This window comes from Nicotiana tabacum, chromosome 10 (assembly GCF_000715075.1).
Source record: "Nicotiana tabacum cultivar K326 chromosome 10, ASM71507v2, whole genome shotgun sequence".
In the NCBI taxonomy this organism is placed as follows: Eukaryota; Viridiplantae; Streptophyta; class Magnoliopsida; order Solanales; family Solanaceae; genus Nicotiana; species Nicotiana tabacum.
Genome location: NC_134089.1, coordinates 62,974,813 through 63,046,901, shown reverse-complemented (window position 1 = coordinate 63,046,901; position 72,089 = coordinate 62,974,813).

Genomic DNA, 72,089 nt, shown 5'->3' with positions numbered 1-72,089 from the left:
GACACCGTGCACCTGGAAGTGTGCTCGCACAATTGGCCGCCCATTTTTCACCCTGTTCTGCCTCCAGTGCGTGACTAGTGTGTGGCCGCGCAAGTGGGTGGTGTTCTGTTGGGAATTTAGGAAAGTCTAAAACATGAAAGTTGTAGCCCTTTTAAATATCTTTCCAATGATAAAATATGGAGATCAAACGGAATTCCGAGTAAAACTTTATGTGCATTTTAGTGGATAATGCGCAGTATACCTGCTCGATTCTTCGTTTCATTCTTAAAGTGCACTATCATCTATTAATCCTCGAACATGATCCCATCTTAATTCCTTGGACTTTTACTCAGACTTCATAGCTCCAGAATAACTCAAATTCATTCCATAATATCTACATAGCTTAGAATCACTCCTACAAGGCATAAACCACACAATTAGTGCAAAACACTAGCGATTAAAGCTCCGATTAAATTAAAGTACAGTCAATTAGAGTGAAATAAGCGACTAAAACACAATATTATAGCCTATCATCAAGCGGTAGTTAGACTGGCCATGTTGTATGGGTCCTAGTGTTGTCCAGTCAAGAATTCACATATCTAGAAGATGAAAGTAGCCAAAATGAGGATGTTAAGATAAATGTGTGGGTATACTAGGCTCGATAAGATTAGGAATGAAGATATTCGGAAGAGGGTGGGTGCTGGTACCATGGACGACAACATGCTGGAAGCGAGGCTTATATGGTTCGGGCGCGTACGGAGGAGAAGACTAGATACCTCGGTTAGGAGATATGAGCGGTTGGCTTTGGTAGGTACGAGAAGAGGTAGAGGACGGCCTAAGAAGAATTGGGGTGAGGTGATTAGACAGGACATGGCGCAACTTTAAATTTTTGTGGACATGATTGATTTGTAGGCTAGGGGATAGTCGAGCATTTTTGCTCTTTGTACCGGCTAGTCTGATAGAGTTTTGTCTAGGACTGCTAGTGGTTTGTGTTGTGATCACACTTTTTTTTGTTTTGCATAGTGTTGTGTTATTGCCCTTCCACTTATTTGTTGTCTCTTACGATGCTGATATTATTTTTCTGATTTCATCTGTTGTTACAAATCTATTCTTTTTTTCTTTTTTGATAATATTGTCTCTTCTATCCAGCCGAGGGTGTCCAAAAACAACCTCTCTACCCTCTGGGGTAGGGTAAGGTTTATGTACACTCTACCCTCTCCCGACCCCACTAGTGGGATTCTATTGGGTTGTTGCTGTTAAATTTGACTGTAGTTTGACTTTTGGCTGTCAAATTCGGAATGTGAATTTGGGACTTAGAATAGGTCCATTATGTTATTTAGAACTTTTCTACAAAATTTGGTATCACTTAGAGTTGAATTTATAGGATTCAGACATTTAGTTGCAATTCTAGAAGTTTTTGAAATTTACTTTAAATTCATGCATTTTGGTGTATGATTTGGAGTTCTAGACATTATTTCTGTATTTTAATCGTGCAAGAGAGTTCGTATGATATTTTTAGACTTGTGTAGATGTTTGTTTTGGAGCCCCGAGGGCTCGGATGAGTTTCAAACATGTTTTGGAATATTTTGGACTGAAAACTGAAATCTAGTGTGCTAGTGCCTCTGGTTTCGCATTTGGGAACACTAGGGTTGCAATTGCGACCTTAGTAGAGGGATCACGGGTATCACAACTACGATGCCTGGGTCGCATTTGCGATGTTAGCTTGGGCTGGGCTAGGTTTGCATTTGCGACAACTTTGTCTCTTTGCGAACCCATCTTCGCATTTGCAAGAAATTCCCTAAGCATGTCACTGCCACAATTGCGAGCTTTACTTCTCAATTGTAAGGGTTTGCAATTTCAAACCCATGTCACAATTGCGACATCTGCAACTGAACAAAAGGTTAGAAAAGTCCGAATTTCATCTCATTTCTCTCATTTTAGAACTCTAGACTCGGTAGAAGGCGATTTGAAGAGGGGATTTTCATCTACAATCATTGGGTAAGTTATTCTAAATAATTTCCAACAATATTTAATGAGTATATCTTAGATCTAACATCAAATTTATGTGGATCAAAGAGGAAAAATTGGGAAATTTTGTCAAGTTTCTTTTGAAATTAATCACATATATAGACTCGTGAGGTTATGAGTAGTCGGAATCTACCCTTGGAATCGAATTTTGACCGGGCGAGCCCTGTTTTGACTTTTGTTGATTTTTTGGAAAAACTATAAAGATCACATCTTTATCTATTGTAACTGTTTCCCTTGCATTTTTGGATGATATTAAGTCAATTTTGATTATATTTGAGCTGTGTGAGGCGAATTTTAGGGGCAAAGCTATTTCCGAGGGTTGAGTTGGCCTAGTTGACGTAAGTATCTTGCCTAACTTTGTGTGACGGAACTACCCCTTAGGATTTGGGATTGATTGTTTTATTTGAGTTATATGAAAGCCGTATACGCAACAGGTGACGAGTGGGTACATAGATTATATATAGTATTTGGCCGGTTTAGGTTATTTAGATTCTTTCCACGCTTTTAATTGAATTGTCATATCATGTTTTAATTCTCATTGTTAATCTACTCTTACTTGTGTTAGCCTATCCTTACATGCCTTATTTGACCTTGTTAACACTTGTTCTACATCTTTCTTGCTGTTGATACCCAATTTTTCCCCTATATATTTTTAATACATATATATACTTTCAAAATAGAATATATACATATATAAGCATGCATGAGCATTTTTATAATTTTTTATAATTTTTCTATAATTTTTAAAGGCTTCAAATTGATTTATTTCTCCCCTTTTTACGCATAAAATTTCCAATAATTATCCTTCAAATTATTTTTGTAGCGATTTAGCCATCTAAATTTTATATTTATACCAAAATATTATTAAAATATTTTTAGTGCATTTTTATAATTGCTTTTATATTTTTTAAATCAATTTGCGTATATTTGCAATACTAGCCCTATTAAAGCATAATTACGTGTTTAATACATAAAATGGTCTTTTATATTTTACAATGTTAAACAACTATTTTAAATTATTTTAGTACATGAAATTATTTTTTCAGAAATCATTTATCATTTCTTATGAATTATATAGTGTTAAAATGTCTTTAAAATTTAGCCTAATTTTATTTCAATTTTATCCCCAATACCCAGCCCAATTTTTGGATTACATTACCCAGGCCCAAACCACTGCCTACCCGACCCAATCTTGGCCAAATCCTGGTCGTTGATCGTTTTGATCAACGGCCCAGATTCTCCCTTTCCTAATTAAAACGACCAATACCCCCTAAACCTAATTCATTTTACAACCCACCCCGCGGCCCTAAAATCCTCTCTGCTCTTAAAACACTCTAAACCTAAACCCTAATCTCCAAACGCCCCCCCATCTATGGCCATCTCCGGTGACCTCTCATCATCTCTCTCATTATTGCCATCTCTAAGGCCCTTAAGGGACCGAGGCCATGCCGACTTGCATCTAGGGTTCATCTCTCGCCTGTTCTTGGCCATTCCAATGTGATTTCGAGTGAAATTGTTCTATATTAGCCACGGTCTATGGGTTTCTAAACAGGTTTCTTTATCTCTATATGATTCTCTTTGAAACCCTAATTTCGTTTCTAACTCCTAGATCTGTACAGATCTAGGATGATTTAAGTTTGTTTCTTGTGTGTTTTACAATAGCCTTTAGAGTCTTTACAAGAATCACATGATTTCAAGTGCTTTTCATTTTTTTCTAAAATTAGGGTTTTTAGAATTTCTTTTTAAACTTTGTTGGATGTTTTTTTGTGTTTAAACTTTTGTTTCTCACATATTTTGACTGATTCTATGAGTCTACTACAGCCTTAACTTGCCTATGCTGAAAGCCCTAATTTTTAGGGTTCGTCGTTTGGTTTCTGAGTATTAGCATGTCTGACTGGTTCTCGCTTTGAGTTCTTGTGATTTCTCGTAACTGTCTTGCCTTAATATGCTTCTACTGAGTTTATTAGTCTAAGTTTTCACTGATTCCATGTGTTTGTGTTCATCTTGACTGTTCACATCAAGACCTGCATCTTTCTCATTGAATCAGTATTATTTAAATTTTATTTTGCTAGAGTTATGTGCGGATTCCTAGCTATCCATGTTTTACCTTATTTATATGCTAAACATGCTGACTATTTTCATGACTTTCTCTTCGATTGAGCCATTGAATATTCTGAATTCCTTATTTCTTGGGTTGATTTGAACACTTTCCCTTAAACTTTCGATTCTTACCTTTCTACTCAATTTGATTGATTTGCTTGCCTTAATTAATTTTCCCTTACTTTGTCTGCATTATTACTTGATTCTTACTGATTATTTCCCTAATTAGAACTTTATGTACCTATCCCTAATTACCTGTTCTATACTTGTACTATTTGAAGTCTTTCCTTATTTGTTATACTCCAGCTATGTATGATTTCTTTTCTTACTTGTCACCTGCTCTTTTCCGTATGAACTAATTCCCTTAATTATGGGAAGACTTGGACTGATTTTACTTTAATTGATTATGAGATTCTCTAATCACTGAACAATTTGATTCTTACCTTATTTACCTAGCTTTCAAACTACTATTTATATGCCTTCTTCTAATCTCATTAGGCAGAACATTGAGTTCACAAAAAAGCAAACCTAGACATTAAAAGTTCTCTTTCTCTTCTACTATTTGTGATACTTGCTGATCTAGCCGGCTGAAATCCAAGGCTAGATATTGGAACTTTATTTTCTTCATATTCTGCACCTTTTTTCAACTGATATGTCTCTAATTAAGTTTTGAGATTCAAACTCTATGTGTTTTCATTCTTGCACTATTCCATTAGTTATGAGTTCAATTTCTTGCCTACTTCTTTACTCAGCATGTCTAAAATCTGCATGTTCAATGTATTCTTTACATTCTACACTCTTTCTTGCTTACTTCCTTGCCTAGCATGTCTAAATTTTTGTCCTATTCAATGTATGCACTCTGTCCTGTTTATTTCTTTTCCAAGCATGACTAACCTGTTAAAGTCCCCAAGGTCCTAAGTGTTGTATGCAATTTGTGAGTATATATTTCCTTTATCCCTATCCATGTACCCTAATGTGATTCTTACGTGCCACCATTCTCATATGAGATCTGTTTGTTAAGTGTTCCTTTCCTGATTCTGAATGTCTCTTATAACCAATCAATTGTCTTCTATTTCAGTACTCTTCTCAAACTGTGTTTTACTACTAAGTTGTTCCTGTTTATGAAAAACCTTTCTACTTCTGAAGCCATCCTTGTACTATTTTCAAAACAAAACTATGTCAAGCACTCTCCACTACTCCTAGAATATTAAGGTCATGCCCCTCTAGCATGTGTACTGCCTTGAGATCCATGAGATCTATGTGAACTCTGGCATGTCAGAGCTGGCCTTTCCACACTGCACTTGAATCAGTTCTTGTTTGAGGAAAACTCTAGGTGTGAGCACTGACCGGGATCCTTGAGATTCTTAGGGAACTCTGACACACCTAGACAATGATACTGTCTATGGAACTTTGGCATTTGAGGCTATTGGAGGCTTGGGGAAGTCCTTTGGGTCTGCTTCAGGCTCCCTATAGTTAACTTCTTCTTTTCTTTATTATTTATGTAATTTATTCAATTAGTCTGCAATAAAATTTTGTAAACAACTTTTGGGTGATTAGTGAAAAAGGGTGGGTAGCTATATCTGTTGGGTAATTTGGGTAGAGACCATGCTTATAGGATTATGTTAATATAATTGCTATGTTTGCTTTACCACACTAGAAACCATGCCTATAGGATTTAAAAGGTTTCCATATTAGAAATCATGTCTATAGGATTTAAATGGATTTAATAATAGAAACCATGAAAATAGGCTTAAATTCAACTTCATAATTAGATACCATGCCTATAGAATGTAAAGTGATTGATTTCAATTCTTGCTACTGCATGTATCTACTTTTGTCTCGCTAAAATCATGCCTATAAGTTCCAACATCAGCTCTTAATGATTAGATACCATTCCTATAGCAATAAAAAATTAGAAATCCTGCCTACAAAACTAAAATCAATTTATTTAACAAATAAGTCTAATTCATGCTAGTTATTTGGAAGTGTCTTAAATCAGCTGTCTGTTTCTTTGAACGAATTTTCGAACACTGCCTTAATCTACTATCACTAGAAACATGCCTATAGGATCTCAAATATCCGTCTAAAACTGTTCGTTGTTTTACTGCATCAATTTAGTTATCATGCCCTTACGACATCACTGTTCTGCGTTTAGGCAAGCCTATAGGGCAATTTTAAATTCTACAACTCTGAAACTGTGTTTTGCTACTTAAGCTATCCAGATTTAATAGGTTTAAATTAGTAGGCAAGCTAAATAGGTGTTTACCGTGAAAATGGTAATAACAATTAAATTTGTAAATGGGACTCTAAAAATACGTGATCTATTTTTATGCTAGTTATTAAAGCAGTTGATGTTAGGCGTAAGAAGATAAGAGATGAAATGCTAGCTAAAACAGAGTTATAATCAAACTAAGAGGTCAGTTACTTTGGTATCGAACTGGTCGATGGGAGGCCTCGAGATCAATGCCTAGGTTCGAGGTGGATGCCTGGGCTCGAGCTCAAGCAATAAATGAGGAACAAGTGTAAAAGCAATAAATGAAAGAGGCAGCCTCGAGCGAGCAAGTTAGAGAAATGAGAGAGAGTTGTTATTGATCTTATGTAGAATGGTTGGAGCAACAGCTGCCCTTTACAAAGTGATGGGGATCCCCTTTATATAGGAGGGGAATTCTATCATAGTACAAAATACATTAATTGTAAAGGCAGGGGGATGGGACGGCTAGACATGACGCCTTAGCGCGGTTCCGGGTAGGTCGGCTTTAAGACTTAGGCGTGTTCTTGGGGAGTTCCCCATTTGACTCTAGCCTCGATCTGTATCTTCTTTAAGTAGGACCTCGAAGAGCTCTGAGGGAGGGAACTCGGTCACAGTTTCGCATCCTCGGGGTCCTGAGTGTTCTTCTAAAGTGACCCGATAGCAAGAATTAGGCCTTCTGATTTCGCTGCATACAGATAGTCTTTGCGTTTCCCAGAACGAAGTGATGGGAAATGATTCTGATACACAACTCCTCGAGCTTCCTGTGATGACGTCATACTGATGATGCAACCTATGGAACGAGTTTTTACGATAATCGGGACATCCCATGGATTTGTCTTTTCGACTTCATTCAATGCACTGTCGAATCCCGTTCTCCAAGGCAAAAGTACCACCATCGATTTGGTTTTTCATGAATGCAGTAATTGCGTCTACCCATCAGTGTTTCAAAGTCCTCGATGACGTGTCATTATCTCCTATAAATGAGGGCGTTATGGGGTTGTTTTTCTATTCCGATTTCTTCATCTGCTCATTCATCCCTTTCTCCTCGTCATCTTCCTCTATTATTGATCACCATATTTGGATTTCACGGCCTTAGGGTTGTTTGGCAACGTTCCAATAGGCCGAGTTGCGGCCTCTTGCTTGAGCTTCCCTTTGTAGGTCGAAATTATATCATTTTGTCGTCGCTGCCATTGTTGTTGCGATTTTTATTGATGTCCTCATTAGCTCGAGATGACAACAGACGGGGAATCGACCTTCCCCTCTTTTAGAAAGTTATTCGGACTATGCATCGCTGCTCACTCTCCTACATTGGCCTGGTGTGGCACTTCATCCCTTGGGTTTTTTCTTTCCCGAGGGATAAAATGGCACAACCGGTCGCCGAGGCTGGGGCCCGTGAAATCTTCAACCTTTGGCTTCGGCGGTCTATGTCTCTTTTCTTTGCTTCTTCTATATCCCGCCTTTTCCTCTTCTTCATCTTCTCCCTCGGCGAGGACTTTCCGCTGGATTGAGCTGGGAACCTAGAGGAGATGACGGTCGAAGGAGTTGCCTCCAAGGATGCGAGCTTGAGGAGGCGAGACTCGGGGATGCTGATACTGGAGATGAACCTTCGAGGATGGACTAGGTTCTTAGGTTTTCACTATGGGTGTATACCCCTTTATTTCTTTGTTTCTGTGTAAGGACCCCTTGCGGGCTTTTGTAATTGTATGTAAGGACATATCGGGGCCATTGTAAGCCAATATTTATGAAATAAAAGGACATCTTCTTTACTTCTACTTTTGGTATTCACCATATTCTTGCATATTCTTGTACATTTGCGTGGATTTTGACTGTATGCCTTTGTTGATGATCGTCGATATTCTTTCCAGCTTTTGGCTGACAGAAATGGCTTCTTTTAGAGCCTACTATGGTCCTTGGACCAAGCCCAAAGTGATCCAATAGACTCAGATCATCGGTACCCTCGAACCGCATGAAGATGGCGTATCGAATCTTGGAATCTTCGAGGGTGGTCTCTGAGTGAAGGTCAGCTTCAGGCACCTAGAGATTTACTTTGGATTTGATGTAGATAATCTTTTAGGGCATTGTAGATGGGTTCCTGTGGAGAGGTTGCCCACGGCCGGGTGGTGTCCTGAGGTTGAACCCTCATGGATGGAGCTTGAAGTGCTTACTTTTCTTCTTGGGAGGAGCCTTCGAGGCCGTATACCTTCTCGGGACTGGAGAGGATGTCGCTAACCTTTCGGGGCCTAACTTCCTTTTAACGGAGATCCTTGGGGTCGGGTACCACCTCGAGATCCATACCAAAGCTGTTGACCTCCCGGGGCCTATCCTGGGTAGGCGAACCGTTGTTGTTCCCCACATATATATGGGGTGTCTCCCGCTTCTTGGAAGATCCCATTATTTTAGATAGCTATCCTTCTGCCTTTGCATCGAGTCCTTCGTTACCTCAAGTGTAAAAGTATTCGTGTAGGTTCCTGCTTCAGTTTGCTAGTTCCACCACAGTCATGACTATCACTTCGGGGCCTGCCTGGCAGGGAGGGGAGAGTTCCACTCCCAGTGCTCAGGATCTACGGGAGTTTACTCTGAAGACCATATCTTTGATTAGAGAGGAGCATCTAGAGATAGTGAGGAGAGGCTACGGATGGGACAAGGGGATAGCATTGCAGGCGCTTTCCCCGGATGAGGATATTACGGACCCCGCTGATGGATTCCTGAATGTGTACTTGTATCCTTTCATACTAGGCCCCCTTGATAGGGTCATGCTCAATTTCTATTTAAAGTATCGGGTTACTTTGGCCCAGACACATCCGTCGTTTTGGCGGGTAGTGCTGATGATGAGGATCTTTGCGGAGAAGGCAGGGCTTGAATTCACGCTCAATCACCTTGTCAGGTTGTACCGGCCCTTACATCATCGAGGTCTGCCAACCTTGCGGTGATGTTCGTCCATGCCCTTTGTTGTTGATGATGAGAAAGATGGAGATTGAGAGTGGGTCAACCGATTTGTCCGAGTCCGGACGACTGACGTTATTCCCATGGAACTTATGCCCTTTCCCGAGAAATGGAATTACGTGCGTGAGTGGAGTGTCTCGTGCTTTCTCAGATTCGCTCGTGGAGAAAGTCAGTTTAGTAATTGTGTTTCTTTCTTTTCTGCATTAGCTTCATGGGTGTCGGGTGAAGTTCCTAATCTGCCCGGCTGGGTCCGAAGGTTGGTGACCTATTCGACTTGTGAAGAGCGTAGGTGGTGAGCTGTGTCTCGGGGTAGGTGGGAAGCAAAATACCAAGGTGTGTGCGTACACCACTTTTATCTTGCCCTTAGTATATTTGAGATGGCATTTTCCTCTTTTTATGTATTGACCTTGCTGTCATAGGTGTCGGAAGGTCCCCACGGGTGAGGCTATGCTCCTCCGGAGAGCGGGAGGAGTTGTCAGCTTCCAAGCCAAAGGTCGGTGGTGATAAATGGGATATGCACTCGCAGTGCGATGGATCTTTTGGTAGGGCTAAACGGGTCCGAGTCTTCGAGGAGAAAACATTGCCCGAGCTTCTTGTACCTGAAGTCTCTGGTTCCGGAGTGGTGGTTACTCCGAGTGATCATGCTTCGACTGAGGTTGGTTCTTCCAGGGCAGAGGTGGTTGGACCAACAGAGGTATGCTCAACCTTCGAGGAAGTCCGTCGGCTTCACTTCGCGGTGAGTTTTGGCATAGGCCTTCCGCATCTCGTGCCTTCTCTTCCTAATCGTGTTTTTCTTCTGTAGGCCTTTGATAGGCTTAGGTCTGAGCTGCTCCATCATGGGGCTAGGCTCCGGAAGGCTCTGGATGAGGGTAGGTCCCTTAGACTCCATTGTAAGGAAAAGGAAGTTGAGTTGATGCACTGGTGATATGAGGCATATCGGAGCTCGAATTATGAGAGCTATTTGATAAAGTAGGTAACTTCTCGTGGTATGCATTTCGCCTTTTAAACTTTTAGGTTAACTTCTTGCCTATCTCAGTTTCAGTAAAAGACGGAGGCTCTAGAGCACCTTAGGGGTGAAGCCGACCGAGTTAGGAATGACTGTGGCGAGCTGAGAACTCAGGTGCGGGCTCAATCTTCAAAGGAGAAGGGTGCCTTGGCTAAAGTTCCTGCCTTCAAGGCCCAACTCTTCTTGGCTCGTGACAACGCTTCAGTTCAAGTGGATATGATCGCGAAGCTCCAGTCTGAACTTTCGAAGGTCAGGGCCGAGATCGTTGATACTCAGGTTGAAGCAGCATTGAGCCGGACTAAGGCTGACCAGGAGATAGCGATTCATTTGAAGGATGCTACTAATGCTCAAGCCAAGTTGAATAAGTCCCTCGATCGTGAAGAGAGGATCGAGGAATATGTTCGTTGCAGATCCCAAAGAGAGGTACTTGAAGAGATTGGCGCCATGGGTTTCGTTCTCCCGGAAGAGCTGGCTCGAGGGAGGGCAGACAAGCGTGACGCTCGGTCACTTCTGCCGATGCCACAAAAAGTGAAGATGAGACTGGTAGGCCGTAGCCTTCTGGAGCGGGGCGTAGACTTTGTAATTTTGTATGTGATATTCGTAGTGCGCGTTTGTAGATGGAAAATGCACTTTTTGCGTATGTAAATAAAAGAAAACCTGAAGCTTTATTTCCTGCATATCCCTTTCTGCTTTGCTTCTGACCAGGTGGACTGGTTTCGGAGTTGGCAAGAATCCTTAGACTCGTAATATGGCTCTGAGGCTCATCAGGCATGCCCGGGGGCTCTTACGTGTTCGATCGATGCAGCCTTTAGTGTAAGCTGGAGTTGGAACCCTTACATTTTTTCTTGACTGTCTTTAATTCAGTCTCCGAGTTATATTATGACTTGAGCTCAATTGACCCTCAAGTTTTGTGTTTTTGTCGGCTGGCGACAACCGTTCTTATGCCTTGGGTCGGAGCGACCTTTTGGGAATTTGTATTTTAACTATTTTGGGTTCAGTCTCCGAGTCGAGTTGCGACTCGAGCTCACTTGACCCTTAAGTTTTTTTAGGACTGGCGACAGTGGCTCTTACTCCTTGGGTCGAGGTGACCTTTTAGGTGTGTGTCCCTGAGGCTCGTGAAGCTGGAGGCAATGGCTCTTACGCCATGCCCTTAGGCATGTATAGTTATCTATTTTGGATCCGGTCTCTGAATCGGGTTATGACTCGAGCTCATTTTGATCCTCAAGCTTTCAAATTTTAAGCTAGCGACTGTGGCTTTTATGCTTTTGGTTGTTGCAACCTTTTAGTGTGTGACCTGGAGGCTCATCTGGCTGGCGATAATAGCTCTTACGCTTTTGCCCTTAGGCATATGTAGGCTTGTTTTCTAATCGTTAAGGACTTTTTGAAATAATTTTGCCTGACCCATCGTCGGTTCGGGAAGAACCTCGATTTCAAGTCATTAGCGGCGATGTTTGAGCACCTCAGAAGGTTTAGCTTGTAGGCTGAGTAGCTCAAAGCCTTGTGATTTGGAGCTGACATGGTCGAAGCTCATTTGCGTGTTGAGGGTAGACTATTTTAATTGGTTCTTTTCGAAGTAGATTCAAAGTAATGGCCTGTGATTTTATAGCGACAGTCGGGCGTCCCCGAGTCATGTTAATTTGGTTAGTGCAGCCACATGGACCGTAGTCATTTGTGTTTGGTCAGAGCCATTTTTTATCTCGAGTGTTGTAGTTTAGGCGTCTACATCGAGGGTATGCCCTTTCGGGAGTCTTACAAATGCGACATATAGCCTAAACTTTGGGGATCTAGTTGTATGCTTGTAGTAAGGCCTTACAAATTTTTCATGCTTGTTGAGGTCTTACAGTTTTTTCATACATGTTGAGGTCTTACAGTTTTGCCATGCCTGTTAAGGTCTTACAGTTTTTTCATGCCTGTTGAGGTCTTACAGTTTTTTCATGCCTGTTGAGGTCTTACAGTTTTGTCATGCATGTTGAGGTCTTACAGATTTTGTTGCTATGTTAAATAGATCTTTCTAGACCGAGTTTTCCAGCTCAGGGTCTTACGGCCTCGGGTTTTTAAGTGAGTGGCGACCGGCGTCTATCTCTGAGTCATCGGAGTTGCCTCATTGAGGACTTACGAGCATGGAGTTTCGACCCTAAGGTCATACGGGTATCGAATTGTTGACGCTAGTCTCCGAGTATTCCAGGACGTACTCGATGGAGGGATCCTTGCTGTGAACATGATAAATTTTCTTTGGAGTATGAGATGCTTTTGGTGAAAGATATTCTTTGATTGCTTGGCATAAGTACATGAAGTTGTGTTGCCGTAAGCCCGGCTTACGCAGACATGGTTCGCTCAACCGTTTGGTCTGGTACATCATTTCCTATTGAAATTTAGTCTTCGTTCTCTGGCTCTTCCAAGCGGATGGCCTCCTAAAGGGGGTGCCCTCCAGTGTTCGGGGTTGATTGCAAAAGAAGCACTGGGAGTTTGTCAGATCCTCCTTAGGCGGCGCATCGCCCCGTTAACAATCTTGCTGGTGAAACCCTCTTTGGGAAGAAAGCTCGGCCGAAGGGAAAGAGTGCAACGAGTGCCATTAAGGCCTTGGGATCTTCGGGTTGAGTTAACAATTTCGAATGCCCTGACCGGGTGCCTTCAAATGGGTTAGTGTAAAGTAACATATGAGGGAGGTGGTCTTACCTTATTGCGGGGTGTGCAGGTGATGTTCCGAGGTCCAACGTGTCCCTACTATTTTGGAGCGAAGGTTCTGTACGGACCTCCACTGTGTTTAATCGGGCTTAGCCAAAGACATGGTTTGATTACCCTTTGACTTTTTCGAGAGTGGAGATATCGGTGCCGACGCTATGTTACGTAACGCGAACACTTCTCTTGCCATGTGCTACTCTAAATTGACGGTTTTAATTCCGTCCTTTGCAAGGGATTTCATCATTTGGCAAAGAGGGGATGGTATCGCTTTCATGCGGTGCATTCGCGGCCATCTGAATAAGGCGTTTGTACCTTACGTCTCCTTTGACGACATAGAATTTAGCGTTCCGGTCTGCGCCATCCATATTGACTGAGAGAATGATCTCTCCTCTCATTGTTTCGATCGCCATGTTGAATCCGCCAAAGATTCGAGAGGCGGGCATGATTTGGTTCGGCAGTCCGAGCTGCTCTATCACTCTCGACCCGATAATGTTGGTCGAGTCACCTGAATTCATGAGCACATGTTTTATTTGGAATGAATCGAATGAGGAAAAAGGTTACTAGTGCGTTGTTACGAGGTTGGGGCGAGGTTTCGGAGCCTTCCTCGCCAAAATGCGAGGGTATCTTCGGATACGTATCCCCGAGTCCGTTTTCCTCTGGTGACAGACATTTTTATCCTCCTCTTTATAAGTTCCTGGAAAGTGTCGTCGCTCCTCCACTAGCATGGTAATATGTTGCGGCCCATTTGCTTCGTTCTTCTTGGCCGCCTTTCTTACTCGAAACTGAACTCGATCCCGATCACTCAAAAGTTCTCGGCAGTGACTTTTATTGAGTAACTTGGCTATTTTCTTTCGGAACTGATGGAAATCTTTGGTCATGTGGTTGTGCGTATTATTTAGTTCACATAACAAGCTGCGATTCCTCTGGGAAGGATCCGACTGAATAGGCCTGGGCCATTCGTTGTCCCTGGTTTTGTTGACAGTGAACACGATGTCCGATACAACGATGTTGAAGTTCTATTCTGATGGACGAGGCACCCCCACTGGCCTCGTGCCTCCGTCAAATCTGGCTTTGTTGGCGAGTCCTCAAGGATATTGTCCTCGATCCCTTCTTCGACCGTCGCAAGGTAGGTTGCGCCTCGGGGCATTCCTCCTATCTTCGGCGTACAGCCGGTATCTTTCTTTGTTTGGTTTCAGTTCCTTTGCTAGGTGCCTGCTTAGATATACAGAGCCCGATGGAGCTCCCGGCTAGTCATCCTCAACCCTGATTTGCGACAAGTACCGGTTGTGGGCGTCCAACCAGGTCTTAGCTGGATACTTGATCAAGTTCTGTTTCAACTATCCTAAAGCCACCAAACTTCATTCATTCAGGCCTTGAGTGAAGGCCTACACCGCCCAGTCGTCGGAGACCAAGGGTAGTTCTGTTCATTCCGTTTGGAAACGAGATACGAATCCTTGCAACATTTCATTCTCCCTTTGCTTAGTCTCGGATGCATCGGACTTTCCTGTTGCAACTTTGATGGCACCAGCGTGTGCCTCTACGAAGGAATCTGCCAGTATGGTAAGTGAGTCTGTGGGGTTGGGAGCTAGGTTATGATGCCATCTCATGGCCCCCTTCGAGAGAATTTCCCCGAACTTCTTCAGCAATACGGACCCGATCTCGTCATTCTTTATACACTTGCATTTTACCGCACAGGTGTAGACAGTAACGTGTTCATTAGGGTTTGTGGTCCCGTTTTACTCTGGGAGTTCTGGCATTCTAAACTTCTTTGGAATGAGTTTCGGAGCCGCTTCCTCTGGGAACGGCTATTGTATGAACTTCTTCGAATCTACACCCTTTTGGACCGGGGGTGCTCCCGAGATCTGGTCGCCTTTGAAGTTATAGGTTTTGACCTTCTTATCATTGGCTGCTATCATTTTCTCCCCTAGCTCGACCCTTTTGGTGAGGTCCTCGAGCATTTTTACGATGGTAGGGTCGACTATCGATCTGTTATTGCTCGATCTCTTAGGTACCTGCTCAGCTGGGGGGGCTATCCCTGGTGCTACCATGCTGGGAGTCTTCGGGTGGCTTTGTAGCTGGGCAATAGCCAGCTATTGTGCCTGCAACATTTCAAAAATAACACGAAGACTAACTTCATGTTCTTCCCTAGCTACGGTTTCTTGGGCTTCCTGTTGGGCACCGTGTCGTATGCTCCTATCGGTGTGTGAGGTTTCGTCAACCTGCCGCGCGTCTTGCAAATCCGTGTCCGCTGGGATCAGTCCAGGTGCATTATCAGGGTTATGCGGTGACGCTCCAACAACTGGAACAGCCTCACCGTTTTCTCCGTGGTTTTCGAGGTTGTTGTTCTTGACTCTATTCACTGAGCCAGATAGTTTGACCTGAAATCGAAGATCTTAGACAAGAAAAAGTGTGAAAGATAACTTGGTGGGCACCAAACTGTTTAATCACTATTACTTTTATCCCCATGGTGGGCACCAAACTGTTTACCGTGAAAATGGTAATAACAATTAAATTTGTAAATGGGACTCTAAAAATACGTGATCTATTTTTACGCTAGTTGTTAAAGCAGTTGATGCTAGGTGTATGAAGATAAGAGATGAAATTCAAGCTAAAACAGAGTTATAATCAAATCGAGAGGTCAGTTACTCTGGTCTCGAATTGGTCGATGGGAGGCCTCGAGATCAATGCCTAGGTTCGAGGTCGATGCCTAGGCTTGAGCTCAAGCTATCGGGGGTAACCGGGAAGGGAATAACAGTTAGAATATAATTAACAGAGGCTCTTTATGGCCAATATCAAGCAATAAATGAGGAACAAGTATGAAAGCAATAAATGAAAGAGGCAGCCTCGAGCGAGCAAGTTAGAGAAATGAGAGAGAGTTGTTATTGATCTTATGTATAATGGTTGGAGCAACAACTGCCCTTTACAAAGTGATGGGGATCCCTTTTATATATGAGGGGAATTCCTCCATAGTACAAAATACATTAATTTTAAAGGCAGGGGGATGGGACAACTAAACATGACGCTTTGGCGTAGGTTCCGGGTAGGTTGGCTTTGTCAGACTTAGCCGTGTGCTTGGGGAGTTCCGCATTTGACTCTAGCCTCGATTTGTATCTTCTTTAAGTCAGACCTCGACGAGCTCCAAGGGAGGGAACTCGGTCACAGCTTCGCCTCCTCAGGGTCTCAAGGTGTTCTCCTGAAGTGACCCGATAGCAAGAAATTAGGCCTTCTAATTTCGCTGCATACAATAAGATTTCTCACGCATTGTCCTAATTTCATTGTATAAACCCTGCTCACCTAGATATCATGTTCTAGTATTTTCTCTTAAGTATTGGAATGTTGTTTGAAGACGTGTACTTACTTATGAGGAGGTAACTGTGAGCCTATAACTTGTTATCACACCTCTTTTTTCCTACACCCCGAAAGGGGCATATAGGGAGTATTTCCAATTTAAGTGACAATCGAAAAGAGATTATTTATTTATTAAATTCAGAGTTACCACTTGGGATAATTTTATGGTGTCCGAAGTCACCGGTTCAAATTCCGAATCGAGGAAAAGATTGATTCTGTTTAACAGTCTGCGCACCAGAAATATGAGTAAGGAATTCTGTTAACTCGGGAAAAGGTGTTAGGCATTCCCGAGTTTCGTGGTTCTAGCACGGCCGCTCAACTGTTATAATTGGCCTATTATCTGATTTTAACACATGTTTTAGCCTATAGTTCAATTTTAACTTTAAAACCGCTTTTATTTATTTTTAAGGAAAATTGCAACGTCATAAAATATGTCTTGAACCATGTCACATAAATGCACCCACAGTCCACAACACATTTTGTATAACATTGTTGAAATTTGGATTTGGGTCACAGAAATGCGCACCCGAGTTTTGGAAGATAAATTATTACCTAGCATGCCTAAAGCAAGCTACGCATTTGAATTATTTTCCTAATCTTTGAGATCTTTGCGAGGCCAAATTTATGAACAAGATATTATTGGGGCAAATAGGCTAGCTAACATGATCTATTACTTGGCCAAATTCCTTATAGTTCAAAACTCACCCTATGGCCCATTCTTATCCCTTACCAAGAAAGAAACAATTCCAATTTTCTATCTACCAACTTAAAACCATTTATCCAAGAACCAAGACTACATACATCACAATCGAAATAGAACTAATTAAAAACAATATAAATGAAAAACTAAGACATGCTACTCAAACAACATAGTATCACCAATTAACACGCGCACCAAGCTATTATAACACAACGAAATGAGAATAAAATTGGGAAATGAACCTTTTATTGATGAACAAAGCTAAAAATTGCAAATCAATCGGGCTAAACAAATCAACAATCCTTGGACCGAAACACCGCAATTAACAAACCAGAACATCGATTGATTTAGCCCTTTTCGGGCTAATTGAAAAGCAAAGTCTTTTCCAATACTGTCACTGGGTCCAACCTCTTTATCAATTACACAACATGAAAAAGTGAGTTTTGCCAATGTTTTTAATTGCAAACATTTTCAATTGCAAACTTTTCTCAGATTTTTCATCCCCCACCAATCATCTTCGATCTCAATTTGGGGTTCATTTACTAACAATCAGCAAAACCAATGCCGTTTTTTCTTGTTTTTTTTGTCAGATGGGGATCGTCTATCCTTTTGCCAAAAATAGAGATGGTGTGGGATCCTTTTTCAGAGAAAGAGAGGATCGAAATCTTATTTTGGGAAGGTCCCCGTTTTATTTTGGAGTTAGAGTCTTGGTCTAGGAATTGAAAACTTATGGTAGGCTTTCTATAATTGGGTATTTTATATGGAAGTGGGAAAGGATGATGGCCATTGGATTAGAAGGAAATAGAAGGCTAGGATTAAATCTTGCACTTAAATGGGCTAATGGGTTGGGAAGAATGGGCCAAGGGTAATTGGGTTGGACCATGTCTTTTTTTTTTGTGTTTCAATTTTGGGCTAAGAAGACTCCAAAAATTATTAATTAAAACTATAGCTAAATTCCCTTAATATAAGATAACTATACTACATGATGCAAAAAATAAATTCTAATTAATTAAACTATACTATATTAAAACATGAAACTATTACATTTTTTTTGTAATTTTCAAGATTATATAAAGATAAAATTAATGTACTATTTTTTTTTTTTAAGAATTATGAAAGATACATACTAAAGTATTTTTTGTAATTTTCCATTTTTATGACGAAAATAAAGTAAAGAAGTCAAAAAATAGTTGAAATAGCTATATTAGCCTAAATTAAATATTTACGTGCTAAAATATGAAAAATCTTGGGGAAGGTCAAAAATCACATGTCTACAGTTGCCCCTCTTTGACTGGAAATACGAAGTATTTTCAGACAAAGAATGACTAGACATGTTTTTGACTCGACCCTTATTTAGAGAGACCAAAACTAAGAGAGAAGGGAATGTGACCGAGCCCTGGTATCTGAGCTGCCTACATATCCTTGGCGATAAGGGAATTAGGCCACGTGTAGTTCAGAGGTGAGTGAGATGATGGAGTATGCCGAGGTGGAGAGCCAGTCGAGGTGCCGTTCCACCGAGGTTCCGGTGCGCGGTCCTGTTATTACATCAAAAATCAAAATATGAAAAAGACTAGCTAAGCCTATCAACTATGGGTTACAAGATTCCTATCTATAAATCTTCTGAAGCTTGATCTTGAGTCTTGAATGGTTCTTCATGCATACTTTAGATTAGAACCTCGGTGCTTGTTAGCTGCAGGTGCTAGCTCATTCTTCTTTAGCTTTTGGATCAAGACCGGACATGCAGTGCTTGTGACCTCAGTCATGTCTTGAGCAATCCGCCTCTTGTTTCAACTTATGCATTTTGGATTCACTCCTTTTTTCCTTTTTCTTTTCTTATTATTTTTTTTTATTTTTTTTTATTTTGGACTGAGATTACTTCCATTGATCATCTCGTCTATTGACTCGCCTTCCTGCCGCGAGCTTCTGCCACTTCCAACTTGAGCTATTTTCCTTTGAGACTTGAACTGCTTTCCCTTGAAACTCAAATTGTTTTCCCTTGTTCTTCAGGTAGATGCCTGATTGCTGAAACTTGAATGTATTCCCTTGTTCTCCAGGTGGGCTCTTGATTACTGAAACTTGGATGTATTCCCTTGTACTCCAGGTGGGCTCTTGATTACTGGACTTGAGATGTATTCCCTTGTTCTCCAGGTGGGCGCCTGGTTTCAACAAAATAGACAAAAACAAAGAAAACTTCTGCCCCAGTTTGGTGTGTTACCAAATATCAGTAAGAACTTGAAAGGTGAAACTTGAACTATACTCTCTTGTTCTCCAGGTGGGCGTCTGATTGCTGAACTTGAAATGTATTCCCTTGTTCTCCAGGTGGGCGCCTGATTGCTGAACTTTGAAATGTATTCCCTTGTTCTCTAGGTGGGCGCCTGATTGCTGAAATGTATTCCCTTGTTCTCCAGGTGGGCGCCTGATTGCTGGACTTGAAAATGTATTCCCTTGTTTTCAAGGTGGGTGCCTGATTTCCACAAAATAAACAAAACAAAGAAAACTTCCGCCCGAGTTTGGTGTTGGGCGTACTTGTGAGTGTTAATTGAATCATGTTACCAGAAAATCTCAAAGAATTTTAAAAGCTAGATCCCGTTATCCAGGAGGGTCCTGAAAACTCCTAGTTATATGACAGTTTTAAATCTAAGTTATATTTCCTAAAGGTACAACTTCCGCTAAATCTTGTTATCTATGAAGACCTTAAAAATAAATCTCATTATCCAGGAGGGTCTTGAGAATTTAAAAACTAAATCCCATTATCTAGGAGGGTCCTGAAAACTTAAAAACTAAATCCCATTATCCAGGAGGGTCCTGAAGATTTAAAAACTAAATCCCATTATCTAGGAGGGTCCTGAGAATTTTAAATTAAATCACATTATCCAGAAGGATCCTGAGAATTTAAAAACTAAATCTCATTATCCAGGAGGGTCCTGAAAACTTAAAAACTAAATCCCATTATCCATGAGGGTCTTGAAAACTTTTTAAAATTAAATTCCATTATCCAGGAGGGTCCTGAAAATTTAAAAACTAAATCCCATTATCCAGGAGGGTCCTGAAAATTTTAATTAAATCCCATTATCCAGAAGGGTCCTGAAGATTTAAAAACTAAATCCCATTATCCAGGAGGGTCCTGAAGATTTAAAAACTAAATCCCATTATCCAGGAGTGTCCTGAAGATTTAAAAACTAAATCCCATTATCCAAGAGGATCCTGAGAATTTAAAACTAAATCCCATTATCCGGGAGGATCCTGAAAATCAAACACCAAATCCTATCTTAAGAGTGACAACTTTTACGGCTGAATAATACTACCCTACAACAGAACATACGCTAAATGTTGTTATCTAATTGAAATCTTAAAACTAAGTCCCATTATTCAGGAGGGTCCTGAAAATTCCTAATTGAATCCTGTCTTGAACATGCAAACTTTGAAACCATCTTCTATTCCTTGGGGTATATTTGTGCTAGATTATGCTATTTCTGAATTTTAAACTAGGTCCCATTTTCCAGGAGCGTCCTGGAACTTCAAATGAAATCACATTATCCAAGCGGGTCCTGCAAATCACAAGTCAAACCTGTCTGGTGCTTGCCTTTACCCAGCGGAGGATTTCTCCGGAACAAACGAAATTTTCTGCCCCTATTTCAAATCAAAGAAAAATCTTGTCGGTTTAAAATATGGTGGTTTGTTTGTGGCCTTGACTTTGAGGGCTGTTGCTCCTTCACTTCTCATGATTACTGATTTTCACCCGAAGACCTTGCTTGTTCCTTGACTAATCACTTTCTCTGCCATCCTTATCACAAAAAATACCTCTTCTCCGTTCAGACCCAATACCCTCTATCTGTTGTATTACTCATGAACTGACATTTACCAACCTTTGTGTCTCACATGAATCCCAAAGAACATCAATTACCATCCACTCAATGTGCATGGTGTTCTTTCCTGACTTAACCCACCGGCATTGGCCTGGAGGTCTATTGCTCCTTCACTTGCCATGATAACTTTGATTTCTGCTTGGAAGACCTTGCTTGTCAGTGGTTAACTACTTTCTTTGTTAATCTTATCACAGAAAATACCTTTGATCCATTCACCCTACACCCTCCATCTGTTGCATTGTTCATGAATTGATATATACCAAACCTTTGTGTTTCACCAAAAATACCTTTGATTCGTTCACCTAACACCCTCGATCTTGTTGCATTATTCCTGAATTGATATGTACCAAACCTTTGTATTTCACAGGTATCCCAAAGCATGTTGATTATTACCAGTTCAATGTGCTTGTTGTTCTTTTCTGACTTATGACATTTGATGTGTTAGCCAGACCCCGTTTTGTGCAATTGGACAGCTGGTGGCAAATTTTGAAGTCATTTCTCACTTGTTCTAACCGCGCAGACTCAGGAAGAGGAAGTAAACAAGACAAAAAGGAACGGAGTAAAGGACAATGAAAAGAGATGATTCCTAACAAGAAAACTACAAAGTAGAAACCTATCAGATGTGGACACCAACTCTAATGACCGTAACATGCACCTGTGGCCTATTCTGTCGACTAGGTCTGATGTTCAACTCCTACTATACCCCAAACCGTGAAAGTGGGCTTCAATGCTCCGATTATCCAATCTGATTCACAATCCTTATTCGACATATAGTGCCCGAGGGGTTTTCACCATCGAGCCTCTCTCGTTTTATTCTTTTTCTCAACTTACAGTTGCCTCAAGGTGCCCGTGAAGGTTTTCACCAATAAGGCTCTCTTCTTTTTTATTTCTCTCTGCTTTCATCGCCTTACGGTGCCCATGAAGTTTTCCATGAATAAGACTCTCTCATTTTGATTTCTCTCAGCTCCCGTCGCCTTACAGTACCTGTGAGGGTTTTCACCGATAAGACTCTCTCATTTTCATTATTTTTCCTGCTTGGACGAGAGTGTTGCCCCTGATATGAATCACCTCTATTTTCTCGACCTGGCATCGCTCGAAGACTGATCAGAAGGTCTTTCTTTGGCCCGTAACGTGGGCTTTTGGACGGGATTAGAAAGAAAAGGTATAAAAGGCTCAAAACAATTCAAATGGGTTCAAAATTACAACTTTCAGAATCAAATTTCATACAGCAACCATAACTTCTTCCCCAGTTTCTTGCTTGGGGACTTATGGATTTTTATTTCGATGAGACCAAACCGTGAGGCTGACTACGTATCCTTAAAAAGAATCAGGTCAAACGTAGTTCATGTTATAAGAATTACTTTGTTTGTTGTGATTTTTCTTTTCTTTTTCTTTTCTCTTCTTTCCTTCTTTTTCTTTTTGTTGTTGTTTTTCTTCTTCTTTTTCCTTTTTTTCTTTTCTTTTTTTCTTTTCTCTTTCTTCTTCTTTTTCTTCTCTCTCTTTTCATTCTTTTTCTTTTCTCTTTTTCCTTTACTCATCTTTCACGCTTGTGTTTCTGATCTTTGCTACTGATTCCGATATAGGGGTATGAAAGAAAATAGATAAGCCTCAAAGGGGTAACGAAGGATAAAGTGTTTAGATAGCAGAACAAAATGCCTTCGTCATTCCAATCTCCAAAACATGCCAAGTACAAACTACACAATTAAACAAACCAAGGAAAACCTTTGTAACATCTTTTGATTGCACTAGACTTGATAATCATTTCCACACATTCGCCTTCTACATCTGTTAGTTACCAAGCCCTATTGGACAACACCCTCACTCTCATTACCACAAACGCCCCCTACAAATTTGGGGCAAACTTGCCATTATCTCCACCTGATGTAGCATGATGCATTTCAATAGTGTATTTTTATGTTCTACCTGCCCCAGTTTCACACAATTCGGGCTTGAAGTGATCTCAAAATGCCTTTACTTATTTCCCTCAAATGTCCATACATCTTCAACATTGTTTCATTGCTTTGTGATTAAACTGACTTTTAAAACTAGGCTGAGAGTTACACGTGCATGTCATGTCACTAAAGTCAACAAGAAAAGAACTATAAAAAGAAAAGAGAACTAAACGAAAATGACTAGAAATCATAGAAAACAGAAAATTGCATTAGACAGATGGTGAAAGGGTTTGGACAACAAAACAAACAAACCAAACTGGGGTTACAAACCTAGAACAAACCTAGACAACACTAAACGGGCTATTATAACTAAACAAACTAAGCAAAATAAAAGGATATAAGGGTTTGAGTCACAAGACAATATCCGGATTACAATCTTGAAATAACCCGGACAGCAGAAATGATAACAAAACAAACCACCAAAACTCCGTCATGGCAAACCAAGAAAAGAGTGTCTTTCCAATCATCAAACTCAACATATTAGCCACTGACTTCTGCATCAACAATGCTAGGACCTTCACAAGCCTCCATCACATTGTTCTGAAACTATTGTCTTTGGGTTCTCTTTGCCTGCTCATTCTTAGGATCAACCTCTGATAGCGCTGAAAGCTTCGTAGCATGTGGACCTCCAAGGATCCCAGAAGAATTCTCACATTCCTTTTCAAAATAAATCATACCCACCATATGCGTCTCATTATGCACAGGTGACAGACTTTGGCTAGTGTCTGCTGCATCTGGATTTTGCACGACAATGTCACCTGCATCAATAAGCTTCTGAATTGCATTCTTCAGATTCCAACACTTCTCTATGTCATGCTCCAGGGCATCCGAGCAATATTTGCACCTTTGAGAAAAATCAAACTTTTTTGGAAGAGGGTCTGGCATTTTTATCTAGGTCGGCTTCAATATGTCCAATATCCTTAGCCTCTGGAACAGACTGACATATGACTCTCCCAATGGAGTGAAGGTCTTCTTATTCCATAACCTCTCATTCTTAAAGGTTTGATTGGGCCGGAAACCTGATCCAGGAAGTTTTTGGTGGGCTCGTGGGGGTAGATAGGTATTTTGTGGAGCTGGGTACTGGGAGAGTGATGTACGACTTTGGGAGTTCTGTGGAGAAAAGTGGCATTAGGGAGGATCATCTGGTGCATAAGGATATCCACAGGGACGATCTCGAGGCTGGAAGTATTGATCGGGAAAGACCATTGGATCATCTTCTCTGTTTCTCTTTCTTCCACCCAAGCTTACTGGGATGTTCTGAATATTTTTCGAACAACTCATGATTTTGCCTGACTTGATTCCTTCTTCTATTAGCTCCCCCATTCTTAACACATCATTGAAAGGATTCCCTAGGGCCGGGATCAAATGACTGAAGTAGGTGGGCCCCTGAGCTTGTAGGAAAAGCTCAATAATTTCTTCTTCACCAATCGGGGTATTGACTCGAGCAGCCTGCTCCCTCTATCTGAGCCCAAACTCTCTAAAGCTTTCCTCTGGCTTCTTTCCCATCCTAGATATGGAGGAGCGGTCTGGGGAAATGCCTGATTTATATTGAAAGTATTGAACAAAATCTTGAGCCATGGCACCCAATGTAGGTCACTTACCAACATCTTGACGAGCATGCCAGTCCAAGCCCCAGTCAGGCTCTCACTGAAATACGCCATCATCAAGTCATCTTTCTCTCCAACACCTCTCATTTCACCATAATAAACCTTCAGGTGGGTTACCGGATCCCCACACCCATCATACAAGTTAAATTTTGTCACTTTAAACCCCGCGGGCAAGCGAACGTCAAGGGACACAGATAGTTCCTTGTAAGCCATGCTTCCCTGGTCTCTCATTCCTTGCTTGTTCTTTAAGGACTGTTATATGCCTTTCAGCCTCTTGGGTGCCCCATCTTTCCCTTTTCTTCCTGCGAACCTTTCATTTCAACATGAGGCTCATCCCTTGGGCCCTGTTTGTATGAGTAGGGAACCTTGTGGGAAACCTCTGAGGGGTAATATTGGGCATCATGAGCTTGGAGATTAGCAGGTAGATCTGGAGAGTATGGAGGATCATCTGGCATTATGTCCGGAGTTTGGGTAAGGGAAGCATCTAGGAAGCTAGGTGGTGGCGGTGGTGGCGCCTTCCCAGTCATCCAAGCCTGATACATGTCAGCCATTTGTCGTTTTAACATCTTTACCTCTTCAACCAACCTATTATCCTGTTCAACCAACTGTTTTTGAGTGCCGGTATCAACCAACTCAGTTCTGTTGTTGTCTGCCATTGCCTTTGACTTTATATTGTAGAGAAGTGTTACCACTTTAAAACCACAAACCAACCACCCTTCTGCTATGAATATAACAAAATGAAGTCATCACGTTAGCGTTAGAGCAGCTAACATAAGATAACTTCACTTTATGTGCAATGCACCTAGCCACAGTTATCGGTTCTAAAATGACTTCGAGGGTACAAAGGTCAGTTGGCATCATCCCAATTTGTTCATTTCAACCTCTCTTTTCTTTGCTTTTCTAGCACTTGCTGGCTTGCCTATTTTCCTTCATTTCTCTTTTGTTTTATCATCACCCTTTCTTTCTCTCATATCTCACATCCCACAATTTCACCTCTTTTTTTCTTTTCTTTTTTTTCTTTTAATAAAAAAATGATTCAATCGAACCCTATGTAGGTTGCCTAGGTATCATGACCCCGCATGAATCAGATCATTGCGCAGTTCTGGAAAATCAGGAATAAAGGAAACAAACTAACATTCTCTTTTTTTTTCTTTTTTTACCTTAATGACTAATCCGATAAGAAATGAGAAATAAAGAAGCAAAACCTTTTTTTTTTGAATTTTCTAGACTTAATGTTCTATAACCTATTCTAAACTCAAGCTTAACGGATTTTTTCTTTTTCTTTTCTTTTTGGAAACAAATACTCTATTGAGGAAAAATCGTAGAAAAGAAAGATATATTTTTTTTTGACTCCTTTTTTCTGAATTTTCATTTGATATCCCTGAAGAAAAACTTCGTAACGAGAAATGAAAAAGATAAAACTGTTTTTTGGATTTCACTTTTTAATTAGCTAAAGGAGAAATTTTGAAAATAAACAGAAGATAAGATATGTTATTTCTTCTATGTACGATGTCCTAAAGTTCTTGTAAAATAAAAAATAAATTTTTTCATTTTTCATTAATTCCCCAAATAAGAACCTCAAAAGAAAATCTTTTTTTGGATTTTTGGAATTAATACCTTAAAGAAAACCTTTTAAAGAGGTACTAAAGGAAAATTCTCTTCTTTTTTGGATTTTTAGTCTTAATATACTAAGGAAAATATAAAAATAATTATTTTAAGTTCTAGGTATTAATTGCCTAAATAAAAATCCACCTCAATTGATTTTTTTTTCAATTTCTACGAGTAGTATTTTTAGAGAAAATTCTAACGGAAATATAAAAACACAAAATATATTTTTTTTGGATTTTGATTCATAATACATTTTCAAATACAAAAAGGGAAATAATAAAAAAAAACTGACAAACTTAACTAGACTATGACAGACTCAAGAAAATCAACTAAATGACTGAATACTACTATACAGGACTAGAAAGTAAAACATGAACAATAGACTCAAAAATATAAAATGGCTCCTCGAGCAGCTCCTGAATGCAGTGATCCTAGAGTATCTGTTATGCTCAAACTCTAGTAAGTAAATCCTCACTTTTATAAGAAAACTTAAACCAACACTATGTGAGACAATACCATTCCCTACTAGACACATGCAAGACCTGATTTAGGCTATCTTTGCAAAATGGCTTATTTGGCCAAAAGGTGGTAAGAAGTGAAAAATTTGGTTAGGACCCCGCAAAGCCGAGAACCTAAGATTTACTAGGAAGACCGCACCCTATGTGGGTTGCCTACGTATCACGCCCCGAAAGACGAGAATCAGGTATGCGTAGTTCGGGCAGATTGGATACGAGCGAGAATAAAAGAAACAACTAATTTAGAGAAAATATTTTTTTTTTGAAAAATCATGAAACATGTAAATTCTTTTGGATTTTCTTTTTCCTTTTTTTTTAATTTTCAGAAAATGATGAAAAAGTGCAAAATCTTTTTGAATTTTTCATGCTTTTTCCTTAATAAAATGTGACAGAAAACATAATCGGACCCTACTTTGCTTTATTTTCACACTTCACCTTTTTTTTTCCTTTTTCTTTTCTTTCTTTTCGTTTGATCTCAACTATCATTGGTCCGCCAAATGACCCTTTTAACCTTGAAGAAATACAACATGTAGCACATAGGATGCATCAAGATGGTCTTTTCATTTCGGGTACACCTGTCCTAGACAAACCCAACCCCTGTGTTGAGTCTCCAAAGTCAAATGCACATGATGCAAACAAACGTTCCTATTTAGGGATCCGGCATGAGGATGAGTTATTCTAGGTTCAAAACCTGGGTTTATTGTTCTAGACCTGGCTTACCCGAGCGGACATCTCGAGCCGAGGGGGGGGCAGCGTACCGGGAATACAGAAGCTTCACCGGCTTTGCAACTTGTCCGAACCTCATTCTAAATTTTGAATATGACTCTAACAGAAAAGAAGTCACACGAAGTGCACACTTCTTCATGATTTAGAAAACTCAGAGAGAAGAGGGATTTCATAACAGTTTATATACAGTTTATGGAATATCAAAGCGGTAAAAGCAATCAATTAGCACATTAGGCCCAAATCATGTAACAAAATAAGATAATGGATAAAGCCAACTATAACAATTATTCTAAGCTCGAATTCTTGAACCCTGAACTAGAGATTCTGGGTTCGGTCCCCAGCAGAGTCGCCACCTCCTTTTTTCTACACCTCGAAAGGGGCATATAGGGAGTTTTTCCAATTTAAGTGACAATCGAAACGGGATTATTTATTTATTAAATTAAGAGTCGCCACTTGGGATAATTTTATAGTGTCCCAAGTCACCAGTTCAAATCCTAAATCGAGGAAAAGATTGAATCTGTTTAACAGTCCGCGCACCAGAAATTCGGGTAAGGAATTTTGTTAACCCAGGAAAAGGTGTTAGGCATTCCCGAGTTCTGTGGTTCTAGCACGGTCGCTCAACCGTTATAATTGGCCTATTATCTGATTTTAACACATGTTTTAGCCTATAGTTCAATTTTAACTTTAAAACCGCTTTTATTTATTTTTAAGAAATAAATGCACATAAATGCACCCGCAGTCCGCAACACATTTTATATAACATTGTTGAAATTTGAATTTGGGTCACATAAATGCGCACCCGAGTTTAGGAAGATAAATTATTAACTAGCACGCCTAAAGCAAGCTACGCATTTGAATTATTTTCCTAATCTTTATGATTGTTGCGAGGCCAAATTTATGAACGAGATATTATTGGGGCAAATAGGCTAGCTAACATGATCTATTACTTGGCCAGATTCCTTATAGTTCAAAACTCACCCTATGGCCTATTCTTATCCCTTACCAAGAAAGAAAGAATTCCAATTTTCCATCTACCAACTTAAAAGCATTTATCCAAGAACCAAGACTACATACATCACAATCGAAATAAAATTTATTAAAAACAATATAAATGAAAAACTAAGACATGCTACTCAAACAACATAGAATCACCAATAAACACGCGCACCAGACTATTATAACACAACGAAATGAGAATAAAATTGAGAAATGAACCTTTTATTGATGAACAAAGTTGAAAATTGCAAATCAATCGGGCTAAACAAAGCAATAATCCTTGGACCGAAACACCGCAATTAACATACCGAAACCTCGACTGATTTAGCCCTTTTCTGGCTAATTTAAAAGCAAAGTCTTTTCCAATATTGTTAGTGGGTCCAACCTCTTTATCAATTGCACATCATGAAAAAGTGAGTTTTGCCAATGTTTTCAATTGCAAACATTTTCAATTGCAAACTTTTCTCAGATTTTTCATCCGCCACCAATCATCTTCGATCTCAATTTGGGGTTCATTTACTAACAATCAGCAAAACCAACGCCATTTTTTCTTGTTTTTTTTTGTCGGATGGGGATCATCTATCCCTTTGCCAAAAATAGAGATGGTGTGGGATCCCTTTTCAGAGAAAGAGAGGATCGAAATATTATTTTGGGAAGGTCCCCATTTTATTTTGGAGTTAGAGTCTAGGTCTAGGAATTGAAAACTTATGGTAGGGTTTCTATAATTAGGTATTTTATATGGAAGTGGGAAAGAATGATGGCCATTGGATTATAAAGAAATAGAAGGTTAGGATTAAATCTTGAACTTAAATGGGCTAATGGGTAGGGAAGAATGGGCCAAGGGTAATTGGGTTGGACCATGTCATTTTTTTTTGTGTGTTTCAATTTTGGGTTAAGAAGAATCCAAAAATTATTAATTAAAACCATAGCTAAATTCCCTTAATATAAGATAACTATACTACATGATGCAAAAAATAAATTCTAATTAATTAAACTATACTATATTAAAACATGAAACTATTACATATTTTTTTTTTTGTATTTTTCAAGATTATATAAAGATAAAATTAAGGTACTATTTTTGTATTTTTTTTAAGAATATGAAAGATACATACTAAAGTATTTTTTGTAATTTTCCATTTTTATGAACAAAATAAAGTAAAGAAGTCAAAAATAGTTGAAATAGTTATATTAGGCTTAAATTAAATATTTACGTGCTAAAATATGAAAAATCTTGGGGAGGGTCAAAAATCACATGTCTACACTTGTTTGTTTGAATGCAGTCCTAACTGTTTTTGATTGATGCCTAGATTTTTATCCATTAAACCTTAGGAAAGTTTAGAACTGTCCCAAGAATAAAGGTCTTAAAATACCTCCAGGGGCACGAGGAAGGGATGGGTAGTGCACGCATAGGACATTGTCAAGGTTACTAGAACGCTTTAGGCTACGAACAAGAGGGGGGAATTGGTTAGAATAGGATATGATGACTACGCACTAATGTCACGTGTAGCCCCTCATTGAGTAGTGTTTACCGGGCATTGTGTGGGGTGATCCTGTAGGCTAACCAACATAGGACCCTTTTCTCCAATTCTCAATGGTTAAACTTTACTCTTTTATATGCAACTTGCTCAAATTCTTTATCTTATTGTTATTTGAGTCAAACACTGTCCAACATGCTTTATTTACAAATTATGTGTTTCAACTTCTTGTTTGTTAAAGGACTAATTCATAAGTATAAGTTCGGTTGGGACCCGCTATTGTGGACCGAGAGGGGTGCCTAACACCTTCCCCTCAAGGTTATTTCGTGCTCTTACCCTAAATCTCTGGTAATGCAAACTAGTCTAAGAGTTAAATACTCTAGGTGCCCTAACGCACCTTAATTCATTAGGTGGCGACTCTTCAAATACCCAAATTCCCAAAAAGAAATGAGTTATTACCCCCTATGAACATCGGAACCCGGACTTTCTCCGCGGAGGAAAAAAGGGGACGCGACAGCATGGCCACTCTACTGGGAATATCTTAGGCTCTTACCATAACGAACTTATTTTTTTGAATTAGTCCAAGCATGCTCTATCCTAAACGCTTTCCCCTTATTTGAATTTAACTGCCTATTTAAAGCATTTATGTTTCTTTATTCATGAAACTCACTTGTCTCTTTGTTTTCTTTTTCTGTAACTGTCTTTCAATTATTTATATACTGTATTTATTTTTCCTACGTGCAAATACTTGACTACGTGCTATTTATTGCTGCATATATCATGCTCCACATCATATTACACTCGTGCATATCAAATCCTATAGTAACGCTTAATGAGTGGTTGCGCTCTTCCTGTTTATTACCATTAAATTCGAAAAAGTTTTATTTGCGGTAAAACCAGTCGATCAGCGGTGTAGTCGACGGTTCTGTGCCTTTCCCCCTCAAGTTATCCGTTTGAGGGTACCAGTCTAAAACCCTATAGTAGCCTTACTCTGATCGAAATTGTGCATGCATCATGGTCAAACCTAGTCGGATCAATTATGTTGTCCACATAATGATCCTTTAAGATGAGCTTTATCCAAAGTCCACCGGGGTTTCCATAATCCCAACAGACACAACCACGTTATGTGCATTAATTTGGAGAACTAAATGCCAATATGCTAATCATAAATGTATAAATAGTCGAGTTTGGTGGGGGAGAAAGGCCTAACCCTTTTGTTTTGCAGAAAATGAGGCACGAGTTTCCCAGATTCAGTATGGTTAGCAACATTCCACCATTGCTGCTAGATTGGTGGAAGGACCTTTCCTCAAGTGACAAGAAACATGTAAGGAAGTACCTGGGCAACTTGCCTTCCCTGCTAGACATTGAGCCAAACAACAAGTTGATCGAGGCTGCCACTTTGTTCTACAATAGTGAGAGGTATGTGTTCCATTTTGGCAATATAGAAATGACACCACTTCTAGAAGAAATTTGAGTGCTTGTGGGATTGACTTGGGATAGTCCTGGGTTATTAGTATCGGAGAACCGTACCGGTAAAGGGTTCTTAAAGATGATGGGGTTGAAGAAGAATGCTGACTTGGTATGACTGAAAGAATCTTACATACCCTTTGAATAACTGTATGAGAGGTATGGCCATAGCAAGTCCTACTGTACCTACCATGATGAGATCTCTCTCACTTCTATGGGCCACATCCACCACAGAGTGTTCGTGTTCATTATATGCTTCTTGGGCCTGATAGTATTCCCAATGAAAAGGGAAAGAATCCACACCAGGTTGGCCATGGTCTCCAAGACTTTAATGGAAGGGATCAATGGACAAACATACACTATAGACCCCATGATCATAGCCGACATCTATAGGGCTCTGGAGCGCTATAAAAAAGGGGTCAAGCATTTCGAGGGTTGGAACTTGTTGTTGTAGTTGCTGTTGTTAGAACATTTTCAAAAGGGTCACTATCGCCAAGAATTTTCGCAAAGGGCTTGAAACGACCATATTGCCTTCCATCACCCCAAGTGGATGACTTACATTCCAGATAGGTTTGCTCAGCCGGAAAGTGCCAAAGAATGGGTAGAGTTCTTCGACAGTCTGATCGAGGAACATGTGCAATGGATGTTTGAATGGTTCCCAACAGACGAATTCATCATCAGATCTAGGGATGCTCTACACTTGGTGTTGATTGGGTTGAGAGGGATATACCTATACGTCCCTATGTGAGTTATGAGTCAAGTAGGTAGAAAACAGGTTGTACCAAGAGTTATCAGATGAGTCATTTTAGGGCAGACTTTCAAGATGACGACGTCCCTTACAAGTGCCAAGCTCAGCACATGTGGCACTGCAAAATCATTGTAGAAAAGAACAGTGTTGAGCTAGACAGGTATCATGCGGGGTGTGAGCCTCTCTACCTAGTATGGTTGGAAGACAATCTGAAAAGGATTGTAATGTCAGGAACTGGTTGAGGGAATAGGATCATAGACGAAGAAGCTGAGGCTTAAGTCAAATACAACAGGTTGCGCAAAAGGGTCCACGACTTTGAGAATGAGCACCGAGAAATACACGAGAGGAATGTGAGGTTGATTGAAGAATGGAAAGAGATGGCAGACACTTCCAACAGGAAATTGGAATATTTGGAGCGAGGAATAGTAGATTTTGAAAGTAAAGTCATAAAGAGGATCGAGGATTGCCAGAACGCTGAAGGAGTTGAAGGAGGACATCTGGCCACAACCTACTTGTTGCTGGGTCTGCGTGAGCTGGGGGACCTATATGATGGAGTTAGGAAGATCCAATATGGGGAAGGTCCTTCTAGGACCAAATAGGCTAGATTTATTTGCTTTCTAAATGTAGTAAGGCCAAGTGCCAATAGTGACTTATTTTTATTATCTTAGTCTCGTTTTGGGATTCGCCTACTTTTATATATGAAATGAAGCATTTATTGACATTTAAAGATCTCCAAATTTATTTGTCGCTAGGCCTACCTCGGGCACAACAAGGCTCCCAAATTAAGATGCGAATTTACGTTTTTGCAATATGTGTTTAAATACTGCAAACATTTCAGAATCCTCACTTACTCGTTACCTTTTTATCTTTTTACTTATTTTTATTATTCGCATCCCCTTAGGTTGGTTCACTCATACTGGTCTCGTCAGCATACCACACCAGATCTAGAGGCCCTCCACCTCCTCCTTCTCCAAGACATACAAAAGGTAGAGGAAAAGAAAAAATGAACGACTTAAGTGGTATCCGAAAGGAGAATGTTGAGAATGCAGAAACCTCAGATGGCCGTAGTACTCCGGACCCAAATGATCTAGTCCTGAGATTAGAACAAAAGATATTGGAATTGCAAGGAGAACTTGAGCAGGTTCGCAACTTGGCAAACTTGTCACTCACCCTAAATGTCCCCGACATTAACCAACAGAACACAAAGAACCCAATACCTCCCCAAAACACACAAAACCAATATCTACAAAATCCTTCCGCACCAAATCAATACGTAACTCCCCCCCAAAATCTCAATCCATTACCAATACCAACTTCTCCACAACATCACCAACAGCCAATTTAGTACCCACCAACCACCACTTATCACACTCCCCAAAACTCAACTAATGACCATCATTACAACCAAGTCCCTAACACCCATGAAAACAACCTTATATATGTAGAAACCGTACCTCACTCTATCCAACCTATCTCCTATACACCAGAGTCCTCCGAAAAGGACTTGCTCATTAAAAACATGGCTGAAGAACTCAAGAAGTTAACAAGCCGAGTTCAAGGTGTCGAATGTGGCAAAGGAATAGAAGGGCTGAACTATGAAGACCTATACATCCAGCCAGATGTAGAACTACCAGAGGGATACAAATTTCCCATGTTTAAGATGTTCGACGGCTTAGGTGATCACAGAGTTTATCTGAGGACATATTGCGACAAACTTGTTGGGGTCGGGAAAGACGAAAAGATCCGAATGAAACTCTTTATGAGGAGTCTTAACGGGGATGATTTGTTCTGGTACATCAGTCAAGATCCCAAGAATGGGCTAATTGGGTAAGTATGGCGTCAAATTTCATGGACCGGTTCAGGTTCAATATAGAGAATGCACCGGATGTTTACTACATCCAGAATCTTAAGAAGAAACCTACTGAGACTTTTCGTGAGTATGCTACTCATTGGAGGTCGGAAGCAACCAAGGTCAGGCCATCTTTGGATGAGGAACAGATGAACAAATTCTTTGTTAGAGCACATGATCCGCAATATTATGAAAGGTTGATGGTTATCGAAAATCATAAATTCTCTGATATCATCAAACTTGGAGAAAGAATCGAGTAAGGAATCAAAAGCGGGATGGTAACGAACTTTGAGGCACTACAGGCCACAAATAAGGCATTACAATCAGGTGGCATGTCAAAGAAGAGAGATGTTGGGGTAGTAATGGTAGCCCAAGGCTTGAAATCTCCACTTACATATCAAACACCTCCACCCACGTACCAAGCACCACCACCCACATATCAACCCTCATCTCCCAGATATTCCCAACCAGCCACTGCCCACCACACTTATAACTCTCAACCATCCCATTTCCAATTACCTCCAACTCGCCAAAACTTTCTAAGACCAAGACCCAACTTCGAGCGCAAGCCACCCAGACAATACACCGCCATTGTTGAGCTCATCAACCAGTTATATGAAAGGTTGAAAGCCGCGGGTTACGTCACTCTTGTTCCCACTGTGGCATTAGAAAACCCATCCCAATGGGTCAATCCGAACAAAACTTGTACGTACCATTCCGGTATGAAGGGTCACACCACTGCTAAGTGCCGAACATTGAAGGATAAGATTCAGACGCTAATTGACACCAAGGTCATACAGGCAAAGGAAGCCGCACCTAATGTCCGCGATAACCAACTCCCTGATCATAGAGGTGGTGGAGTACATGTGATAGAGACGAACAAAGAGTGGGACCTCAGGGGTCAATTAGGCTTATTCGAGAAGGCGATGACTTTAAAATTGCAGTCACACTTACTCCTGTTGTAGTACAGACTCAATCACCAATCGAGGTTGAGATAACTGCTTCAGTCCCATTTGAGGTAGAGGTGGCTCCGCCTGTGGCCACCCCCGCTCCATTTGAAGTAGAAGTGGTCACACCTTTCACTGTGACAGTATCAACCACACCTCCATTCAACTCAAAAGCAATACCCTGGGATTACGTTGCAGAGGCTCGGCGAAAAGGGAAGGCCAAGGTAGAAGAATCTGATGTTGCACAAGGAATTACTAGGACTGGAAGAGTATATACACCTAAACACTTGGGAGGATCAAGCAAGGATGCCACTACCAGGTAGCCCATCATTGAGACAGGACCAGATGACCTTTGGAGGAAAGTACAGGCAAAGGAATATTTCGTCATTGACCATCTAAACAAAACCCCAGCTTAGATATTTATCCTGTCACTGTTGCAAAATTCAAAGGCACATAAGAATGCTTTAATGAAAGTGCTGAGCGAGATATCACTAGCGGAGAAATGATCAATATGGTGGGGCAAGTACTAGAAAGTTATAAGGTTATCTTCCACGAAGATGAGCTACCGCCTGAGGGATTGAATCACAACCGAGCATTGCATATTACAGTGCAATTTGAAGACAAATTCATTGCAAGGGTCTTGATTGACGGAGGTTCAAGCCTAAATATTTTTCCATTGGTCACTCTGAAAAGGTTGGACAGAGGATTTCATGAAATACGGGCAGGAATCATGAACGTGAAAGCTTTTGATGGGTCCCAAAGGGCCACAATCAGGGAAATCAACCTTTGTTTGCAGATGGGGCCAACTTGGTTCGACGTCGAGTTTTAGGTGCTTGACATACCAGCATCATATAATCTTCTATTGGGCCGACCATGGATCCATGCCGCCGGAGCCGAGCCTTCCACACTATATCAAGCCGTGAAATTCGAATGGAATCGTCATGAGGTGATCATTCACAGAGATAGGAGTAACCCCATTTACACTAGTCAAACCATTCTGGCTATTGGACATAGAAGAAGGGTAGGAGGGGAAACCTATTATCATAGTGAACGGGTCAACTCCGTCGAAAAGGATAAATGGTGAAGTAGTAAAATAGAAAGCATATTGGCCTGGTCTAGATATGAACCCGACAAAGGATTGGAAAAGAACCTCCAAGGTATCACCAAACCAATACAGTTGAAACATCATGGTACCACCTTTGGGCTCGGATACCAGTACACATGGCAAAAGTATAGAAATTGGTCGCCTCCGTGGCATGGATCGTACTACCCTCTCGAGCAACTGGTGCCACGTTTGGAACAAGCTTTCACCAAGCTAAAACGATATGGGGGACTACAGAAGAGGAAGCACTAGCTGGGTTGAGGAATTTGTTCTTGGAGGATGCGGACATGGATTGTAGTGCCATAATTGAGGAGGAGGAAGAAGAAGGCCTCACCATTCAGACCGTAAATAAGGGAGCCGTTCTCAGGAACTAGACCGACACACCATCCCGAGCCCGCCAAGTCCCTGGGTAGCTTGGCAAATTTTACTTCTATAGCCATTCTAGGCATTTAAGATTTCCAGTAATTTTATTTTAAGATTTACTTGTTTTAAAATAAATGCCTGATTCATTGAGTCGTACTTGTCTGGATGATTTTTCAATCTTAATCAAATGCGTTTTCTCTTTATTATTCATTACTATTTTTATATTTTTTCTTTCTACAGCGTTATTATTACTTTTCTTGATGAACCAGTGACTGTGACATGTAATAAGGCAACGCAGTATGAGAATAGTGATTCAGATGAAGAAGATGAGATACCCGAGGAAATTGTCAGGGAGGTTGAAAATTTTGAGAATAAGCCTAAGTCCAATCTGGACTAGACCGAAGTAGTAAATTTGGGAGATGCTGAGACCGTCAAGGAGACCCGCATCAGTATTCACTTGTCACCAACAGAGAAGGGAGAGTACATTCATTTACTAAAAGAGTATGAGGACATTTTTGCATGGTCGTATTATGATATGACTAGTTTGAGCACGTCCATAGTGGCTCACAAGTTGCCTACTAATCCCATGTGCCTGCCAGTGAAGAAGAAACTCAGAAAGTTCAAAATAGATATGAGTTTGAAAATCAAGGAGGAAGCCACCAACATATCAAAGCCAAAGTTCTCAGGGTAGTTGAGTACTCAACCTGGTTACCTAACATTGTGCCAGATCCGAAGAAGGATGGGAAGGTCAGAGTATGTGTTGACTACCGGGATTTTGAACAGAGCAAGTCCCAAGGATGACTTCCCACTACCAAATGTACACATCCTGATTGATAATTGCTCCAAGCATGAACTCCAATCCAGTGTAGATTGTTTCGCGGATTATCACCAGATCTGGATGGATGAAGAAGATGTAGAGAAGACAACTTTTATTATACCTTGGGGCGTATACTATTACAAGATGATGCCATTCGGTCTGAAGAATGCTGGAGCTACTTACATGAGATCCATGACAACCATCTTCCATGATATGATATGCAAAAAGATAGAGGTGTATGTGGACGACGTCATTATCAAATCCAAGAGGGCTGCAGATCACATAGCGGATTTGAGAAAGTTTTTTGACAGGCTACGGAGGTACAACTTGAAACTGAACCCCGCAAAGTGTGCATTCGGGGTTCCTGCATGAAAGTTATTAGGTTTTATCTCCAGTCATCAAGGGATCGAGCTAGATCCATCTAAAGTCAAGGCTATTCAGGAGTTACCACTACCTAAGAGAAAAAAAGACGTGATGAGCTTCCTAGGACATCTCAACTATATCAGCCGCTTCATAGCATAGTCCACAGTCATATGTGAACCCATCTTCAAGATGCTGAGGAAAAATGCTGAAATAAGATGGATAGAGGATTGTCAGAAAGCTTTTGACAAGATTAAGGAGTACCTGTCCACTCCACCAGTTCTGGTCCCGTCAGAACCAGGAGGACATTTGCTACTCTATCTATCTGTATTGGATGGAGCCTTCGGATGTGTTTTGGGACAACATGATGAGGCAGGAAGAAAGGAGCAAGCCATATATTATCTGAGTAAGAAGTTCACACCTTATGAAGTACGGTACTCTCTGCTTGAACGCACTTGCTGTACTTTGACCTGGACAACTCAGTACTTGAGGCATTACTTTTGTGCCTACACTACATACCTCATATCCAGGATGGACCCTCTAAAGTACATATTCCAGAAACCCATGCCGACTGGAAAGTTGGCCAAGTGGCAGATACTATTAAGTGAGTTTGATATCATCTACGTAACTCAAAAGGCTGTCAAAGGGCAAGCATTGGCAGATCACCTGACTAAAAAACCGGTGGGAGGAGTGTACGAACCTTTGAAGATGTATTTTCCTGATGAATCATTTGTAGGAAAAGATATTACCGAAGCATATGACGATTGGAGAATGTTCTTTGATGGAGCTGCAAATTTTAGAGCAGTGGGTATTGGAGTAGTTTTGGTATCAGAAATGGGTCAACATTATCCGATATCTGCTAAACTCAGATTTTCATGCACCAACAACATGGCAGAGTATGAAGCCTGCATACTAGGGCTCAACATGGTAGTCGACATGAACATTCAGGAATTGTTGGTAATCGGTGATTCAGATTTGCTTGTGCACCAGGTACAAGGAGAGTGCACCACCAAGAATTCCAAGATACTGCCATATCTGCACCATGTGCAGGAATTAAGAAAGAGATTCACGAAGATAGAATTTCGATTAATGCCTAGAATTTAGAATGAATTTGTCGAAGCATTGGCCACCTTGTCATCTATGATACAACATCCAGATAAGAATTATATTGATCCCATTCCAGTGACGATCCATAATCAGCTGGCATATTGTGCTCATGTTGAAGAAGAAACAGATGGAAAACCTTGGTGCCATGACATCAAGGAGTATTTGTCAAAGGGAGAATATCCGGAGTATGCAAACCACACTCAGAAACGTACACTCCGGAGATTCTCCAATCACTTCTTCCATAGCGGAGGAATCTTGTATAGGAGAACTGTTGATTTGGGTTTGCTAAGATGTGTCGACGCAAAGGAAGCTTCTAAGCTACTTGAGGATGTACATGTCGGGACTTGTGGCCTGCACATGAATGGTTTCATCTTGGCTAAGAAGACACTTAGGGCCGGTTACTTTTGGATAACTATGGAAACAGATTGCATCTAGTATGTCCACAAATTCTTTTAGTGCCAGGTGCATGCCTATATGATAAAAGTGCCGCCAAATGAGCTCAATGCAGCAAGCTCTCCTTGGTCATTCGCCTCCCAGGGAATGTATGTTATTGGTTAGATTGATCCCACTGCTTCAAACGAACATAGATTTATTCTGGTAGCCATTGATTACTTCACGAAATGGGTGGAAGCAGCATCTTACAAAGTTGTAACCAAGAAAGTCGTCGCAGATTTTATCAAGGATCGAATTGTTTGTCGATTCGGAGTTCCCGAGTTTATTGTTACTTATAATGCCTCCAACCTCAACAGTGATATGATTAAAGTCATGTGTGAAACTTTCAAAATCAAGCACAAGAACTCCACAGCCTACAAACCCCAGATTAATGGAGTCGTAAAAGCCGCTAACAAAATCATCAAGAAGATACTAAGGAAGATGGTAGAGAAGCACAAACAATGGCATGAGAAGCTACCTTTTGCTTTATTGGGATACCGCACTACAGTTCGAATATCAACTGGGGAAACTCCCTACATGCTGGTTTATGGTACCGAGGTTGTCATCCCAGCCGAGGTAGAGATTCCTTATTTAAGAATCATACAGGAAGCTGAACTCAGCGACGCAAAGTGGATAAAAAGTTGCTATGAACAATTGTCCCTTATCGATGGAAAGAGGATGAACGCAGTGTGTCACATCCAAATTTATCAAAATAGAATGTCCAAAGCTTTCAACAAAAGGGTTAAACCAAGGCAATTTGCACCAGGTCAGTTGGTGCTGAAGAGGATCTTCCCATATCAAGATGAAGCAAAAGGGAAATTCTCTCCCAACTGGCAAGGTCCTTACATGGTTCATAGGGTGTTAAAAGGAGGAGCACTCATACTTGCAGAAATTTATGGAGAAATCTGGCCAAAATCAATCAATTTAGATGCAGTCAAGAGATACTATGCTTAGATTATTTACATTTACTCATCTGATGTAATTGAATTATGCTTGACTGATTCCCATTTAAGAGGGGATACGTAGGAAGCCTTATGGGTTCGGTCATATCATAATAAAATTTTCATTTCCCCCAAGATCAGAAACTGGGCAGAATTTTGAGAAGGATCCTCAAAATTCTGGAGCAAGTTCAGCCAGCGGCAACATGTGTCTGACGATCAGTAATCAGTTAAGAATACTAGGACAGAATTTTGAGAAGGATTCCCAAAATTTCAAAGAAGGTTCAGCAAATCCTATTATCCACAAACAACCGAAGGATCATCTACTAAATTGGGGCAGAATTTTGAGGAGGACCCTCAAAATTCTAACATAAAAGAGCTGCAATGCCTTTGAGATATGTTACAGTCACTCGTTCATCAAAATTACTTGATATATCAATACGTTTCTAAAATGACTCTATTTTTATCAATAATTGCATATTTTCGAAAACTTTATTTCCTTCACAATCGGATGTTACCCAGGGAAACTCGAAAAGGCCTCCAAAGCAGAGAAAAGCAAGGCTAGAGGAGCAAAGCATGAACCAACCTCCCCTCACAAAACTTATAATTTATTCTTTGAACGCAGGTACATCTGACGTAGTAATAGCGTCTGCAAATATATTTACATGAAGCAAAGTCACTACCAAACGGGTCACCAGACACTGAACGTAGTCCCAGCTAAGGAACATTCTACTTTTGTTTGCTATTTGCCCTTGCATGAGGCTAATCCTTGCCTCCCCACTTGCATGAGGCTAATCCTTGCCTCCATGCTTGCATGAGGCTAATCCCTGTCTCCCTATTTGCAAGAGGCTAATCCCTGTCTCCCTATTTGCAAGAGGCTAATCCCTACCTCCATATCTGCATGAGGCTAATCCTTGCCTCCATATTTGCATGAGGCTAATCCCTACCTCCATATTTGCATGAGGCTAATCCTTGCCTCCATATCTGAGGCTAATCCCTGCCTCCCTATCTTCATGAGGCTAATCCTTGCCTCCCTACCTGCATGAGGCTAATCCTTGCCTCCATATCTGCATGAGGCTAATCCTTGCCTCCATATCTGCATGAGGCTAATCCCTACCTCCATACCTGCATGTAAGGGTGTTCAAACTAAACTGAAAAACCGCACCAGACTGAAAAACCAAATCAAACCGATTAAAAAACCCGACTAGGTTTGGTTTGACTTGGTTTGGTATTGAGGAAAAAAATTCGAACCAAACTGACATATAAATATATAAATTTTATTTATATTTTTAAGACTTTATAGTGAATTTTCTTTAGAAAAGGTAGAAATATTTGGAATTTTCTCTTGTATTAACCTTGAAAGCGTAAATTAACGAAAAATTATTGTTAGATGACTAAGAAAATAACTTTCACGTATTACTAAAAATTCTCCTATTAGAATATTTTAATAGATCATATGCTTATCAATTTTTTCCATATTTACTAAACATATATTCACTTATCAAAGCTTTATCTATAATTTTAACAAAGTAAGATTGAAATAATATTCATGTAACAAAAAAACCCGAAAACCCAAAAAATTCGACAAAACCGAACCAATTCAAACCGATATAGTTGGTTTGATTTGGTTTTGATAAAGACCGAACAAACCCAGTCCATGTACACCCCTACCTGCATGAGGCTAATCCTTGCCTCCATATTTGCATGAGGCTAATCCTTGCCTCCAAATATGCATGAGGCTAATCCCTACCTCTCTATTGACACGAGGCTAATCCTTGCCTCCATATCTGCATGAGGCTAATCCTTGCCTCCCTACTTGCTTGAGGCTAATCCTTGCCTCCATATCTGCATGAGGCTAATCCTTGCCTCCGTATTTGCATGAGGCTAATATTTGTCTCCCCATTTGCATGAGGCTAATCCCTGCCTCCCTATTTGCATGAGGCTAGTCCCTGCCTCTATGCCTGCATGAGGCTAATCCTTGCCCATATTTGCATGAGGCTAATCCCTGCCTCCATATTTGCATGAGGATAATCCTTGCCTCCATGCTTGCATGAGGCTAATCCCTGCGTCCCTATTTTTATGAGACTAATCCCTGCCTCCATGCTTGTATGAGGCTAATCCTTGCCTCCATATTTGCATGAGGCTAATCCCTGCCTCCATACATGCATGAGGTAATCCCTGCCTCCCTACTTGCATGAGGCTAATCCTTGCCTCCATATTGCATGAGGCTAATCCTTGCCTCCATATTTGTATGAGGCTAATCTTTGCCTCCCCATCTGCATGGGACTAAGCACTGTCCCTCTCTACACAAATATTATGCTATTTCTAGTACTATCTATTTGCTTTTCAGTCGGGATAAGCTCTGCCCTCCATTTCACAAGACTAAGCCTTGTCTTGTTAACATCATGTTATTGCATATCATAGGCTAAAATATTGTCAATCTATCCAAAGGCATCATAGTATAAAAGGCATCATCCTCATAGCCAGAAGACACCATGCCATGGCCTGAGGATCCTTCAAATTTGCATATCGTTATTCAAAGGCGTCATGGTTTGGAGGCACCATTTTTCACGGCCAGAGAACATCATTTTATGGCATGCGAATCCCTCACTAAATAATTCATGGCCCAGGACGTCATGGTCCAAGGACTTCATCTTTAACCGTCCAAAGACAACCTTCATGGTCCAAATGGGATTCTGCATCATGTTTAAATTTTCGCAAATACATGTTTGTAGACTCTTTTATCTGCAGGTAACCAGTAAGTAACCGCTATCTTAGCAGGAGTGATCTCGCTCCAGTTCCTTCAATTGTCTCGGAGCTTAACCACTCACCATAGCCACTTCGGCACCACGTCCATTCTGGCAATGACTTCATCGGCATATTTCGTCGATGAATCCAGAACTATACATGGCCTGATTCCTGTAAAATCAAGAATATGTAGGCAACTCGAAGACCAGAACTCGACCTCTATTTTTCAAAGCATTCTGCCCAGTCAAAATTGGCCATCATTTCTTTACCTGAAAATTCTTTCATCTTTCCCGGGTAAAGAGGGGCAGTTGTTGATACCCAATTTTTCCCCTCTATAAAAATAGAATATATACATATATAAGCATGCATGAGCATTTTTATAATTTTTTATAATTTTTCTATAATTTTTAAAGGCTTCAAATTGATTTATTTCTCCCCTTTTTACGCATAAAATTTCCAATAATTATCCTTCAAATTATTTTTGTAGCGATTTAGCCATCTAAATTTTATATTTATACCAAAATATTATTAAAATATTTTTAGTGCATTTTTATAATTGCTTTTATATTTTTTAAATCAATTTGCGTATATTTGCAATACTAACCCTATTAAAGCAAAATTACGTTTTTAATACATAAAATGGTTTTTGATATTTTTAAAATGTTAAACAACTATTTTAAATCATTTTAGCACATAAAATTTTTGTTTAGAAATCATTTATCATTTCTTATAAATTATATACTGTTAAAATGGCTATTTAAAATCTAACCTAATTTCATTACAATTTTAGCCCCAATACCCAGTCCAATTTTTGGATTAAATTACCCAGGCCCAAACCACTGCCTACCCGACCCAATCCTGTCCAAATCCTGGCCGTTGATCGTTTTGATCAACGGCCTAGATTCTCCCTTTCCTAATTAAACCAACCAATTACCCCCTAAACCTAATTAATTTTACAACCCACCCCGCCGCCCTAAAATCCTCTCTGCTCTCAAAACACTCTCAACCTAAACCCTAATCTCCAAATGTCTCCCCCCCATACATGGCCATCTCCAGTGACCTCTCATCATCTCTCAGGCCTCTAATGGCTTCTCTCATTCTTGCCATCTCTAAGGCTCTTAAGGGACCGGGTCCATGCCGACTTGCATCTAGGGTTCATCTATCGCCTGATCTTGGCCATTCCAGTGTGATTTCGAGTGAAATCATTCAACATTGGCCATGATCTATGGGTTTCTAAACAGGTTTTTTCATCTCTGTATGGTTCTCTTTGAAACCCTAATTTCGTTTCTAAACCTCCTAGATCTGTATAGATCTGGGACGATTTAAGTTTGTTTCTTGTGTATTTTACAATAGCCTTGAGTTTCTTTAAAAGAATCATATGATTTCAAGTGCTTTTCATCTTTTTCTAAAATTAGGGTTTTCGAAATTTCTTTTTAAACTTTGTTGGATGATGTTTGTGTTTAAACTTCTGTTTCTCACATATTTTGACTTATTCTACGAGTCTACTACAGCCTTAACTCGCCTATGCTGAAAGCCATAATTTTTAGGGTTCTTCGTTTGGTATCTGAGTATTAGCATGTCTGACTGGTTCTCGCTTTAAGTTCTTGTGATTTCTCATAACTGTCATGACTTAATATGCTTCTACGGAGTTTCTTAGTGTAAGCTTTCACTGATTCTATGTGCTTTTGTTCATCTTGACTGTTTACATCAAGACCTGCATCTTTCTCATCGAATCAGTATTGTTTAACTTTTATTTTGCTAGAGTTATGTGTAGATTCCTGATTATCCATGTTTTACCTTATTTATATGCTAAACATGCTGACTCTTTTCATGACTTTCTCTTCGATTGAGCCATTGAATATTCTGAATTCCTTATTTCTTGGGTTGATTTGAACATTTTTACTTAAACTTTCGATTCTTACCTTTCTACTCAATTTGATTGATTTGCTAGCCTTAATTAAATTTTTCCTACCTTGTTTGCATTATTACTTGATTCTTACTGATTATTTCCCTAATTAGAACTTTATGTAACTAACCCTAATTACTTGTTCTATACTTGTACTGTTTGAAGTCTTTCCTTATTTGTTATACTCCAGTTATGTATGATTTCTTTCCTTACTTGTCACCTGCTCTTTACCGTTTGAACTAATTCCTTTAATTAAAGGAAGAATTGGACTGATTTTACTTTAATTGATTCCGAGATTGTTCAATCACTGAACAATTTGATTCTTACCTTATTTACCTAGCTTACAAACTAATATTTATATGCCTTCTTCTACTCTCATTAGGCAGAATATTGAGTTCACAAAAAAGCACACTCATACGTTAAAAGTTCATTTTCTCTTCTACTATTTGTGATACTTGCTGATCTAGCCAGCTGAAAGCCAAGGCTAGATATTGGAACTTTATTTTCTTCATATTCTGCACCTTTCTTCAACTGGTATGTCTCTAATTAAGGTTTGAGATTCAAACTCTATGTGTTTTCATTCTTGCACTAGTCCATTAGTTATGAGTTCAATTTCCTGCCTACTTCTTTACTCAGCATATCTAAAATCTACATGTTCAATGTATTCTTTACATTCTGCACTCTTTCTTGCTTACTTCCTTGCCTAGCATGTCTAAATTTCTGTCATGTTCAATGTATGCACTATGTCCTGTTTATTTCTTTGCCTAGCATGACTAACCTGTTAAAATCCCCAAGGCCCTCTATATGAAATTTGTGAGTATATGCTTCATTTATCCCTATCCATGTACCCTAATGTAATTTCTATGTGCCACCATTCTCATATGGGATCTGTTTGTTAAATGTTCCTTTCCTAAGTCTGAATGTCTCTTATGACCAATCAATTTTCTGGTGTTTTGGTACTCTTCTCAAACTATCTTTTACTAATAAGTTGTTCATGTTTCTGAAAAACCTTTCTACTTCTGAAGCCATCCTTGTACTATTTTCAAAATAAAACTATGTCAAGCACTCTCCACTACTCCTAGAATATTTAGGTCATGCCCCTCTGGCATGTGTACTGCTTTGAGATCCTTGAGATCTCTCTGAACTCTGGCATGTCAGAGCTGGCCTTTCCACACTGTACCTAAATCAGTTACTTATTTGGTTACAAAGTCTAGGTGTGAGCACTACCCGGGATCCTTGAGATCCTTAGGGAACTCTGACGCACCTAGACAATGATATTGTCTATAGAACTTTGGCCTTTGAGGCTATTGGAGGCTTGGGGAAGTCATTTGGGCTTGCTTCAGGCTCCCTATAGTTAACTTCTTCTTTTCTTTATTATTTATGTAATTTATTCAACTGGTTTGTAATAATTATTTGTAAACAAATTTGGGGTGATTAGTAAAAAAGGGTGGGTAGCTATATCTGTTGGGTAATTTGGGTAGAGACCATGCCTATAGGATTATGTTAATATACTTGCTATGTTTGCTTTTCCCCACTAGAAACCATGCCTATAGGATTTAAATGGTTTCCATATTAGAAATCATGTCTATAGGATTTAAATAGATTCAATAATAGAAACCATGTCTATAGGTTTAAAATAAACTTCATAATTAGATATCATGCCTATAGAGTGTAAAGTGATTGAGTTCAATTACTGCTACTGCATGTATCTACATTTGTCTCACTAAAATCATGCCTATAAGTTCCAACATCAGCTCTTAATGATTAGATACCATGCCTATAGGAATAAAAAAATCAGAAATCCTGCCTACAGAACTAAAATCAATTTAGTTAAACAAATTAGTCTAATTCATGTTAGTTCCTTTTGAAGTGGCTTAAATCAGCTGTCTATTTCGTTGAACAAATTTTCGAACACTGCCTTAATTTACTATCACTAGAAAGCATGTCTATAGGATCTCAAATATTCGTTTAAACCTGTTCGATGTTTTACTACATCAATGTAGTTATCATGCTCTTAGGACATCACTGTTCTGTGTTTAGGCAAGCTTATAGGCGATTTTAAATTCTGCAACTCTGAAACTGTGTTTTGCTACTTAAGTTGTCCAGATTTAACAGGTTTAAATCAGTAAGCAAGCTAAATAGGATTTCTCACACATTGTCCTAATTCCACTATATAACCCCTGCTCACCTGGATATCATGTTCTAGGATTTTCTCTTAAGTATTGGAATGTTGTTTGAAGACGTGCACTTACTTATGAGGAGGTAACTATGAGCCTATAACTTGTTTCTTTAAAAGCAGTCCTAACTATTCTTGATTGACGCCTAGATTTTTATCCTTTAAAACCTTAGGAAAGTCTAGAACTGTCCAAAGAATAGAGGTCCTAACATACCTCCAGGACCATGAGGAAGGGACGGGTAGTACACGCATAGGACATTCTCAAGGTTACTAGAACACTTTAGGCTATGACCAAAAGGGGGGGGGGAATTGGGTAGAAAGGGATATGATGACTATGCGCTAATGTCACGTGTAGCCCCTCATTGAGGAGTGTTTATCGGGCATTGTGTGGGATGATCCTGTAGGTTAACCAACCTAGGACCCCTTTCTCCAATTCCCAATGTTTAAACTTTACTCTTTTATATGCAACTTGCTTAAATTCTTTGTCTTATTGTAATTTGAGTCAAACAATGTCCAACATGCTTTTATTTACAAATTATGTGTTTCAACTTCTTGTTTGTTAAAGGACTAATTCATAAGTATAAGTTCGGTCGGGACCCACTATTGTGAACCGAGAGGGGTGCCTAACACCTTCCCCTCAAGGTTATTTCGTGCTCTTACCCTAAATCTCTGGTAATGCAAACTAGTCTAAGAGTTAATTACTCTAGGTTCCCTAACACACCTTAATTCGGTAGATGGCGACTCTTCAAATACCTAAATTCCCAAAAGGAAATGAGTTATTACCCCCCGTGAACGTCAGAACCCGGACTTTCTCCGTGGAGGAAATTAGGGGGCATGACACTTGATACTTTGCTCTTATGCTTTAGTTGAAGTTACTGCTTTCATAATTGCATTGTTACATCCTTAATTGTTGAATTACTTTTACTTGAAGCCATTATTTCGTGAATTATCTTCTTGTGGAGTTATTGGTGTTGAAGTTGTGAAAGTCGTTATCACATTGAGGCGAAGTTGTCATTTGTTGAGATATCATCCTTGTTGAGAAATTCATATTCATTGTTATTATTGATATTTTTGTACACATTGTAGTTGAGCCATGGCTATTTGTTGTGGAAACATTGATATTGTTTTGTTGATTTTGGCAAGTTGTGATACATGGGCACTTGTGGTGCGAGTTGTTACTGTGTTGGAATATTGATGCGCGTGCGGTGGTATAAGAATAGGGTTTAATGTGCATGTAGCGGTATAAGGTGGGTTTTATGTGCATATTGCTAGTATGGGAATTACTTGAAGTCACGTGGCATCATAAGGTGGGCTAAAGTGTGTGTAACTATTTTGGGAAAAAATATTTTCAAAACTATTGAGCTGTAAGGCTCACGTGGTGATATAAGAAAAAATTATGATTGAAATTAAGAAATATGAATACGAGGTGGTACCTCAGTTGTGAATCTTATTGTATTCGAGGAGATACCTCAGTTGTGATTCTTGTTGTGCATCTCATATTGACAAGAGTTATTGGTGGAACAATTCTTGTTGCTTTTATTCTTCCTTGTCTTATCATTTATGTCCATATTTGACTATTATGGTTCACTTTATTTACTTCCTTCTTGTTATCTATATGCTTACGATTCTCTCATTAGTCTATGTTATTAACCTGTTTCATTATCATTTATTTCTCCGCCTTCCCTTACTTCTCATTATTATTTATTCATTCTGTTAATTAAGTCATAGTAGGTGTCTTGACCTGGCCTCGTCACTACTCTTTTGAGGTCGGGCTTGATACTTACTGGGTACCGTTGTGGTATACCGATACTACGATTCTATGCATCTTTTTGTGCAGATTTAGGTATGTCTATTCATGCTTGACGTTAGTGATTGATTGTAGCTATTTTTCAGAGACTTCAAAGTATATTTGCTCGGCGTCCACAGGCCTCGAAGTCACCTTCCCTTACCTTTTCATTCTGTTGTATTTCTTATTTAGACAGTATTGTAGTAGACATTCTAGATTATTTTGTAGAGCTTATGACTCAGTTCTATCGATTTTTGGAGAAGTTTTGTCGAGATCCTATTTTGGAAGGTTATATGAGTTCATCAATTTTACTTTATTATTTCTAGTTGATTATTTCTGTTAAGTTACTATTAAGTGTTAGGCTTACCTAGTCTTAGAGACTAGGTGTTGATACTCAATTTTGCCCTCACATTTTTCAAATGGTATATATACTTTCAAAATATCATTTTGCACCATTGTTTAATTTACAAGATTTATACAAGCATTATTTTTAATTTTCCATAATTTTTAGAGCTTTAAAGTTAATTTTCTTGAATTTAAATTATTTGAATATTTATTAATTATCCTTTAAATTATTTTATGATGATTTAATTATCCAAATATATTATTTGCATCAACATATATATTTCAAATATTTTTACTTCATTTAATATAATTATATTATCATTTTTAGGCTATTTGCAAAATTTTTGCAATAATAGCCTATATTTTATAATTTATTGCATTTGGCATTTTATTCAAGGTCAAAATAACTTTTTACCTTTTTATAATATTTTGTTGTTGTTTTACAGTATTAAGTTTCTTAAATAACATTTTTATATTCTATTTAATTATTTATCAAATTATTTTTCCTAATTCCTTGTATTTTAAAATATAGCCCAAGTTAGGCCAATTTTCATACCATATTAATGGCCCAAACACCACAAACCTTTGGCCCAATTCACAGAGCCTAAGCCAGACAAGCCCTCTATTTCTAACCCGGTCGGGACCCGTCTCCATAACCAGCCCCATTTTTCTTTTAATCTTTGTCGTTGATCTCAGAGATCAAAAGCCCATAAACCATCCCCCTTTTTTAATTACCCAACCTCAAATCCTAATCTTCATTTCCCCTTAGCAGCTACCTCTATACTCTCTCAAACCCTCCCTCCTTCAGAAATGCTGGTCGCGTTCCTCAATCTTCTCTGAATCTGATCAAATCATGGATTCCTTCTGTGATTTTCTTACCTTTTACATGTTACCTCATTTCTACTTACAAGATTATAGTATTACATAGTACTTGCCTCATTCTTGGCAAGTACCAATCTTCCAAATCAAGCACAATCATCACTAGCTCCTCAAGATTCAAACAATTTTTCGTCTATATACATTCATGGCGAGATTATATGGTTCCGATTCAGTAAGATTTTTTTAACTATTTTGGTTCTCCATCATGAACTAGGGTTTACCGAATTTTTCTCCTAATCCGATTACTAAATCGATTCTGCATGCTATTATTTCTTTTATTATGTTTGATTTTACAGTGTTTCCTTGTTTGTTGTTCAATTTCTATTACTATATAAACCCATCCCCAATTTCTCTTTTAGATGGACTTTTAATCACCATAAGAACTATTACTCTCTTACTCCTTAAATCTATATTTTTCTGAACTTTGGCTCTTGGCCGGCTGAAAGCCAAGGCCATTGGAATTCGACTAATTAACCTTTCTTGGTGCGAGCACTGCCCGGGGTTCATTTGAAACCCTTGGGAACTCTGACGCACCAAGACTTTGGGTTCTACTGCTCTTTGTTGACGTTTAGAGTACTATTGAGACTATTCTTCTTGCTTGTTTGTCAATCAATTGATAACTGGTAAGTTCCTTGACCTTCGTAGTTTTATTCTCTTTTGTTTACGTTTATATTATACATCTTCATTCCCCTGAATATTTGTGATTCAATATGTTTCTAGGCCATCTTTGTTTGCAGCCTTATTGGTACTGAAATTGTTTTGTGACTCTGAACTTCTTTAGCATTTGAACTTGCCTAGAATTCCCAATTCTGAGACATGTCTATTACATGTGTTTAACTTGAACAATTTTGGTTCTCTTAAGCGTTTAGCCTAGTGTATTGGTGCCTGGATGTTTATGTCTGCTACTTGGCTTGAGTTTACTTCCCTACTTTATTTTGAACTCTTGTGATGACTAACTCATACCCAGAATGTGTTCTAATCTCTGTTAAAACATTCATGCCCAACCTGTTATCTTTCTGGAGTTATACTTTTAAGCTATGACCTGTTCCTATGCTATTTGTAACTCTATTTTGTTTCTGACTTGCCTGATCCTGTGTTTCTCAATGTTGGTTTAGACCTTTAGAGTAAATATCATAACTAGTATTTTCTCATATAAGGTTTGATGCTTGTCAGTCCTATTGATGTAAAGTCGACATGTTTTGTTTACTATAAGTTTTTCTGGTATGGTAATGGATACTCAACATGATTAAGCTTATCTTTGATTATCATTCCCTGAATATGACTCTGCCTAACCATTCATGACTGGAATCCCTGGGTTTTAAAATCCTTTAGGTTAGTGCTCTATTCTGAACTCGTTTAGCATTATGCACCCTTATATGTTTATCCTATAATCTCAAAGAACATGATCCCCCTAACTCTCTCTCAATGTGTTTTTATGCTCAATAGACTATCTCCTGCTAAGTGATCCAACCTGCAATATCAGTATTGTTATATCAACTTGCCATGATGAAGCTAAGCCTTATTGATTCTCTTAGTTTGCATGTTCTTTGTTTAATCAACCCTGTTATATCTACTTCTAAAATAAAAATGCATTTTTTACAAATTCTATCACTTAGTTGCTGTTAGTAGGTCCAGAATTCTTTAAGTTATTGTTATGTGTATTTGTTATGTCAAGTTGTTAACTCACAATTACTTGGTAAGTGAGACTCCATCTGGGTTTTAACATGGGTCCAAATATGGACTTGGGTTGTGCAACTGATACGCTTCAGTGCTTGAGCTGAGTTCGCATCTGGGCCTGCTATTCATAGAAAAGTGAGCTAGTGGAAGGCCCAAGTAGTACTAGGTTATTTTCATTTTTGTGGCTTGCTCTTGGGCCTATTTCCCGTGTATAATATTTATATTTATGTTCATTAATTGGGCCTGTAATAATTTGTTAACAAACAATTGGGGTGTTAGTGAAATTGGGGAAATAGGTATATTCTAATGTTTGCATAAAAGGGTAGAGAACATGCCTATAGGGTTTATGTGACCTACCTGTTATTCTATCCAACTTGCCATATATGCTATTTGGTTTTTCATGTGCACTAGTAGAAACTATGTTTATAGGGAATCACACACTCACTCAACCTGTTTTACTATCAGAAGCATGAGTTTATGTACTTTACTTGTTCCCATGTCTAATACTATGCATTATTAGATAGTATGCCTATAGGAATCAAGTGTCAATAACTATTCACTCAATTTGTGAAACTGCAGTGTACTTACTAGATAACATGCCTATAGGATTATATTAATTTATGCTCTGCTCATTCGCATCTAGATACCATGTCTATAGGGCTTTAATTGACTAACTAATCGACTGTTTCTGTTGTCTTATTACTCTGCTCACCTAGATAACATGCCTATAGGAATAAGCGATAAACCTTCCAATTATTAGAACCAAGCTATAACCACTGCTACTCACTTATAAAGTATGCCAATAGGATCAAACGAGAGTAATTCTGAGTTTTTCAATGCCTGTCATTGCCCCCTTGCACAAATCACTTAGAGATCATATCTATAGGTTTTATAATCCCGATAATCTAAATAGCAGCACTGCCTTGAGACATTCTTAAGATGTGTGGTCACTTAGTAACCATGTATATAGGTTTAAAATTACACCTCGAACATGAAACTGCCTATACATAATATGGAATTTGCCCTCGTGCAGTTGTTGTTATGTGTGGAGGCTAACTTGGGCCTTAATTGTCTTTACGTGAAGTTCTATCTGTTTTGAATGTCACTTAGTTTTATCATTTTGAGCAACCTAAGTAAAGTCTAGAACCACCCAAATAGTAGGTCCAAAGCCTCCTGGATCAGAGGCATGGGACAGGTAGCGCACGCGTAGGGCACGACTTAGAATTGAACTAGAACGCTTTAGATAAACAACTTCAACATAGGAATTAGGTAGCATGAGATGATAGTCTGTGCTAGCTGAAACATATGAGCAAATCCTCTCCATAAAGAGTTGCGAAGTATTATTTATGTTGCATGGGGTGATCCCTTAGGCTAAAAAACTTAGGACTCCCCCCCTTTATATATTTGCTATTAGACTTAAGTAGTTGTATCCTTATCGTACTAAGATTTGTACTAATTGTGTTATAATTCTTCGACCTTTATATTCTCTTTGTTTATTTGATCATCTACCCTAATTACAATCCACATAGTCTTAAGTTCGGCCGGGACCCACAGTTGTGGACCTCGAAGAGTGCCTAACACCTTCTCTTTGAGGTAATTTGAGACCTTACCCGATCTTTGGTGACGTTGACTAGTCAAACAGAGTTATCTGCAAATAGGTGCCCTAACACACCTTAAAAATTGTTAGGTGGTGACTTTTCTCTTTTAATACCTATTTTAAAAGAGTTGTCACATGTCAAAATCCTCTTTCGGGAGAAAATGGGGCACGACACTAGGCGCCATCACGACATCTTATGGTGAAATTAGGGTCATGACAGTTAAGAGTTTATGTTTTGTGAGGTTAATTGAATTGTTTAGGATATGAATTGAATTGTTTAGAGCATGCATTGAATATTTAGGGTATGAATTGAAATTTTAGGGTATGAATTGAATTGTTAAGGGTTTATGTTTTGTGAGGTTAATTGAATTATTTAGGGTATGAATTGAATTGTTTAAGATATGAATTGAATTTTTTAGGGTATGCATTGAATATTTAGGGTATTAATTGATCTTTTAGGGTATGAATTGAATTGTTACGTGCTTATATTTTGTGAGGTTAATTGAATTTTTTATGGTGTGAATTGAATTGGTTAGGGTATGCATTGAACTTTTAGGATATGAATTGAACTTTTAGGGTATGCATTGAATTGTTAGGGGCTTATGTTTTGCGAGGTTAATTGAATTGTTTAGGGTAAGATTGAAATATTTAGAGTATGCATTGAACTTTTAGGATATGACTTGAAGTTTTAGGGTATGATTTGAATTGTTAAAGGTTTATCTTTTGTAAGGTTAATTGAATTGTTTAGGTTATGAATTGAATTGTTTGGGGTATGCATTGAACTTTTAGGATATGAATCAAACTTTTAGAGTATGAATTGAACTTTTAGGATATGAATTAAACTTATTATTTATGTTTAAATTGTATTAATCATAATTAATTATATTTATTATAATTTAATTTTAGTTTGATTAGTAAAAATTAATTATCTTAACTAACTAAAAATTTATTAATTAATTTATAATTATAAAATAAATTAAGTAGTGCTAACACTTACAGAAATATCTCAATTTATTTTTGTTTTCTTTGTATAGGTGGAATATCATACTTGGATGTACAATAGAAATTATCCTAATCGGCAGGGATTGGGGGAAGATTTTTTAGAAGGGGTTGATGATATTATTAGACAAACAATGTCACTTTCATCATATCAAATTGAATGAGTAATTAGGTGTCCTTGTACGATGTGAGATTGTGTGAAGTTTAAAAAACTGGAGGAAGTTAAGATGCATATTTATAGTAGGGGGTTTGTAGAGAATTACTTTGTATGGACTAATCATGGAGAGATTGATGTAGCTGTAGAATATTCCACAACATGGTTGCTAGTGAAAGTAGTAAGCCGGTGGAGAATAGGAATCAAGATTCTAGAATTCATGATATGGTTACAGATACTTTTGGGATGGACTTTGGGGTTGAGCCTGATGAAAATATTGAACAGACTCCTAACGATGATGCAAAATATTTTTATGAACAGTTAGAGGAAGCTAGTTGTCCACTACGTGAAGGAAGTCTGTACTCTAAGTTATCTGTTGCAGTTAGATTACTAAGTACCAAATCTAATTGGAATATTTCCCAAGCGGTCATGGACTCTTTCATTGACCTTATGAGTGAACTAGTTGACCCAGATATCAACTTACATGGTGATTTATATAAGGCAAAGAGATTGGTTTCTAAGTTCGGACTTTCGTCGATGAGAATTGATTGTTGTGAAGATGGTTACATATTATATTATAAAGATGATGCAAATTTAGAAACTTGTAAATTCTATGAAAAGACTCGTTTCAAGAGGCTTTCCAGCAGAAATACGGTTGCTATGAAGGCGATGCATTATTTACCTCTTATACCTAGGTTAAAGAGGTTATATGCGTCGATGAGTTCTGCTCCTAATATGAGATGACACTTTAAAAATAGAAGACCACCTGGTGTTATGTGTCATCCTTCAGATGGAGAAGCTTGGAAGCACTATGATAGGACATATCCAGATTATGATAGTGAACCAAGGAAAATTCGGTTAGGTTTGTGTGCGGATGGCTTCACGCCATTTTCTATATCTGCGACACCATATTCATGCTTCCCTATCTTTCTTACACCTTATAATCTACTGTTTGAGTTGTGTATGAATAGTCCATATATATTTTTAAATTGTATTATCCCTGATCCACGTAATTCAAAAAGTTTGATTGATGTATATTTGCAACCTTTGATTGATGAGCTAAAACAATTGTGGTATGATGGTGTTGAAACATATGACATATCAACCAAGCAGAATTTCAACTTGCGTGCTAATTTAATGGGGACTATTAACTATTTTCTTGAATATGGAATATTGTCTGGGTGGATGAGTACTAGGAAGTTAGCTTATCCTTTCTGCATGGAAAATGGTAAAGCATTCACCTTAAAACATAGGCGAAAACAATCATGGTTTGATTGTCACCGTTAGTTCTTGCCTGCTAATCATGAGTTTAGAAGGAAGAAAAATGCATTCAAAAAGAATAAAGTAGAACATGATTCTCCACCTCCGATACTTTCGGGTGAGGAAAATTTGGGAGAGGATGCAGAACAACACTAAAGTTGCTGAGGCTCCACCTTCTAGATTCCCCAAATATAGTGTTACTCATAATTGGACGAAATAGATTATATTATAGGAGTTGCCTTATTAGAAGGATAATCTTCCCCGACACAATCTTGATGTCATGCATATTTGTAACGACCCGACCGGGTGTTTTGAGAACTAATGCCACGATCCCCTATTAACTGCTTTCCCTGTATCTATTTCTACTATTGTGATTTTTCGGGATGATTCATTTTGAGTTTCGGAGTGTTTTGGGACACTTAGTCCCTAAATGAGAGCTTAAGTCTTAGAATTTGAACCGTTGTTCGAACAGTGTGAAGACGGCTCCGGAAAGGAATTCCGTCAATTTCGTTAGCTTTGTTGGGTTATTTTGGGCTTAGGGGCGTGTTCGGATTATGTTTTTGAGGTTCGTAGCTCATTTAGGCTTGAAATGGCGAAAGTTTAATTTTTGGAGTTTCGAGCCGATAGCGGAATTTTTGATATCGGGGTTGAAATTCGATTCCGGAAGTTGGAGTAGGTCCATAGTGTTGAATATGACTTGTGTGAAAAATTTGGGATCAATTGGACATGGTTTGGTTGGTTTCGGCATCAGTTGTAGAATTTTCAAATTTCAAGTTCATTAAGTTTGGATTGGAGGGTGATTCATGATTTTAGCGTTGTTTGATGTGATTTGAGGGCTCGAGTAAGTTACTATGGTGTTTTAGGATTGGTTGGTATGTTTGGTTGAGGTCCCGAGGGCCTCGGGTGTGTTTCGGATGCTCAACGGGTCATTTTTGGACTTAGAAGGATAGCAGATTTGCTGGTTTATCTATTGCAGACATTTGTTCTTCATGTTCGCGAAGTGGAGCTCGCGTCCGCGAAGAAGAGCTGGGTCAGGAAGAGGAATTGTTCTTTGCGTTCGTGAGGGGGAGTACGCGTTCGCGAAGGTTGGCAAGTGGAAGCATCGAGAACACGAGGAGCTGAACTCATTCGCGAAGAGGAAAGGTGGAGCAGCTGGGACCTCAGGAAGTTGCTCTTCGCGTTCGCCTATAAGGGGTCGCATTCGCGAAGGTCCTGGAAGCTGAAGCTACGTGTTCACGGGAAGGAACTCACATTCGCGAAAGAGGAAAATGGAGCAGTTAACTTTTGTTCTATGCGAACGCGAGGTGGTGGTCGCGTTCGCGAAAAATGACGTAACTGGGCAGATTTTAAAGTTCAAAAATGAGGGTTTGAGTTCATAACTCCAAAATTTGATTGTGAGCTCGGTAGAAGGCAAAATTTTGAGAGAGTTTTGGAGGAATTTTGTGGGTAGTTATTTCTAACTCCTTTATGATTATATCTCATTAATCTAATCTTGATTTCATCATTTAATTTCAGATTTGGGGTGAAGTTTTGGAAAAGTAAAGTTCTTAGGCTGAATTTTGGGATTTTTATCGAGATATTGGTATCGGATATGAGTGAAATTGGTATGGTTAGACTCTTGAGTGAATGGGTGTTCATAATTTGTGACTTTTACCCGATTTCGAGACGGGGGCCCAAGGAGAATTTGTGGGCGTTTTTCTATTTTTCTTGCCTTAGCTTTGATTTCACTAGCTAAATTAGTTATTGGTAACTATATTTATGTTATGTAATTAATTTGATTAGATTTGGGCCACTCAGAGTTGGATACTCGTGGCAAGAGCGTGATTTCGGATTGATTTGAGCTTGATTCGAGGTAAGTGGCTTGCCTAACCTTGTGTGGGGGAACTCTCCTTAGGATTTGGTACTGTTTGATATATGAGCATCGTGTACGTAGGGTGACGAGTGCGTACACGGGCTATTTGTTGAAAACCCCTTTTTTCATTAAGCAAATATCTGTTTTTCCTTTAATTGAGCAACACCAGTATATGTAACTATCCTATTTAGCTTAGGAAAGCATGCCTACGTGCCTTAACTGTCTTAACTGCCTATATGAACTCTGTGCAACATGTTTAGTGAAAAATTATCTGTCTTCCTTGATATGAACTTATTCTAAACTGTAAGATTCCTTGTTGAAACTGTTGTTTATGTTGATTGAGTTGCATATTTATTTTGGGAATATGGAACGGTATTTTGGGAGATCCCCCTGCACATTTATGTTTGGGACTACAGGACGGTATCCCGGGAGTTCCCCCTGTACTGGATATTTACTTTGGGACTATGGAACGGTATTCCAGGAGAACCCCTGCACATTTTCGTTTGGGACTACATGACGGTATCCCGGCAGATCCCCTGTTGCTATCTCTGTGTACTGAGTTGTTGTTTTTTGTGATTTAATCTCGTTAAATGTTACTCCCTCCGTTCCAATTTATGTGAACATGTTTGACTGGGCACAGAGTTTAAGAAAAAATGAAGACTTTTGGAATTTGTGGTCCTAAACAATTCAAGAAGGGGCCCAGAGTATTTGTGTGGTTATAAAAGCTTCTCATCAAGGGTAGAATTATAAATTTAAACTAAATTGTTACCAAATTTAGAAAGGGTTCATTCTTTTTGGAACAGACCAAAAAGGAAATAGGTTCACATAAACTGGAATGGAGGAAATAGTATTTATCTTTACTACAATATTTCATACTGTATTATTTTATTATAAATATATACCAGTAGGGACCTGACCTGATCTCGTCACTACTCGACCGAGGTTAGGCTGTGCACTTACTGGGTACCGTTGTGGTGTACTCATGCCCTTTCCTGCACATGTTTTTCGTATACAAATCCAGGTACCTCTTTCCAGCCATATTTTTCTAGTGAGGCGAGATGACTGTAGAGACTTCGAGTTATATCTACCGCGTCCATAGACCTAAAAGTCCCTATCTAATCTTCCTTAAGTTAAAGACTTTTCTTGTATTTTTCTTCGTTGATAGTTTCTGGAGTTTAGGGCACTATTTACTTCTGTAGCTTGTGACTCATGATATTCCGGGTTTTGGGAGCATTTATATTCAGTTTGAGTGTGATTATTGTATATGCCGAGCGGTATTTAAATTTCTTAATTAAATTTAATTGTTAAATAGTTAGTCTTTTTATGTTTTCGTCTAAATTTCGTAAAGTGTTAATCTTACCTAGTCATAGAGACTATGTGCCATCACGACGGTTCATGAAGGGAGAACTGGGGTCGTAACAAGTTGGTATTAGAGCTCTAAATTCATAGGAGTCGTGAGTCATAAGTCGGTTTATTTTAGTCTCGCAGATCAATACAGAGACATATGTACTTATCTTTGGGAGGATATAGAACTGTTACGAAATTCCAATTCATTTAATTCCTTGTCGTGCGAGATTATTGACTTCAAAATTCTAAACTTCTGTCTTATATTCTCTCACAGATGGTGAGGACACGTGCTACCGGAGATCACCAGGCACCAGCGCCCCTACTAGAGTTGGCCAAGGCCGGGTCCAGGGTAGAGGCCAAGGACGCGCACATGGTGCAGCCAGAGCACTCATGCGAGCTTCTATAGAGGAGCTACCAGTAGATCCAGCCGGAGCCCAGGAACCTGATACACCTACTACTACTACTCCAGCTCTCCAGAAGACCCTTGCATAGTTCATGAGCATGTACAGCACTCTAGCTCAGGCAGGGTTGATTCCCTTTGCTGCAGCCATATCTCAGGCTGGGGGAAGAGCACAGACTCTCACCGCCTGCACCCTAGAGTAGCAGGTTCAGGTTCATCAAATCCTAGAGGTTATACCGGTACTGCTTGTAGCCCCAGCCCAGCCCGAGGGTAGGGCAACAATTTCTGGGGAGGATCAACGGAGGCTTCAAAGGTACAAGAAGTATGATCCTCCTACATTCAGTGGTCTAGCATTAGAGGATGCTCAGGGATTTCTGGAGGAGTGCTACAATATCCTCCACCCTATGGGCATAACAGAGTAGAGTGGGGTTTTTTTCACTACCTTCCAGCTCCGAAGGTTAGCCTATTAGAGGTGGCGTACTTTTGAGTTGGACAGTCCAGCTGAGGCAGCTTCCCTTACATGGACTCAGTTCTCGGATATGTTTTTTAGGGAGTATGTCCCTCAGAGCCTCAAGGAAGCATGGCGCGTGGAGTTTGATCATTTGCGCTAGGGTACTATGATGTTTCAGAGTATACTATCCGTTTCAGTGACTTGGCTAGGCAGGCATGCACCGGCCTTTGTTTCTACAATTCGAGAGAGAGTTCGCCAATTTATTGAGAGGCTCATTCCCAGCATCAGGTCTAGCATGGCCCGGGAGTTAGAGATGGGTATCACCTATCAGCAGGTGGTGAGTATTGTTAGGAGAGTAAAGGGCATGCTTGCTCTGGATAGGGAGGAGAGAGAGGCCAAGAGGTCTCAAGAGTCGGGCCATTTTTCTGGTGCCCGTTCCCTAGCTGCAGTTCGTCATAGTAGGGGTTATGTGAGTCACCCCTCAGCTCTTCCAATAGCCAATGGTATTTCATCTCCTCCTAGACCTTAGGAGCCTTATTATACACCTCTAGTATCTAGTGTGCCTCCTACACAGAGTGCTTTCAGTGGTCAGTCCAGGAGACCTGGCCCGAGCCAGTCACAGCTGCCATGCCCTCCCGGAGCTTTTTTTATGTGTGGTGACACTCGCCATATAGTGAGGGATTGTCCAAGGCTTAGGAGGGGTGCACCTCCACAGACTTCTCAGCCACATCGCACTCCACAGGGTTCCCACGCTATGATTACAGCACCAACTACCACCCCACCTACTCAGCCAGCTAGAGGCGGAGGTCGGGGAGGTAGAGGTCGCCAGGACAAATACTATGCCCTTCCTGCTCGTATAGAGGTTGTTGCTTCTGATTCTGTCATTGCAGGTACTGTTCCAATTTGTCATAGAGATACATTGGTTCTATTCGATCCAGGCTCCACTTATTCCTTTGTATCCTCTTATTTTGCCCTGCATTTGGGCGTATCTCGGGATTCTTTGACTTCCCTATTTATGTGTCTACTCCTGTGGGAGATTCTCTTATTGTAGACAACGTTTATCGGTCGTGTTTGATTGCTCTTAGTGGTTTTGACACCAGAGTCGATTTATTATTGCTCAGCATGGTAGATTTTGATACTATCTTGGGCATGGACTGGTTGTCGCCCCATTATGCTATTCTTGATTGTCACGCAAGACCGTGACACTGGCTATGCCAGGTTTACCACAATTAGAGTGGAGGAGTACTTTAGATTACACTCCCAGTAGAGTTATTTCCTTTCGTAAAGCATAGTGAATGGTTGAGAAGGGGTGTGACGCATATCTAGCTTATGTGAGAGATGTCAGTATTGATACCCTACAATTGATTCCGTCCCAGTAGTGAGGGATTTTCTTGATGTGCTTCCAGCTGATCTTCTGGGCATGCCGCCCGACAGAGATATTGATTTTTGCATTGATTTGTTGCCAGGCACTTAGCCCATCTCTATTCCTCCTTATCGTATGGCCCCTCCTGAGTTGAAGGAGTTAAAGAAACAATTACAAGAATTGCTTGATAAGGGCTTTATTCAGCCTAGTGTGTCACCATGGGGGTGCTCCTGTCTTGTTTGTGAAGAAAAAGGATGGTTCTATCCGTATATGCATTGATTATCGCCAATTGACCAAAGTTACAGTGAAGGACCGGTATCCTTTGCCACGTATTGATGACCTATTTGATTAGTTATAGGGTGCTCGAGTGTTTTCCAAGATTGATTTGCATTCAGGTTATCATTAGTTGAAGATTTGGGAGCCAGATATCCCGAACACTGTTTTTAGGACTCGGTATGGTCATTACGAGTTCCTTGTTATGTCATTTGGGCTAACCAAGACCCCCAATAGCATTTATACATTTGATGCACAATGTATTTTGGCCTTATCTTGACATATTTTTCATTGTCTTTATTGATGACATTCCGGTGTACTCCCCGAGTCGGGAAGATCATGAGCATCACCTGAGGATAGTTTTTTAGACCTTGAGAGAAAAGAAATTATATGCAAAGTTCTCAAAATGTGAGTTCAAGTTAGATTCTATGGCATTCTTGGGTCATGAGGTATCTAGTGAAGGGATCAAGGTGGATCCGAAGAAAGTGGAAGTAGTTCAGAGTTGGCCCAGACCATTCTCAGCTATAGAGATCCAAAGTTTTCTTGGTTTGGTAGGTTATTATCGTCGATTTGTTGAGGGATTTTCATCTATTGCAGCGCCTATGACCAGGCTGACTCAGAAGGGTGCCCCATTCAAGTGGATGGAAGAGTGTGATGAGAGCTTTCAAAAGCTCAAGACAACCTTGACTACAGCCTCAATATTAATATTGCCTACAGGTTTGGAGTCTTATACAGTCTATTGTGATGCATCGTGAGTTGGCCTCAACGCGATATTGATATAGGACCGTAGGGTGATTGCCTACGATTCTAGACAGTTGAAGGTGCATGAAAAGAACTATCATGTCCACGACCTGGAGTTACCTGATATTGTTAATGCCTTGAAGATTTGGAGGCACTATTTGTGTGGTGTCCCTTGTGAGATCTATACTGATCACCGGAGTTTGAAGCATCTATTCAAGTAAAAGGATCTTGATTTGCATTAGATGAGGTGGTTAGAGCTACTTAAGGATTATGATATCACTATTTTGTACCACCCGGGGAAGGCCAATGTAGTGGCCGATGCTTTAAGTCGTCGGGCAGAGAGTTTGGGGAGTTTGGATTATCTACCTGCAACAGAGAGGCCCATGGCATTGGATGTTCAGTCCTTAGCCAGTCAGTTTGCAAAATTGGATATTTCTGAGCCGATTCGAGTGTTGGCTTGTATGGTTTCTCAGTCTTCTCTTTATAATCATATCAGGGAGCGTTAGTATGATGACCCCCACCATCTTTTCCTAAAGGACACGGTTCAACACAGTGAAGCTAAGGAGGTCACTATTGGGGATGATAGTGCATTGAGGATGCAAGGTAGGCTATATGTGCCTAATGTTGATGGTTTGCATGAGTTGATTCTTCAGGAGGCTCACAGCTCGCAGTACTCTATTCATCCGGGTGCTACGAAGATGTATTAGGACTTGTGAAAGCATTATTAGTGGCATAGAATGACGAAGGACATAGTGGAGTATGTTGCTCAGTGTCTAAATTTCCAACAGGTGAAGTGTGAGCATCAATAAACGAATGGATTACTTCAGAAGTTGGAGACTCCGGAGTGGAAATAGGAGCGGATCACTATGGAATTCATTGTTGGACTCCCACAGACACAGCGGAAGTTTGATGCATTTTGGGTGATTGTAGATAGGCTGACCAATTTAGCTCATTTCCTTCCTGTGATGACTACCTATTCTTCCGAGTAGCTAGCTCGAGTTTATATCTGTGAGATTGTCATACTTCATGGCATGTTGGCATCTATCATCTCTGATCGGGGCATGTAGTTTACATCATAGTTCTGGAGAGCCGTATAGCATGAGTTGGGTACTCGGGTGGAGTTGAGCACAATATTTCAACCCCATACGGATGGACAGTCCGAGCCCATTATTCAGATTATTGAGGATATGCTTCGTTTATGTGTGATGGAGTTTGGAGGTTCTTGGGATTAGTTCTTGCCACTTGCGGAGTTTGCCTACAACAATAGTTATCAGTCTAGCATTCAGATGGCACCATATGAGGCTCTGTATGGTAGGCGGTATAGGTCCCCAGTGGGTTGGTTCGAGCGGTGCGAGCCTAGATTATTGGGCACAGACTTGGTTCAAGACGCTTTGGAGAAGGTTAAGGTGATTCAGGATAGACTTCGCACAGCCCAGTCCAGACAAAAGAGTTATGCATACCAAAAGGTTTGCGATGTTTCATTTATGGTTGGAGACCGGGTCTTGCTTCGGGTTTCGCCTATGAAGGGCATTATGAGAGTCGAAAAGAGGGGCAAGTTGAGCCCAAGGTTTATTGGTCCCTTTGAGGTGTTGCGGCGTGTTGGGAAGGTTGCTTATGAGCTTGCCTTACCTCCTAGCCTATTAGGAGTTCATCCATTATTTCATGTTTCGATGCTCCGGAGGTATCACGGTGATCCGTCTCACGTGTTGGATTTTAGCTCAGTCCAGTTGGACAAGGATCTATCTTATGTTGAGGAGCCAGTGGATATATGGGACAAGCAGGTTCGAAACCTGAGGTCAAAGAGCATTGCATTAGTAAAGTTTCAGCAGCGGGGTCAGCCGGCCGAGGAGGCGACTTGGGAGATCGAGCAAGATATACGCAGCCGTTATCCTCATCTTTTCACCACTTCAGGTATGTCTCTATGCACGTTCAAGGATGAATGAATGTTTTAAGAGGGGGAGGACGTAATGACCCAGCCGATCGTTTTGAGAATTAACGTCCTGATCCCATATTAACTGTTTCCTTGTATCTATTGTGATTTGTCGGGATGATTCGTTTTGAGTTTTGGAGTGTTTTGGGATACTTAGTCCCTAAATGAGAGCTTAAGTCTTATGGGCGTATCCGGATTGTGTTTTTGAGGTCTGTAGCTTATTTAGGCTTGAAATGGCGAAAGTTAAATTTTTGGAGTTTTGGGCCGATAGTGGAATTTTTTATATCGGGGTCAAAATCTGATTTCGGAAGTTGGAGTAGGTCCTTAGTATTGAATATGACTTGTGTGCAAAATTTGGGGTCAATCGGACGTGGTTTGGTTGGTTTCGGTATCAGTTATAGAATTTTAAATTTTAAATTTCATTAAGTTTGGATTGGAGGGTAATTCGTGATTTTAGTATTTTTTGATGTGATTTGACGGCTCGACTAAGTTCGTATGGTATTTTAGGATTGGTTGGTATGTTTGGTTGAGGTCCCGATGGCCTCGGGTGTATTTCAGATGCTCAACGGGTCACTTTTGGACTTAGAAGGATAGTAGATTTGCTAGTTTTTCTGTTACAGATATTTGTTCTTCGCATTCGCGAAGTGGAGCTCGCGTCAGTGAAGAAGAGCTGGGTTAGGAAGAGGGATTATTCTTTGCATTCGTGAAGGGGAGCTCGCGTTCGTGAAGGTTGGCCAGTGGAAGCATCGCAAACGCGATGAGCTGAACGCGTTCGTGAAGAGGAAAGGTGGAGCAGCTAGGACCTCAGGAAGTTGCTCTTCGCGTTCGCATATAATGGGTCGCGTTCGCGAAGGTCCTGGTAGTTGAAGCTACGCATTCGCAGGAAGGAACTCCGTTCGTGAAAAAGGAAAATGGAGCAGTTGACTTTTTTTCTACGTGAACGTGACGTGGTGGTCGCTTTCGCGAAGAAGGACGTAACTGGGAAGATTTTAGAGTTCAAAAACTAGGGTTTGAGTTCATAACTCCAAAATTTGATTGAGAGCTCGGTAGAAGGCGAAATTTTGATGATTTTCGTAAGAAGTTTGTGGATAATGATTCCTAACTCCTTTTTGATTATATCCCATTAATATAAGCTTGATTTCATCTTTTAATTTCGGATTTGTGGTGGAAAATTGGGAAAATTTGAGAAAAGTTCTTAGGCCGAATTTTGGGATTCTGATCGAGATTTCGGTATTGGATTTGAGTAAAATTGGTATGGTTAGACTCATGAGTGAATGTGTGTTCACAATTTGTGACTTTTACCCGATTCCGAGACGTGGGCCTGGGAAGGATTTTTGGGCGTTTTTCTATTTTCTGGCCTTAGCTTTGATTTAACTAGCTAAATTAGTTGCTTGTAACTATTTACGTTATGTAATTGATTTGATTATATTTGGGCCACTCGGAGTTGGATACTCGCGGCAAGAGCGTGATTTCAGATTGATTTGAGCTTGGTTTGAGGTAAGTGTCTTGCCTAACCTTGTGTGGGGGAACTCCCCTAAGGATTTTGTACTGTTTGATATATGAGCGACGTGTACGTGAGGTGACGAGTGCGTACACTGGCTATTTGTTGAAAAACCATATTTTTCATTAAGTAAATATTTGTTTTTCCTTTAATTGAGCACACTAGTATATGTAACTATCCTGTTTAGCAAAGCATGCCTACGGACCTTAACTATCTTAACTGCCTTAACTGCCTATCTGAACTCTATGCAGCATGTTTAGTGAAAAATTATCTGTCTTCCTTGATACGAACTTAGTCTAAACTGTAAAATTCCTTGTTGAAACTATTGTTTATGTTGATTTAGTTGCATATTTATTTTGGGATTACGAAATAGTATTCCGGGAGATCTCCTTGAACATTTATGTTTGGGACTACGGGATGGTATCCCGGGAGTTCTCCCTGCACTGGATATTTACTTTGGGACTATAGAACGGTATTCTGGGAGATCTCCCTGCACATTTACATTTGTGACTACGGGACGGTATCCCGGGAGATCCCCTGTACATTTACGTTTGGGACTACAGGATGGTATCCCAGGAGATCCCTTGTTGCTACCTTTATATACTGAGTTGTTGTTTTTCTGTGATTTCATTCTCGTTAAATGTTAGTATTTATCTTTACTGTGATATTTCATACTGTATTATTTTATTATACGTATATACTAGTAGGCCCCTTACATTATCTCGTCACTACTCGACCGAGGTTAGACTTGGCACTTACTGGGTACTGTTGTGGTGTACTCATGCCCTTTCCTGCACATGTTTTTCGTATACAAATCCAGGTACCTCTTTCCAGCCATATTGTTCTAGTGAGGCGAGATGACTGTAGAGACTTCGAGTTATATCTACCACATCCATAGACCTAGAAGTCCCTATCTACTCTTCCTTAAGTTAAGAACTTTTCTTGTATGTTCTTCGTTGATAGTGTCTGGTGTTTAGGGGCACTATTTACTTTTGTAGCTTGTGACTCATGATATTCCGGGTTTTGGGAGCATTTATGTTCAATTCGAGAGTGTTTATTGTATATGTCGAGCGGCATTTAAATTTCTTAATTAAATTTACCCGTCAAATTGTTAGTTTTTTTATATTTTCGTCTAAATTCTGCAAAGTGTTAGGCTTACCTAGTCATAGATACTAGGTGCCATCACGACGGTTAACGGAGGGAGAACTAGGGTCATGACAATATTGAGAAGAATTATTTTGATAATTCGTTCCACATAGTGATGAATATTAAAGGTAAGACAAAAGATAACCCGAAGGCTAGAATGGATTTAGAAGAATATTGTAGGCGACCTTAATTGTATTTGTAGATGGCGAACAATGGTAAGGTGTTCAAGCCTAAAGCAAGTTACACAATCACTTTGGAGGAGAGATGACAGATTTGTGATTGGGTTACAAACTTGAAGATCCCTGAGGGTTATGCGTCAAATTTGGGAAAACGTGTAGATATGGAGGTAAGGATGTTGAGCCATTTGAAAAGTCGTAACTTTCCTGTTTTCTTGGAGACCTTAGTGCCTACTGAATTTTGCGGTTTGCTTGAAAGAATCTGGAAACCTATAACATAGATTAATTTGTTCTTCAAAGACTTGTGTTCTACCACTTTGAGGGCAGAAAACATACTACAGATGGATCAGAACATTCATGTAACTTCTAGGAAGATAAAAAAAATATTTCCATGTAGTTTCTTTGAAGTGATGGAACACCTTCCAATCCACCTTGTACACAACGCTTGACATGGAGGGCATGTTCAATGCAAATGGATGTATCCCTTTGAGAGGTAATATTATAAGTTTGATGTAATATTCTATTTTATTTGAATATTCTTGTCTAGCGTTACATTATGCTGGACAATTGGTAAATGCAAACAATTTGTTAAGCAGAGGAATAGGATTGAAGGATCTATATGCGAAGCCTATCTTGTAAAGGAAACTGCACATTTTTGTTCTTACTATTTCGAGAGTAACGTGCCATGTTCTACGAATAGACCCAATAGGCACACTTTCCAATGTGTGAATGATCCATTATATTCACCAGTGTCCATCTTCAATCAACTAGGTCGATGTTCTAAGGATGTTAGAAAGAGAAGTTTGAGCGATATGGAGTACAAGTCAACTGCAATGCATGTGTTGCTAAATTGTCCTGAAGTTCAACCATTTCTTAAGTAAGTGTTGATTTATTAGTAATCAAAATGTAAAATTACAGCGATTACACTGATGTAACTACTATATATATATATATATATATATGAGATAACTTATGAGTTTTTTTAACACTATATGTAGGTAAATAATCCAAATAATGGTGTAAATCAATTTTTGAAAGATATATCTTGGGGACCTAAGCTTCAGGTCACAACAATGTCTAAGTACGTAATGAATGGTTACAAGTTTCATACGGAGGATTTCTTTAAGAATAAAACTAGCAATAACAATGGGGTATGGGTTAAAGGTGGTGATAGAAACTAAGTTGAAGATACTGATTATTATGGTGTGGTCAAAGAAATATTACAACTATAATATATCGATTGGCCATATAAGAAATTGATACTCTTTAGATGCAAATGGTGAGACCCGAAGCCACAAGAGGTACAAAAGTACAACAGCAATACAACATAATTGAGGTTAATCATATGAGGGAGTATGAACGCAATGATCATTTAATAATTTCACATAATGGTTGGCAAGTGTACTGTGCTCCTTATCCATTGTAGAGGAGTAAGTCGATTGGTGGTGTAATCAAAACTAAGCTTGTGAGTAGGGTGGAAGTCTAGAATGTGTTAGATGTTGCATATCAAAACGATATCTCAAGTATTCACCAAAAAGTGGACGATCAGTTAGAAAATGATTTGGAGCAACCTGAACGCATATTTGAAGAAGTTAATATAAATGAAGTAACAACTATAGAAAATGAGGACAAAGAATCAGCTGATGATATTGAAATAAGTGAGAACAAAGAATTCTCAGATGAGGAATAATACGTCGACGAGGATTAACAAGTTGGTTTTTTAAATCACTCTCGTGTTATAACTAGTTTAATGTTTTTTCATTCTAAATATATATATTGTATTATGTAGATAGTAGGCAAGGGTCAAGGTAACAATGACCCTACCAGTTATCAAGGTCGAGAAAAGGCTAGGAAGGCAAGGAGGAGGATAGAATCTGGATAATACTACTCCATCATTTCCAGCCTCTTCACAGATGCATATGTCATTTCCTCCACCACAAGGCTATATGAGATGCCACAGTAGTACCAGGGTTAAACTTTCATGCATACACCGGGTCTTTCATCATATGGCCATAGGACTATACGTCCGTCATATAGTCCAGCTGCCTCACATCCACTTGGATTGCAACCATCAACATCGCAGCACCATGGATCATAGCCATCTATATCATATCCTCGTGGATCACAACCATCCCTATCAAAGCGACATGGGTCATAGCCGTCCGCATCACAAACACATGGATCACAACCATGTATGTCGTATTCATAGGGATCACAACCATTTTCATCATGTACTCCTTCCATTTCAGGACTTCGCCTGTGAGACCATAGCTCTGAGCCCTCATCTACCCCATCTACGCATTCCTCAGATACACATGCTGAGGTTGATGATCTAGAGGTAGTGCATTATGATCGGTATAGCAGGATCATCATAGTCCCTGAGGGGAATGGGTAAGAGTTATTTGTTATTTTTTCATTTATTGTTTTATAATATTTTAACTAATATTTTCATATATTTTTATTGTTAAATTACTGGTTCAAACTAGGCAAGCAGACTATGAAGATAATCATCAATGCTATCTACAAGCTTTTTGATGGCCCCTATGTGATTTGGAGTGATTTTCCATACTCGCTGAAGGAGCAAATTTTCTAACAGTTTAAGGTATAAATATTATTTTAAGTAGGTTAAGTATTTATATATTTTTTATTTTCCATCTAATATGTAACTTTTGATATGCAGAGTAAGTGTATATGGGAAGACCGCTATAGCGAGGCAGTGTCTAGAAATTCATCATAAAGCCCACAAGAGATTATCAGATCATTTCTCGAATGGTAAAAAGAGAATAAAAGGCCTGGCTGGTGTCTATAGCATTCATGGGATAATTTGCTAAGGCAATGGCAAACCGAGGAGTTCTTAAAGAAAAGGGAACAAGGAAAGAAATCTCGCTCATCCGAGAAGGGAGGCTTCTTCCACACTAGGGGTATTATCAGTATTTGGACAATAAGAAGAAGACTGGTAATTCCTTAAATTATTATGCTTTTACTTTTCCAAGTATATCAATCCTTTTTACTAACAAAATTAATTTGTTTTCAGGAAAAAAAAGTATGGGCATCCACTATAGCAAAATGAGCTATTCAGGGAGAGACAGATGCAGATAAGTGGGTCGAGGACCAGGCAGAGACTACATATGTAAGCTTTCAATTTTTTTAAAGTGTTATAATTTACTTTTATAAGATTTTATATAATAATTTAATTTAAAACAATGTAGGGTGGCTATCAAAGTACCGTGGAGAAATTCATTCGTATTTAGCCAGTTGGTGAATCGGACGAGCCAACCCAACCTTCGGACGAGGATGCTGAAAGAATGTGGTTGGAGATTGTTGGAGGTCCAAAAAGGGGAAGGTATACGAGCTTCCTTAGAAAACATTCCACCGCTACAAGTGTGGTGTGCAAGGAATAGGGACTTCCTCACAAGGCGAGGCACTTAATTGGGAGACCTTCTCAGCTATGCAGGAGAAGGTGAGAAGGCTTACATTCGAGCTTGAAGCATCCAAGGAAAGATAAAGGCTTAGAGTTGCATAATTTCTTGGTATGCAAGCTCAAATCAGAACTCTCATTTATATTGGAGTTTTTTTCATTGCTCTGGTCTCGTGAGTCATCGCCATAGGCCCGACCTCCACGTGATCGTTCCGCCCGTCCTCAACTTGATCGTTCTGCCTGTCCTCCACATGATCATTATTTCCATCCTCCAAATGATCGTTCATCAGATAGTGGTGATGTAGTAGAAAATACTTATTTCCATCCTCCAAATGATCGTTCATCAGAGAGTGGTGATGCAGTAGAAAATACCCCTTGTGTTTTAGTTTGATATACTTTGAACTATTTTAATTAACCTTGGTTTGAATTCGAATAAATATTTTTGAACTTGTTTTAATTACTTAGTTTTTGATTTGTTTGAATTGTGATGTTCAATTGAACTTGTTTTAAAGGTTTGATTGGTTTGAATTAGGATGTTTGGTTGGGTATGCTTGAATTGGGTGTATGGGCGATGAATTGGGTGTATGGGTTCTTGGATATTCTTGAATAGGGAGTATCGGTGGTGAATTGGGGGTTATTGTTGGATATGTATTTCTATTTGGAAGGTGGTGTTGCTACCAAAACAGACATTTTTACCAAATTTGTGCCCAGAAAGCTGACCGACATTGGTCGGTAGATGAAAAAATGTTAAATACTGACAAATGTTGGTCGGTAAAGTCACATAAATTACTAGAAATTCAACAATACCGACCAATATCGGTAGCTAAATTGGCTGACAACATCCAGAAAATCAAGTTTGCCGACCAACTTTGGTCGATATTCTTAAATTTTAATTATTTTAAATAAAAAAGAATTTTCTGTTACCGACCAACGTTGGTCGGTACTTAAAATTAAATTTGATTAATTTATTTTTCATTACCGATCAAAGTAGGTCGGTAAATACGATTATTTATACCGACCAATAATGGTCAGTGTACCAATTAAATTATCAAATGGTCATTTACACTGATCGATCGATGTTGGTCGGTAATTTTAGATCATTTTTGGTTGGTATGCTCTACCGTCCGTTTGATTACTGACCGAGCATATTTGGTCACGTTTTGGATTTTTATTGCCCATTACCGACCGAAATTAGTCAATTTTATCAAATAGTTGTAAACGATGTTTTAATTGTGCAATCTAAGTCGATGGGACTCGTGATTTGAAGCAACACTACTAGTGGACAATAATGAAGAAGTATATTGCAGAGTATGTTGCATGATGTTTGAAATGTTAGCAGGTTATGTATGAGCATCAGAGACCTGGTGGTTTGATTTAGAGCCTTCATATTCCAGAGTGGAAGTGGGAGCGTATTGCTATGGATTTTGTGGTTGGGCTTCCATGGACATTGAGGAGATTTGATGCAGTATGGGTCATTGTGGACAAATTGACCAAGTCTGCACACTTCATTCCAGTCATGACTACCTGCTTTTCAAAGCAGCTAGCTCAGATTTATCTTTGTGAGATTGTTAACCTTTGTGGTGTGTGACTGTCTATTATCTCGGATCAAGGCACGTAGTTCACATTGCATTTTTGGGGAGTCGTGTAGCGTGAGTTGGGTGCATAGGTTGAGTAGAGTACGACATTTCATCCACAGATAGATGGACAGTCTGAGTGCACTATTCAGATCTTGGAGGACATGGTACGTGCTTTCTACCACTAGTAGAGTTCGCCTACAATAACAACTTCTAGACGAACATCTAGATGGATCCGTAGGAGGCCTCATAGGGGAGGCGATATCGTTCTTCGGTTGGTTGGTTTGAGCCTGCGGAGGCTAGGTTGTTGGGCACTGATTTGGTTCAAGATTCCTTGGAGAAGGTGAAGTTAAAGTTGATTCAGGATAGATTTCGTACAACACAGTCTAGGTAGAAGAGTTATGCTGATAATAGGGGTCGTGATGTGGCATTCATGGTGGGTAAAAGGGTTTTCCTCAGATTTTCACCCATGAAG